Below are 72089 nucleotides of genomic sequence, written 5' to 3'. Positions count from 1 at the left end.
CTTCTAGCTAAATAGTTTTCGAAATCAAGATTAACAGTTGGAATCTTCTTTGCTAATGTTGATCCAATAGAAACAAAATAATTATTAAGTTCATTAGCTATGCCCTCATCTGAAGACACAACTTTATTCGTTCCCTCATCACAAATAAGTAACTGTTCGATCTTTGTTTTCTTATTTTTATCATTTCTACTAATTAACTCTTTGATAATTCCCCAGGTCTTCCTCATATTAAATCTATTTTCGCTAAAGGACTCGCTATAATACATTCTTTTAGCCTTCTTTATAATAGTTACTAACATCTTTCTATATTTCTTGTATTCATTTCCATACTCTTTATCAAAATTTGATGACCTATATTTTTATACAGACTATGCTTCTTCCTGATAGATTTTACAATACCTGTTGATATCCAAGGCTTTTTTGGTGTAGATCTTTGAACTGCTAAATGTCACATTAGGTGCATGTTTATCACATGCATTTACAAACATATAAAAATTCTTATAAGCTACATTCACATTTCCATATCTATATATATGCTGCCAATTCAGTTTTGACAGATCTTTTTGAAATAGACAGACGTTGTACTTTCTATATGATCGAGTAACCTTCCTCACATAAGAGCCCTTTCCTGTACCATTTTGACCTTTAAAAATCACAACAATTGGAAAATGATCCGAAACATCAGTTTCAATAACGCCTGAATGAATGGCGTAATTATGAACATTAGTATACACATGATCAATGAGAGACGAAGTCAAATTTGTCATCCTGGTTGGCGACGAAATTATCTATTGCATTCCTGTACCTGTAGATTCTATTGCGCTCAAAAAATCAGATATCTTTGGCGTACCTGTTATTGAAAGATCAATATTGTAATCACCTATTAAAACTACATTTGCTCTACCAATATTTATATTTTCTAATACACCAAGTAAGCCATTTAGAAACTGATCAATGTTCGTATTTGGTTTCCTATATATCACACCTATCACAAAGTTATCAATATTATTCTTAGACACTTTTAACCGCAAGCTTTCTGCATGAGCAACGTTAAAATCAAGTGTTTCATAATTCACTTGTTTGTGAATGTATGCTCCTACTCCACCTCCTCTCTCATTCCCCTGGCGGCAGTTAACCTCCAAAACATAATCTGTTTAGTCTACACTAGTAACATTCCAAACTTCTGAAAGGGCAATAATATCAAATTTGTGCTTTATAGAATGATCATACAGTAGGTGCAATTCATTAATGTTTTTATTCAATGATCTAATATTTACATGAGTGATACTAAATGAATTTTCAAATACATTTTGCAATGTACCGTCAAAGTCACTTGGACTAGTATTGTATGAGGATACATCAAATGTATATTCTTCATCATTATTAATATCTATCATTATTAACAAATAATAAAGAACTCGGTTTAAATGTATAAAGAGTATATTTAGCCTAGGCTAGGAAGTGGAGCTTGAAGTCTCCGTAGTCAATGTCATCCAGACCCAGATCAAAAAGATCATCTGGGCTCTTGACAACCTTGCTCTCTCCATTGCTCATTTTGCAGGAAATGTTCCCATATATACCTGCTTGTGGCGGATTTAACATTTGGTGAAACCTTCGCCCTCATCAGTAGTGCATGGCGCATTGCACTCAGGTATATACACCTTTCATTGTCTCCTTTCCTTTTAGATTGAAACGCGCACTGTACAATTTGTCCCTCTTTCTTCTGGATTGAAATCGCACAACGGTTTGCCTGCTCTTTCCTCCTTCTCTCTTTTTCCAAGGCGATGGCACGCTGAAATGTCCTCCGAACGGATATCCACTCCAGCCTCCTTTGCAACTGCTTTCACACTGTTGATCAGCTGATCCTCAGTCTCCTCCTCCTGAGATTCTGGCAGACCAGTTAGGCGGAGGTTATCCCTCCTCATCTCTTGCTGCATCTCATCCTGCTTGAATTGGATTCGCAGGAGATGAGGGTTCAGATTTGCTTTAATAGTAGAGAAACATGCCTCCTTCACAGCATTAATTATCTGTGGCAATGCAGCTTTAATAGCTGCATCCACGGCCTTGGAAATGATTTGTGAGATTTGACTGTCTCCAGCCATACTCTCGCTTAGCTGCTCAGACAGCCCGTGATTGAGCTGTGCGTTGATGCTGCCCCCATCAGCTGTCATGCCCCTCGCTTCTTGTACCGCCTCGTCAATGCCCAAATGGGCAATAAAAGGCTGCCTCTTTGATGGCTCCTGGCCTTGTGGTGTAGGTAGAAATTTTCCTGGCATATTTTTCTTCTTGTTGTTACGCATTCTGAGATTTCGATGCATGGTTGTACAATACAGACTGAATAGATGGGACTGCAAACAAGTTTTGTTATCCAAAGCTATGGGAAGCGTTTACTACTTCTGGATATACTATGGTTTCCTGTAAAGTTTACGATAAACCATCTCCTCTATAGTGATCAGCAAAGCGTCTATTTTACAAACACAATAACATGGAGAGTAATGCAATTCTGCAAAATATCAAATATTAAGCAAATCCTCAGAGCACATCATCAGAGCTGGTTCTCTCTCTCTCGCTCTGTATCTTTGAAAGTATGGGAGTTAGTTTATGGTCAACTTCTTTTAGTATAGTCGGATCATATACGGTAAAAAAAAAAAAACCTACAAAATTGCAACAAAAGGTTTTTCAACGGTTTCCAGTAATCCAAGGTCCAAGATGGCCGCCGCTACCTATAAAATAGCCATACGTCACTTTTTATGTATCCTAGCTAGAGACATGACTATGATGTCTATCCCATGGTTTTCGGGGCGGATAATACATTAAAATGAGTTAAAATGTTCATTGGTGGCCATGCATGCAGCTAGCTAGAAACCCCCAAAATTCAAGAGGCCTCAAAAGGGCCATCATCTTCAGTGTTTAAAGTCCATTTGTCCCACTTTGTGGGGTTGGACATTCCATTTCCTTAATGGTTGCTTTCCAAGCTTTCCTGCCAGTGGGATACATTGACAATGATCCAGGCTGCAACAAGCGTCTTGGAGCCCTTGTGAGAACCATGCACTGTATTCATATGGGAGTAGCACCATTGAAGGAAGGCAACATACCTCGGTGTTCACCACTGATGATGATGACACAGCTCTACCAGACCTGGGACCCAGTCCTTATCCAGCCATGGATGATGCATCAGCAGGTGTAGCGAAATTGTTGAAGAAACTGAAGCTGCATAAAGCTACTGGGCCAGACGGCATCTCTGCTAGACTCCTCAAGGTGACAGCTGATCAGATTTTACCTGCCATTAGTTTGCTCTTTGAGGCCTCCCTACTTCAAGGCGAAATTCCTTCTTACTGGAAGAAATTAGCCTATGTTCCCATCCACAAGAAAGGGTTAAGTCATCTCCAGCAAACTACAGGCCAATCTCACTGACAGCAATCTTATAAAAAAGATGTGAACACATAGTGCATTGTGCTGTACATACATCACCTGATCAATCACAACCTGTTGTCAGACTCACAACATGGTTTTAGGAAGCGAAGATCGTGTGAAACACAACTCATCCTTGCCATCAATGACCTTGCTAAAGGACTGGATGAGAGAGAGCAGATAGACTGCCTCTTGTTAGACTTTGCCAAAGCGTTTGACAAAGTCTCTCATCGGCGATCGACTCCTCCTCAAAGCTGACTATTATGGTATACGTGGCACTACTCTTAAATGGATCAAAAGCTTCTTTAGTGGCCGCACTCAACAAGTCACACTGGAGGGCTAGCGTAGTCACGAGGCCAAGATTACATCTGGAGTGCCCCAAGGTAGTGCTCTCAGCCCGCTGCTTTTCCTCATATACATCAAAGACCTATATACTAGACAGTGTCAAGCACTCAACCATACGCCTCTTTGTTGATGACTGCATGCTATATAGACGCATCAGATCAGTTCAAGATTGTACAAATCTTCAGGAAGATCTTGACAGGTTGCAGGAATGGGAGAGAAAGTGGCGGATGGAATTCAACTCTTCAAAGTGCCAGACTCTGAGAGTCACCAACAGGAGGAAGCAAATCCTAGGCCTGTATAACATCCACGGGCACGACCTAGAATTAGTGAGTTCCGCCAAGTATCTTGGAATCAACATCGATCAGAAGCTCAACTTCAATAGTCATGTTGATACTACAGTCAAGAAGGCTAATTCTGTGACCGGCTTCTTGCGACGGAACTTCAAACAACGTAGACGGCGGATCGAGCAGGCCACATACTTTACATACGTCCGACCAGTGGTGGAATATGCTGCAACAGCATGGAAACCACACACACAGCGGAATGTCAACAAGGTTGAAATGGTCCAGCGAAGGTGTGCTCGCTACGTCACCGGTGACTTTAATCAAACCTCCAGTGTATCGGATATGCTTGAAAACCTGAATTGGCCATTGCTACACACCAGACGCCTTCACAGCCGCCTTGCCATGCTGTACCGCATCCGTTTCAACCTTGTCGACGTTACCTGGCAGTCCCTTCTCACTGAACTGACATCAATAATAAGAGGACATGGATCTCGTTTTAGGACATTCAACTGCATTAGTCAGACCTATGCTTCTTCCTTCTTCCCAAGAACCTACAAGGACTGGAACAACCTCCCACAGGACCCAGCCCAATACCCCTCTCTTGATGCCTTCAAGGTCTCCTTGAGTGGGATGTAATGTCTACAAGACCGGGATTTTTTTTTGTTTTTGTGTGACTTACACATGTATATATGCACCTGCACAACAAAAACAACAAGTTAAACTAGACTTTAATTCGTCATTTTGACGAATTAGGTGATACGTATGCTCATGTGTAACATAATGAAGAACGCATTTTCACGATTTCATATTTCGTTTACTACTCCCATTATGGTCTATCCATGAGTCAATTTTCAACTGTAGGGCAAGAGGGAGACAGACCAAGAGAATAAGAGGGACGCAAGGCAAGAGAGAGAGAGAGAGAGAGGGAGAGGATGAAAGAGAAGAGAGATAGATAGATGCAGAGACAGACCAAAAAAGGAGAGGGGCAGAACATGAGAGGAGAAGTAAAGAGCAAGAGAGAGGAAAGAGAGAGAGATGCAATTGAGAACAATGCCTTCCAGATGACCATGATTGAAAGTGGTATAGCGCCCCCTTCAGGTATCCGATTGAGGATTGTTATATATGATAATTGACATGTCACCTATGATTGAATTTTTGACTATGATAACGTCATGATAATGTCAGATAGTCTACATAAATCTCGTGGAAACTTGTCTCAGCTACAACATACTCAAAAATCAACAAAATCCAAGCAGAAATATCGGCGATATTGCTCAAAACACAGGAATGTAGAATCCATATTTGAGAAAAAGTCATCTCCCATAGGGATTAAACGCAAAAAGTAGTGGATTAAGTGAAAATAGGGTAATAATAAAGAAAATAGGGTTGTTTATTACATTATTTGCGATTCTACGTGTTTTAATACTCAAAGGAGATGGTACAGTGAAAGGTCAAAAAATAAAGTGAAGACAAATATTATGGGAGACACCCGGACTCGAACCATGGATCTCGAGGATGGAAGTCAAGTGCGTTACCGATATACCAAAACATTTCCCATAGCGATTACACGTAAACGGGAAATGGAATTCTCAAATCCTACTTTGCAAGTTAAATATGAGCATAATCCCGGCATCTGATCGAAAAATGAAAGGCACACGTGTGATAGATTATTGTCTCATCTACAACATATTCGAAGCTCAGCAAAAACTAAGCTAAGACAACGGAGATTTTGCTCGCGAAAGACAGGAGTGTAGAATCCAGTTTTGAGAAAAAGTCATGTCCCATAGAGAATACACGCAAAATGTAAAAAATTGACATGCCTCCTTTAATTGCAAAAATATGCCATGATGCCTTTCTCAAAATGAAAAATTGTGAATTATATATTTGTAGAAAATTGTCTCAGCTAGAACATATCAAAATTTAAAAGAAAATTGATCCATATTTACAGAGATATAATCAATTTTCCAAAAATATGCTGACGTCATAATATGCAAATTGAAATTTTGAGTTTGGAGGCCATTATGATGACGTCATGAGTTAATTGAGGATCAAATGAGACATGAAATCATATTTCCAACTCATAATCTATCCAAATATGAAAAAAAATTAGGAGTTTCTATCTATTCTAAAGAGTAACAATGAATTTTATATAGGCATGTTTTTGCCCATGTATTGTGGATAAAGATAACGCAAATCTGCGCGTGCTGTCAACTTTGACGGACGCTCATTGCGTTATTAAAAGGTGAACAAGTTATCGAAATGCTTGGAAAAATGTACCAAATATGATGACAGAAAAAAATCGGCGATTCTATGTTGCAAAATGCCAGTACGCGCGAAAACGCGCGCACATGCGCGTGTGCGTAATTTTTTTATCAAATGCTCCATATGGCCTGAAACGTATGTAAAAAAAATTTGGGATGATTTGGAGCATTTTAAAAAATTTCGCGCGCGTAAAAGCGCGGACAAAAGCGTACGCACATTTTTGCGCGCATTTTTTGACCTAAAATTGACCGGACGGATATTGATCTTAATCATGGTAAATATGAATGAAAAATTACTTTCCGTTATGAAGATATGATCATAAGTTGATTTTCACAAAATGGCGCCTGGATGACGTCACGATGATTTTGAGTCTCTGAAAAGTCACGCAGTTCTAAGTTAGACTAATATCTATCATCATTACAAGTTTCATGATAATAGCTTTATTCAGTTTTGAGATATCCTGCGAACAAATTCGAGGAAGAATAATAATAAACTAGACTTTAATTCGTCACTTAGACGAATTAGGTGATACGTATGATATTGGTTTACATAAAGAATGCATTACACGATATCATTAGGTGATACGTACGTAGACGTATCACCTTTTGATTTCGTCAAGATTTTTATTATTTATTTATTTATTTATTAGGTGATACGTAACGAAGTCTACGTATCACCTTTTGATTTCGTCAAGATTTTTCTTTATTATTATTATTTATTTTTATTATTCTTCCTCGAATTTGTTCGCAAGATATCTCAAGACTGAATAAAGCCATTATCATGAAACTTGCCATGATGATAGATCTTAGTCTAACTTAGAACTGCGTGACTTTTTAGAGAGTCAAAATGATCGTGACGTCATCCAGGCGCCATTTTGTGAAAATCAACTAATGATCATATCTTCATAACGGAAAAGTATTTCTCATTCATAATTATCACGATTAAGATAAATATCCGTCCGGTCAAGTTGAGGTCAAAAAAAGTGCGCAAATGCGCGCGTGCGCGTTCGTCCGCGCGTTTACGCGCGCGCAAAAATTTAAAATGCTCCAAATCATCCCAATTTTTTTTGCATACGTTTCAGGCCATATGGAGCATTTGATAAAAAAATTACGCACACGCGCATGCGCGCGCGTTTTCGCGCGTACTGGCATTTTGCAACATAGAATCGCCGATTTTTTTCTGTCATCATATTCGGTACATTTTTCCAAGCATTTTGATAATTTGTTCACCTTTTATTAACGCAATGAGCGTCCGTCAAAGTTGACAGCACGCGCGGATTTGCGTTATCTTTATCCACAATACATGGGCAAAAACATGCCTATATAAAATTCATTGTAACTCTTTAGAATAGATAGAAACTCCTAATATTTTTTCATATTTATATATATTATGAGTCGGAGATATGATTTCATGTCTCATTTTATCCTCAATTAACTCATGACGTCATCATAATGGCCTCCAAACTCAAAATTTTAATTTGCATATTATGACGTCAGCATATTTTTGGAAAATTGATTGTATCTCTGCAAATATGGATCAATTTTCTTTTTAATTATGATATGTTCTAGCTGAGACAATTTTCTACAAATGTAGTATTCACAATTTTTATTTTTGACAAAAGTATCATGGTGTATTTTTGCGATTAAATGAGGCATGTCAATTTTTCGCATTTTGCGTGTATTCTCTATGGGACATGACTTTTTCTCAAAACTGGATTCTACACTCCTGTCTTTCGCGAGCAAAATCTCCGTTGTTTTAGCTTTGTTTTCGCTGAGCTTTGGATATGTTGTAGCTGAGACAATGAGCTATCAAAAGTGTTCCCTTTATTTTTCGATTAGATGCCAGAATTATGCTCATATTTCACTTGCAAAGTAGGATTTCTGAATTCCATTTCCCGTTTACGTTTAATCGCTATGGGAGATGTTTTGGTATATCGGTAACGCACTTGACTTCCAACCTCGAGATCCCTGGTTCGAGTCCGGGTGTCTCCAACACTTTTTTTTTCTCACTTTTTTTTCCTTTTGACCTTCACTGTACCATCTCCTTTGATTATTTAAACACGTAGATTCGCAAATAATGTCATAAATAACGCTTTTTACTTTATTATTACCCTATTTTTACTTAATCCATTACTTTTTGCGTGTAATCCCTATGGGAGATGACTTTTTCTAAAATCTGGAGTCTACATTCCTGTCTTTTGCGAGCAATATCGCCGTTATTTCGGCTTGGATTTTGTTGATTTTTGAGTATGTTGTAGCTGAGACTATATGCTATCTAAATCAACCCTCATTTTTTCAATAAGATGTCATGATCGCGCTCATGATCATGATCATGATCATCATGATCATCATTATCATAATGATGATAATCATTTATCAGTTACATTTTCATTTCTTTGAATAAGATAAAAATCGTCAAAAGGTGTTCTTCATGATGTAAATTAGAGTCAAATGTGTAACTGGTTACTGCACAGGGTCAAAGGTCATATATTGTTTCAGTCTATCTTCCCTAGATCCATGATGATCAAGGAGACACAATTTAATCTTGACATATGACTAGATCATAATGGGAGAAGCATATGAATTGGAGAAGCATTTTACAAAATAATATATCGTGTAATGCATTATTCGTTATGTAGACCATTATCATACGTATCACCTAATTCGTCTAAGTGACGAATTAAAGTCTAGTATTTATTTTGTGTCTGTATAGAAGAAATTATTATTATTCTTCCTCAATTTTGTTCGCAGGATATCTCAAGAATGGCTAAAGCCATTATCATGAAACTTGCCATGATGATAGATCTTAGCCTAACTTAGAACTGCGTGACTTTTCAAAAACTCAAAGTCATTGTGACGTCATCCAGACGCCATTTTGTGAAAATCAACTTATGATCATATCTTCATAACGGAAAAGTATTTCTCATTCATAATTATCACGATTAAGATCAATATCCGTCCGGTCAATTTCAGGTCAATAAACGTGCGCAAATGCGCGCGTGCGCGTTCGTTCGCGCGTTTACGCGGGCGCAAAAAATTAAATGCTCTAAATCATCCCAACATTTTTTGGCATACGTTTTAGGCCATATGGAGCATTTTACAAAAAATTATGCTCACGCGCATGCGCGCGCGTTTTTTGCGCGTACTAGCATTTTCCAACATAAAATCGCCGAATTTTGTCTATCATCATATTTGGCACATTTTTCCAAGCATTTTGATAACTTGTTAACCTTTTAATAACGCAATGAGCGTCCGTCAAAGTTGACAGCGCGCGCGGACCTGCGTTATCTTTATCCACAATACATGAGCAAAAACATGCCGATACAAAATTCTTTGTAACTCTTCAGAATAGACAGGAACTCCCAATATTTTTTCATATTTAGATAGATTATGAGTCTAAGATATGATTTTATGTCTCATTTGACCCTCAATTAACTCATGACGTCATCATAATGGCCTCCAAACTCAAAATTTCAATTTGCATATTATGACGTCAGCATATTCATGGAAAATTTAGTGTATTTCTCGTTATATTTATTGATTTTCTTCCAAATTTGGCTATGTTCTAGCTGTGACAATTTTCTACAAACATAGTTATCACGATTGTCCATTTTGACAAAGGCATCATGGCGTATTTTTGCGATTAAAGGAGGCATGTCTATTTTTCACATTTTGCGTGTATTCTCTATGGGACATGACTTTTTCTTAAAACTGGATTCTACACTCCTGTCTTTCGCGAGCGAAATCTCCGTTGTTTTAGCTTAGTTTTCGCTGAGCTTCGAATATGTTATAGCTGAGAACATAAGCTATCACAATTTTGCTTTTTATTTTTCGATTAGATACCGGGATCATGCTCATATTTCACTTGCAAAGTAGGATGTGAGAATTCCATTTCCCGTTTACGTGTAATCGCTATGGGAGATGTTTTGGTGTATCGGTAACGCACTTGACTTCCAACCTCGAGATCCCTGGTTCGAGTCCGGGTGCCTCCAACAATTTTTTGCTTCACTTTTTTTTCCTTTTGACTTTCACTGTACCATCTCCTTTGATTATTTAAACTCGTAGATTCGCAAATAATGTCATAAATAACCCTTTTTACTTTATTATTACCCTATTTTCACTTAATCCTTTACTTTTTGCGTGTAATCCCTATGGGAGATGACTTTTTCTAAAATCTGGAGTCTACATTCCTGTCTTTTGCGAGCAATATCGCCGTTATTTCTGCTTGGATTTTGTTGATTTTTGAGTATGTTGTAGCTGAGACTATATGCTATCTAAATCAACCCTCATTTTTTCAATAAGATGTCATGATCGCGCTCATGATCATGATCATGATCATCATGATCGTCATTATCATAATGATGATAATCATTTATCAATTACATTTTCATTTCTTTGAATAAGATAAAAATCGTCAAAAGGTGTTCTTCATGATGTAAATTAGAGTCAAATGTGTAACTGGTTACTGCACAGGGTCAAAGGTCATATATTGTTTTAATCTATCTTCCCTAGATCCATGATGATCAAGGAGACACAATTTAATCTTGACATATGAAAAGATCATAATGGGAGAAGCATATGAATGGGAGAAGCATTTTACAAAATAATATATCGTGTAATGCATTATTCGTTATGTAGACCATTATCATACGTATCACCTAATTCGTCTAAGTGACGAATTAAAGTCTAGTTTATTTATTATTATTCTTCCTCGAATTTGTTCGCAGGATATCTCAAGACTGAATAAAGCAATTATCATGAAACTTGCCATGATGATAGATCTTAGTCTAACTTAGAACTGCGTGACTTTTTAGAGAGTCAAAATTATCGTGACGTCATCCAGGCGCCATTTTGTGAAAATCAACTAATGATCATATCTTCATAACGGAAAAGTATTTCTCATTCATAATTATCACGATTAAGATAAATATCCGTCCAGTCAAGTTGAGGTCAATAAAAGTGCGCAAATGCGCGCGTGCGCGTTCGTCCGCGCGTTTACGCGCGCGCAAAAATTTAAAATGCTCCAAATCATCCCAAATTTTTTTTGCATACGTTTCAGGCCATATGGAGCATTTGATAAAAAAATTACGCACACGCGCATGCGCGCGCGTTTTCGCGCGTACTGGCATTTTGCAACATAGAATCGCCGATTTTTTTCTGTCATCATATTCGGTACATTTTTCCAAGCATTTTGATAATTTGTTCACCTTTTATTAACGCAATGAGCGTCCGTCAAAGTTGACAGCACGCGCGGATTTGCGTTATCTTTATCCACAATACATGGGCAAAAACATGCCTATATAAAATTCATTGTAACTCTTTAGAATAGATAGAAACTCCTAATATTTTTTCATATTTATATATATTATGAGTCGGAGATATGATTTCATGTCTCATTTTATCCTCAATTAACTCATGACGTCATCATAATGGCCTCCAAACTCAAAATTTTAATTTGCATATTATGACGTCAGCATATTTTTGGAAAATTGATTGTATCTCTGCAAATATGGATCAATTTTCTTTTTAATTATGATATGTTCTAGCTGAGACAATTTTCTACAAATGTAGTATTCACAATTTTTATTTTTGACAAAAGTATCATGGTGTATTTTTGCGATTAAATGAGGCATGTCAATTTTTCGCATTTTGCGTGTATTCTCTATGGGACATGACTTTTTCTTAAAACTGGATTCTACACTCCTGTCTTTCGCGAGCGAAATCTCCGTTGTTTTAGCTTAGTTTTCGCTGAGCTTCGAATATGTTATAGCTGAGAACATAAGCTATCACAATTTTGCTTTTTATTTTTCGATTAGATACCGGGATCATGCTCATATTTCACTTGCAAAGTAGGATGTGAGAATTCCATTTCCCGTTTACGTGTAATCGCTATGGGAGATGTTTTGGTGTATCGGTAACGCACTTGACTTCCAACCTCGAGATCCCTGGTTCGAGTCCGGGTGCCTCCAACAATTTTTTGCTTCACTTTTTTTTCCTTTTGACTTTCACTGTACCATCTCCTTTGATTATTTAAACTCGTAGATTCGCAAATAATGTCATAAATAACCCTTTTTACTTTATTATTACCCTATTTTCACTTAATCCTTTACTTTTTGCGTGTAATCCCTATGGGAGATGACTTTTTCTAAAATCTGGAGTCTACATTCCTGTCTTTTGCGAGCAATATCGCCGTTATTTCTGCTTGGATTTTGTTGATTTTTGAGTATGTTGTAGCTGAGACTATATGCTATCTAAATCAACCCTCATTTTTTCAATAAGATGTCATGATCGCGCTCATGATCATGATCATGATCATCATGATCGTCATTATCATAATGATGATAATCATTTATCAATTACATTTTCATTTCTTTGAATAAGATAAAAATCGTCAAAAGGTGTTCTTCATGATGTAAATTAGAGTCAAATGTGTAACTGGTTACTGCACAGGGTCAAAGGTCATATATTGTTTTAATCTATCTTCCCTAGATCCATGATGATCAAGGAGACACAATTTAATCTTGACATATGAAAAGATCATAATGGGAGAAGCATATGAATGGGAGAAGCATTTTACAAAATAATATATCGTGTAATGCATTATTCGTTATGTAGACCATTATCATACGTATCACCTAATTCGTCTAAGTGACGAATTAAAGTCTAGTTTATTTATTATTATTCTTCCTCGAATTTGTTCGCAGGATATCTCAAGACTGAATAAAGCAATTATCATGAAACTTGCCATGATGATAGATCTTAGTCTAACTTAGAACTGCGTGACTTTTTAGAGAGTCAAAATTATCGTGACGTCATCCAGGCGCCATTTTGTGAAAATCAACTAATGATCATATCTTCATAACGGAAAAGTATTTCTCATTCATAATTATCACGATTAAGATAAATATCCGTCCAGTCAAGTTGAGGTCAATAAAAGTGCGCAAATGCGCGCGTGCGCGTTCGTCCGCGCGTTTACGCGCGCGCAAAAATTTAAAATGCTCCAAATCATCCCAAATTTTTTTTGCATACGTTTCAGGCCATATGGAGCATTTGATAAAAAAATTACGCACACGCGCATGCGCGCGCGTTTTCGCGCGTACTGGCATTTTGCAACATAGAATCGCCGATTTTTTTCTGTCATCATATTCGGTACATTTTTCCAAGCATTTTGATAATTTGTTCACCTTTTATTAACGCAATGAGCGTCCGTCAAAGTTGACAGCACGCGCGGATTTGCGTTATCTTTATCCACAATACATGGGCAAAAACATGCCTATATAAAATTCATTGTAACTCTTTAGAATAGATAGAAACTCCTAATATTTTTTCATATTTATATATATTATGAGTCGGAGATATGATTTCATGTCTCATTTTATCCTCAATTAACTCATGACGTCATCATAATGGCCTCCAAACTCAAAATTTTAATTTGCATATTATGACGTCAGCATATTTTTGGAAAATTGATTGTATCTCTGCAAATATGGATCAATTTTCTTTTTAATTATGATATGTTCTAGCTGAGACAATTTTCTACAAATGTAGTATTCACAATTTTTATTTTTGACAAAAGTATCATGGTGTATTTTTGCGATTAAAGGAGGCATGTCAATTTTTCGCATTTTGCGTGTATTCTCTATGGGACATGACTTTTTCTCAAAACTGGATTCTACACTCCTGTCTTTCGCGAGCAAAATCTCCGTTGTTTTAGCTTTGTTTTCGCTGAGCTTCGGATATGTTGTAGCTGAGACAATGAGCTATCAAAAGTGTGCCTTTTATTTTTCGATTAGATGCCGGGATCATGCTCATATTTCACTTGCAAAGTAGGATTTCTGAATTCCATTTCCCGTTTACGTGTAATCGCTATGGGAGATGTTTTGGTATATCGGTAACGCACTTGACTTCCAACCTCGAGATCCCTGGTTCGAGTCCGGGTGTCTCCAACACTTTTTTTTCCACTTTTTTTTCCTTTTGACCTTCACTGTACCATCTCCTTTGATTATTTAAACACGTAGATTCGCAAATAATGTCATAAGTAACCCTTTTTACTTTATTATTACCCTATTTTCACTTAATCCATTACTTTTTGCGTGTAATCCCTATGGGAGATGACTTTTTCTAAAATCTGGAGTCTACATTCCTGTCTTTTGCGAGCAATATCGCCGTTATTTCGGCTTGGATTTTGTTGATTTTTGAGTATGTTGTAGCTGAGACTATATGCTATCTAAATCAACCCTCATTTTTTCAATAAGATGTCATTATCGCGCTCATGATCATGATCATCATGATCATCATTATCATAATGATGATAATCATTTATCAATTACATTTTCATTTCTTTGAATAAGATAAAATCGTCAAAAAGGTGTTCTTCATGATGTAAATTAGAGTCAAATGTGTAACTGGTTACTGCACAGGTTCAAAGGTCATATATTGTTTCAATCTATCTTCCCTAGATCCATGATGATCAAGGAGACACAATTTAATCTTGACATATGAATAGATCATAATGGGAGAAGCATATGAATGGGAGAAGCATTTTACAAAATAATATATCGTGTAATGCATTATTCGTTATGTAAACCATTATTATACGTATCACCTAATTCGTCTAAGTGACGAATTAAAGTCTAGTATTATTTTATAAAATGCTTCTCCCATAATGATCTATCCATATGTCAAGTTTAAATTGTGTCGATCCCTAGATCATTATGGATCTAGGGAAGATAGATTGAGACAATATATGACCATTGACTCTATGCAGTAACCAGTTACACCTTTGACTCTAATTTACATCATGAAGAACGCATTTTGACGATTTTATCTTATTCAAAGAAATGAAAATGTAATTGATAAATAAGAGCTTATGCCTGAATAATTAAAAGTGAATAGTGTATGACGTCACGATGTCCTGGCGTAAATGAAAAGTCAAAATAAATGTGGGAATACATTAGCGTTCATTTTGAGTTGTCGACGTGAGATTCGCCAGTTGCTTGAAAATAAAGTCTTTAAATATCGGATGGATATATACTGTCACTGTATAAGGAATGTGGCTTAGAGGGATATTGATCTGCCAGTCTTTCTCGAAGGCTTGTCAATTAAAGGAATACAAAAAATTGAATGTATTGCGCTCAAGAAACTACATACAGCATTGCCAGTAAATTTCACGAGATCAATGTTAAAATCTCCCATTATATGAACCTGTTTATGTTGAGTATAAGTTTTCTGTGAAACATTTTCAAAGACAGGGATGAAATCATTGATATTTGAAAACTACAATAATATTCTTATGTCTCGGCAAGTTGCTTTCAATAAACAGTGATTCATAATTGTATGATGGGTATAATATAAATATATCATTGCGTATTTCATATTCAAAAGTGTCAGCGACCAATAGACCAACACCTCCACTCTATCCTACTTGGCGATTAGAATGTATAAATGAATAACCAGACACATTGAATAATAGTGGCGTACTGTCATTAATCCAAGTTTCAGAGAAATCTATAAATAAAGTACAGATAAAATTGGATAAAGCATTACGATGTATGTTTAAACTACATACTAAAATGATAGTCAGTGTTACTGAATTCAGTCTTAAAATACTCATCAATATAATATTTACAGTTCAGAAACCTACTGAAATGAAACTCTTTTTCGGATAAATAGTTTAAATCATTGATATCAGTATATGTATCTGTAGTATTACTACCAAATATTGAATGAAGTTCGTCATTATTCAAGTCTTGAATAGGAAATAAAGAATGAGTACAGAGTGGGTTATTAATGTAGCCAAATGCTCATGTTCCCAATAACGCTCATTTTACGTATTTTATTACCAGAGAAAAAAAAATGTCAGTCAGTCACTCAAAAGTGTCTGACAGTAAAGTCTAGAAAGTAAGGGTTTCCTTACATAATTTGAATACGAAGTCACTGCTAGCGTTTAAGTTTCGAAAATAAGACATACGTTATATATTCAACATTTCAACATTCAAATGAAAATTGTGACATGATCTCATCATCTGATCAAACAACTAAAAGCACCTTTTTTATAGCCCATGGTCTCAGCTATAACATACCCAAATTTGGGAGAAAACAGAGCACACATAAGATAGATAGTGCTCAAAGATGAATGTCATGTAGATTCATGATGTGAACAGAATTCACCTTCCATAGACATAACACGCAAATTAAGAAAATTCTGACATGTGGCCTTTAATCGAAGTTTGTACTATGATGACGTCATTAAAATGAACATTAATGTGTATTGATCTTGTGGAAAATTGCCTCGACTACACCATATTAAAATCTAGAAGAGAATCGATGAATATTAAGAGAAATACACTAAATTTTCCATAAACATAATGACGTCATAATATGCATTTTTGTATTTTTGACTTCCAAGGCCATTATGATGACGTCAAGATGTACTTAATGGCCAAATGAGATTTGAAATCATACCTTCCACTCATACTCTATCTAAATATGAAAACAAAATTGGCAATCCTTATTCATCCCAATGGACTTTTTATAGGCATGTTTTTGCCCGTATATGCTATGTATTACAAAAATCGCGCGTGCGGACGGTTATCTTGAACGGACGCTCATTCCGTTATTAATAGTGATAAAGAGATAAACTTGGTATCAAATTGTTCGGAAAATTATGAGGAATATCCTGTCAAAAGTTTTTGCGGAGGAATTATTTTTCGTTCGGCCGTGACGAACGAAAACGCGCAAAAATGCGTGTTTTGCGCGATTTTTTATGAACGCTTATAATGGCCTGAAACGTATGCAAAAAAAATTTAAGACGATTTTGAGCAATATAAAATTTTACGCGCGCATTAACGCGCGCACGTACGCGTACGCGCATTTATGCGCGCATTTATTGACCTGAAATTGACCGGACAGATATTGACCTTGATCGTGATAAATATGAATGAGAAATGGCTTTCTGTTATGAAGATATGATCATGAGTTGATTTTCACAAAATGGCGCCTGGATGACGTCACGATGACTTTGAGTGTTTGAAAAGTCACGCAGTTCTAAGTTAGACTAAAATCTATCATCATTGAAAGATTCATGATTATGGCTTTATTCAGTCTTGAGATATCCTGCGAACAAATTCGAGGAAGAATAAATAATAATAATAAACTAGACTTTAATTCGTCACTTTGACGAATTAGGTGATACGTATGCTCATGTGTAACATAATGAAGAACGCATTTTCACGATTTCATATTTCGTTTACTACTCCCATTATGGTCTATCCATGAGTCAAGTTTCAACTGTAGGGCAAGAGGGAGACAGACCAAGAGAATAAGGGGGACGCAAGGCAAGAGAGAGAGAGAGAGAGGGAGAGGGTGAAAGAGAAGAGAGATAGATAGATGCAGAGACAGACCAAAAAAGGAGAGGGGCAGAACATTAGAGGAGAAGTAAAGAGCAAGAGAGAGGAGAGAGAGATGCAATTGAGAACAATGCCTTCCAGATGACCATGATTGAAAGTGGTATAGCGCCCCCTTCAGGTATCCGATTGAGGATTGTTATATATGATAATTGACATGTCACCTATGATTGAATTTTTGACTATGATAACGTCATGATAATGTTAAATAGTCTACATAAATCTCGTGGAAACTTGTCTCAGCTACAACATACTCAAAAATCAACAAAATCCAAGCAGAAATATCGGCGATATTGCTCAAAACACAGGAATGTAGAATCCAGATTTGAGAAAAAGTCATCTCCCATAGAGATTAAACGCAAACAGTAATGGATTAAGTGAAAAATAGGGTAATAATAAAGAAAATAGGGTAGTTTATTACATTATTTGCGATTCTACGTGTTTTAATACTCAAAGGAGATGGTACAGTAAAAGGTCAAAAAATAAAGTGAAGACACATATTGTTGGAGACACCCGGACTCGAACCATGGATCTCGAGGATGGAAGTCAAGTGCGTTACCGATATACCAAAACATTTCCCATAGCGATTACACGTAAACGGGAAATGGAATTCTCAAATCCTACTTTGCAAGTGAAATATGAGCATAATCCCGGAATCTGATCGAAAAATGAAAGGCACACGTGTGATAGATTATTGTCTCAGCTACAACATATTCAAAGCTCAGCAAAAACTAAGCTAAGACAACGGAGATTTTGCTCGCGAAAGACAGGAGTGTACAATCCAGTTTTGAGAAAAAGTCATGTCCCATAGAGAATACACGCAAAATGTAAAAAATTGACATGCCTCCTTTAATCGCAAAAATACGCCATGATTCCTTTGTCAAAATGAAAAATTGTGGACACTGCATTTGTCGACAATTGTCTCAGCTAGAACATATCAAAATTTGAAACAAAATCAATCAATATTTAAAGAGATACAATCAGTTTTCCAAAAATATGCTTACATCATAATGTGCAAATTAAAATTTTGAGTTCGGAGGCCATTATGATGACATTATGAGTTAATTGAGAGTCAAATGAGACATGAAATCATATTTCCATTTCATAATCTATCCAAATATGAAAAAAATATTAGGATTTTCTACCTATTCTAAAGAGTTACAATGAATTTTATATAGGCATGTTTTTGCCCATGTATTGTGGATAAAGATAACGCAATTCCGCGCGTGCTGTCAACTTTGACGGACGCTCATTGCGTTAATAAAAGGTGAGCAAATTATCAAAATGCTTGGAAAAATGTGCCAAATATGATGACAGAGAAAATTTGGTGATTCTATGTTGCAAAATGCCAGTACGCGCGGAAACGCGCACGCATGCGCGTGTGCGCGATTTTTTGCGAAATGCTTTAAATGGCCTGAAACGTATGCAAAAAAAATTTGGGATGATTTGGAGCATTTTAAATTTTTGCGCGCGCATTTACGCGTGCACGAACGCGTACGCGCACGTTTACGCACGTTTATTGACCTAAAATTGACCGGACGGATATTGATCTTAACCATGATAAATATGAATGAAAAATTACTATCCGTTATGAAGATATGATCATTAGTTAATTTTCACAAAATGGCGCCTGGATGACGTCACGATTATTTTGAGTCTTTGAAAAGTCACGCAGTTCTAAGTTAGACTAAGATCTATCATCATTGAAAGATTCATAACAATGGCTTCATTCAGTCTTGAGATATCTTGCGAACAAATTTGAGGAAGAATAATAAATAAAAAAAAAAATAAATAAAAATCTTGACGAAATCAATAGGTGATACGTAGACTTCGTTACGTATCACCTAACTAGATTTGTAATACTTGTTTGGAACAAGTATAGGTGGGCTGATCCAACAAAAAATTGAGACAAAATAAAGGGTACATTTGAGATAGCTTTTTGTCTCAGCTACAACATACTCGAAGTTCAGCGTAAATGAAGCAAAAACAACGTAGATATTGCTCGCGAAAGACGGGAATGTAGAATCGAGTTTTGAGAAAAAAAATCATGTCCCATAGAGAATACACGCAAAATGTGAAAATTTACATGCCTCCTTTAATCACAAAAATACGCCATGATGCTTTTGTCAAAATTAACAATTGTGGTGACATCATTTGTAGAAAATTGTCTCAGCTAGAACATTTCAAAATTTGGAAGAAAATCAATTACTATTTACAGAGATACAATCAATTTTCCATAAATATGCTGACGTCGTAATATGCAAATTGGAATTTTGAGTTCGGAGGCCATTATGATGAAGTCATGAGTTAATTGAAGGTCAAATGTGACATGAAACAATATCTCCGAATCATACTCTATCAAAATATGAAAAAAAATTGGGGTCACCTTGCATCCTAAAGAGCTACAATGGATTTTGTATAGGTATGTTTTTGCCCATATATGCTATGTATTACAAGAGCTCGCGCGCACGGAGATTTATGTTAAACGGTCGATCATTCCGTTATTAATAGTCATAAAGAGACAAACATATTATCAATTTGTTTGTATATATATGTGGAATATTATAAAAGAAAAAAAATGGCGAATCTATGTTGTGTAATAGTTTTACGCGCGAAAACGCGCGCGCATGCGCGTGTGCGCGATTTTTTATAAAATGCTTAGAATGGCCTAAAACGTATGCAAATTGATTTTGAGACGATTTTGAGCATTTTAAAATTTTGCGCACGCGCGCGTTATTTGACCTGAAATTGACCGGACGGATATTGACCTTGATCATGATAAATATGAATGAGAAATAGCTTTTGGTTATGAAGATATGATCATGAGTTGATTTTCGTAAAATTTTACAAAATGGCGCCTAGATGACGTCATCAGTCAAGGTCAAGGTTGAAAAAATTTCTGTGTTTTGTACATATGTCTATACATATGTGTGCCAAATTTCAAGGCATTTGATCGAGCCATTTTTAAGTTATCTTGCCAACAAAAAAGTGGTTAGAAATAAGAAAAATATTTAATAATAATAATAATAACTAAATTTGTAATACTTGTTTGGAACAAGTATAGGTGGGCTGGTCCAACTAAAATTTTAGACAAAATGAAGGGCACATTTGAGATAGCTAATTGTCGCAGCTACATCATACTCAAAGTTCAGCGTAAACAAAGCTAAAACAATGGAGATATTGCTCGCGAAAGACGGGAATGTAGAATCAAGTTTTGAGAAAAAGTCATGTCCCATAGAGAATACACGCAAAAAGTGAAAAATTGACATGCCTCCTTTAATCACAAAAATACGCCATGATGCTTTTGTCAAAATTAACAATTGTGATAAATTCATTTGTAGAAAATTGTCTCAGCTAGAACATTTTAAAATTTAGAAGAAAATCAATCACTATTTACAGAGATACAATCAATTTTCCATAAATATGCTGACGTCATAATATGCAAATTGGAATTTTGAGTTCGGAGGCAATTATGATGACGTCATGAGTTAATTGAAGGTCAAATGTGACATGAAACAATATCTCCGAATCATACTCTATCAAAATATGAAAAAAAATTGGGGTCACCTTGCATCCTAAAGAGCTACAATGGATTTTGTATGGGCATGTTTTTGCTCATATATGCTATGTATTACAAGAGCTCGCGCGCACCTAGATTTATGTTAAACGGTCGATCATTCCGTTATTAATAGTCATAAAGAGACAAACAAGGTATCAATTTGTTTGTAAATATATGTGGAATATTATAAAAGAAAAAAAATGGCGATTCTATGTTATGTAATACTTAAACGCGCGAAAACGCGCGCGCATGCGCGTGTGCGCGATTTTTTATAAAATGCTTAGAATGGCCTAAAACGTATGCAAAATGATTTTGAGACGATTTTGAGCATTTCAACATTTTACGCGCGCATTGACGCGCGGACGTACGCACACGCGCGCGTTATTAGACCTGCAATTGACCGGACGGATATTGACCTTGATCATGATAAATATGATAGAGAAATACCTTTTGGTTATGAAGATATGATCATGAGTTGATTTTCGTAAAATTTTACAAAATGGCGCCTAGATGACGTCATCAGTCAAAATCAAGGTTGAACAAATTTCTGTGCTTTGTACATATGCCTATACATATGTGTGCCAAATTTCAAGGCTTTTTAATGAGTAATTTCTAAGTTATTTCGCCAACAAAAAAGTGGTTAGAAATAAGAAAAATATTTAATAATAATAATAAACTAGAAATTTAATTCGTCATGGGGACGAATTAGGTGGTCTGTCTTCAAGTCTTATGAGAGATTATAATATTTACTATATTGAGAAAGGGAGAAGTTATATAGACATGTAAACAATGATGATCATCATGATGATCATGATGATGATGATCTTGATAGTAATGGTGATGACGATGATGATGATGATGTTGATGATTATCATCAACAGACCACGATGACATCAGACTGAACAAAATTAGAGAAGATTTAGATAGCGTATAGTCTCAGCTACAACATACTCAAAAATCGACAAAAACCAAGCCGAAATAACGGCGATATTGCTCGCAAAAGACAAGAATGTAGAATCCAGATTTGAGAAAAAGTCATCTCCCAAAAGGATTACACTTCAAAAGTAATGGATCTAGTGATAATAGGGTAATAATAAAGTAAATATGGTTGTTTATTACATTATTTGCGATTCTACGTGTTTTAATATTCAAAGGAGATGGTACAGTGAAAGGTCAAAAAGAAAAAAAAGTGAAGAAAAAAAATTGTTGGAGACGCCCGGACTCGAACCAGGGACCTCGAGGTCGGAAGTCAAGTGCGTTACCGATATACCAAAACATTTCCCATAGAGATTACACGTAAACGGAAAATGGAATTATCAAATCCCACTTTGTAAGTGAAATATGAGCATGATCCCGGCATCTGATCGAAAAATAAAGGGCACACTTATGATAGCTTATTTTCTCAGCTACAACATACTCAAAGCTCAGCGTAAACAAAGATAAAACGACGGAGATATTGCTCGCGAAAGACGAGAATGTAGAAACCAGATTGAGAAAAAGTCATGTCCCATAGAGAATACACGCAAAATGTGAAAAATTGACATGCCTCCTTTAATCGCAAAAAACGCCATGATACCTTTGTCAAAATGAAATTTTGTGGTGACTGTATTTGTAGAGAATATTCTCAGGTAGAACATATCAAAATTTGAAAGAAAATTGATCAATATTTACAGAGATACAATCAATTTTCCAAAAATATGCTGACGTCATAATATGCAAATTAAAATTATGAGTTCGGAGGCCATTATGATGACGTCATGAGTTAATTGAGGGTCAAATGAGACATGAAATCATATCTCCAACTCATGCTATTTCTAACCATGATATAAAAGTTGGAGTGAATGGACTATCTGAAGAGCTATTTTGATTTTTAAAATGGCATGTTTTTGATCAAATTTGCATTATATTGCCCATAGCAGCACGCGCGGATTTTGATCTTTGACGCGCGCTCACGGCCTTATGAAAGGTCAAGGGTGACTAAAATTAATGTAAATTGTCATTAACGGTAAGAGGAATCTAAATCATGTAAAAAATTTGAATTTGACCTTTTCCACGCGCTTTGAGCGCGCGCAACGCGCGCGGGGACACTTACGGACGGAAAATTTTGAAATGCTTAAAATGACCTGATTCGTACTCTCCTTTAATAGTTAGGTGATTTTGACCATTCTAAAATTTTGACGCACGCGTACGCGCGCGTCATGACCTTTATGTGACCTTTGATAACATGACCTGTTGACCCTTGACCTTAAGTATATGTGATATGAATATGAATGACCTTTGCTTATGCATCATAAAGATATGATGGATAACGTGATTTCACGAAATGGCGCCTGGATGACGTCACGATAACCTGATGACCTTGAAAATGTTCCTGTCACGTCTCATGACAATGACCTATTACTGTCTTAAAATTGAAAGAAATTAACACAACCGATCTTGAGTTAACCGATAAACAAAAAACGGGAAGAAATAAATAAAAATAAAGAATAAATAATAATAATAATAAAGAAAATTCTGACGAAATCAATAGGTGGTCTGTTGACAACAGACCACCTAATAAAGGCAATTCTAACGAAATTATAAGGTGGTCTGTACGTTATACAGCCCACCTGACTAGATTTGTAATACTTGTTTGGAACAAGTATAGGTGGGCTGATCCAACAAAAAATTGAGACAAAATAAAGGGTACATTTGAAATAGCTTTTTGTCTCAGCTACAACATATTCGGAGTTCAGCGTAAATGAAGCTAAAACGACGTAGATATTGCTCGCGAAAGACGGGAATGGAGAATCAAGTTTTGAGAAAAAGTCATGTCCCATAGAGAATACACGCAAAATGTGAAAAAATTAGCTTGCCTCCTTTAATCGCAAAAATACGCCATGATGCCTTTGTCAAAATGAAAAATTGTGACAACTAGATTTGTAGAGAATTGTCTCAGCTAGAACATATCAAAATTTTAAAGAAAATTAATCAAGTTTTAGAAAGATACAATCAATTTTCCAAAAAAATGCTGACGTCATAATATGCAAATTGAAATTTTAAGTTCGGAGGCCATTATGATGACGTCATGAGTTAATTGAAGGTCAAATGAGACATGAAATCATATCTTTAACTCATGCTTTTTCCAACCATGATATAAAAGTTGGGGGTCATTTGACTATCTGAAGAGCTATTTCGATTTTTAAAATGGCATTATTTTGATCAAATTTGCATTATATTTCCCATAGCAGCATGCGCGGATTTTGAACTTTGACGCGCGCTCACGGCCTTATAAAAGGTCAAGAGTGACTGAAATTAATGTAAATTGTCATTTACAGTAAGAGAAATCTAAATCATGTAAAAAAAAAAAATGAATTTGACCTTTTCCGCGCGTTGTGAGCGCGCGCAACGCGCGCTGGGACACGTACGGACGGAAAATGTTGAAATGCTTAAAATGACCTGATTCGTACTCTCCTTTAATAGTTAAGTAATTTTGAGCATTTTAAAATTTTGACGCGCACGTACGCGCGCGTCATGACCTTTATGTGACCTTTGATGACATGACCTGTTGACCCTTGACCTGAAATATATGTGATATGAATATGAATGACCTTTGCTTATGCATCACGAAGATATGATGGATAACGTGATTTCACAAAATGGCGCCTGGATGACGTCACGATGACCCGATGACCTTGAAAAGGTTACTGGAACGTCTTATGGCAATGACCTATAACTGTGTCAAAATTGAACGAGATTGACCAAATTGATCTTGAGTTATCTTGTTAACAAAAAAATGTAGGAAATAAAAATAAAGAAAGAAAATTCTGACGAAAACAATAGGTGATCTGTCGATATCGACAGACCACCTAATAAATAATAAAGGCAATTCTAACGAAATTATAAGGTGGTCTGTACGATATACAGCCCACCTGATAAACAAATAAATAATAAAAATCTTGACGAAATCAAAAGGTGATACGTCTACGTACGTATCACCTAAAAAGAAAATCTTGACGAAATCAATAGGTGATACGTAGACTTCGTTACGTATCACCTAAATATGGAATAACAGGATATGTGAAAGACTACACATATACACACACAACCAGTTCGATTATCTTCATCACCTTGAAGCAGCACTTAACTGGAAGAAGAAGGAGACTGATACCAGATGTTTTGTCATCTTCTATGGTTTCCCTCCAAATTTTCCCGGGTCTACCGCGAGGCCTTCTTCCAGTGACCGAAAAGTTTAGAGCTCTCTGGAGCCAGTGTGTTGCCTCTCTACTTGCTACATGTCCAAAACAATATTTATCCTCATAACCTGTGCCACCCCATCAATTCCATTCTCTCGTGAATTAGTGATGCCCTGCACATCCACCTCACCATCGTCATCTCAGCTTTCACTATGCGCTTTACATTGGACGATTTCATTGCCCATGTTTCGCTTCCGTACGTCATGCACTTTCTTACTCAAGCAGCTTTCCCTTTTACTCTTAAAGGGGTTGCCCTTGAGCTGAGGAAAGGAGAGAGCTCACGAAACTTTTTTGCAAGCGCTTTGGAATCTTGCAGTCACAGCTGCTGTCTCTCCTCTGACATTCAACATGTTTCCCAGATAGCAGAACTTTTCCACCCTATTATACGGCGTTCCATGGAGATCCAAACCTGTCACATTGTCACTGGTACATTTTCTATGAGATTGTACCTAAGCATCTCTTTCAGATGAATGTCTTAATAACTTGCTGCTTACAGGCTACCACATATTCCACTGTATCTGCGATAGAACCAGCAACTGCATTTAGTGCATCTTATTAAGTTTGCTCATACATCTGTATAGCAAACTCCGCAGTGGTATTCTGTTTTCTCTGTCTCACCTGCATCGGCAGAAGACACCATGACCTTGGACTTTTCAGCATTCACTTTCAGACCCTTTCCTTCTAGGGCTGCTTGTAATGGAGATATTTTTAGCTATAAATTAAGTTCTTGATCACTCTTAGCCATCAGCACAAGGTCATCTGCATAGAGCAGTTCCATGGAAGCCTTCCTGAATGTCCTTTGAGATGACATATATTACGACGATGAAGAGGATGAAATTGAGCACTGGGCCTTGGTGAACTCCTACTTTGACATCAAAGATTTCGCTGTCACCACACGACGTTTGGATGTGTGTCTTTGCTTCTGCAAATAGTGCCATGACTGCTCGTACGAGCCACTCCTCAACACCTGTCATCCTCAACGCCCATCTGACAACCTCCCTTGATACTTGGTCAAAGGCCTTCTCTAGGTCGACAAATGCAAAGTACAGCTGCTGCTTCTTTGCAATAAACTTTTCTTGCATCTGACGTACGGTGAATATTGCATCGATAGTTCCCTTTAGTTCTCAACTGCATATCAACTGTACTAACCTACTCTCTGACTCTCTTTTCCAGAACTCTCTCATAGAAAGGACCTAAAGGCCAGAGGGTTTCCTTTTTCCTTTATAGAGTGGAAAAACAGCACTCAGAGTCCAGTCAGATGGAATATGACCTTCATCTAGAATATCATAGATCAGATCTACCAACCACTCAACACCATGCTAATTCCCTAATGATAATATGATTTCCTTGACCACTCTTGATGGACCAGCTGCCTTTCCCTTGCTGGAGAGTACAAGGGCGCGAGCAACCTCACATTGTGAGATGGGACATCTTTACCCCTCTGTTGCGTCACACTAAGTGATCACATCCCATGAGTTTTCAACATTCATGATGCGTTTCATGTAACTCCTCCACGCTTCTTTCACTGAAGCAGCCTCAATGACAATGTTTTTAGGCTCATCTTTCACACATGTTTGGCCCAATACGTCCACAACAGCTCGTGCCATCTGCTTTACTATCTTAAATAGCCTCTTTTGATTCCCTTCTGTTATTTCCTCCATAAGCTCACTTCTCTTGGCCTCCTGGGCTTCCCAAATCTCTTTCCGTAAATTTCTCTTTGCTACCTTGTATGCCATGTGGTTTTCCTCCCTCCCTGACTGATTCCAGATTTTGAACTTTGCATTCTTCTCCTCAGCAGCCGTTGTGACATCCTCATTTCACCACCAGGTTTCTTTGTGTCTGCTTTTTCCTCGTGTCCATCCGCACACCTCTGCTGCTGCCTCAAGCCACATCTTTTCATCGCCAGCAATTTATCTTTTATACCACTGGCCTCTTGGACCTCTGCATGTCTGTATTCAATAATAGACTGAAAGTACTCCTGTTCTTCTTTCTTCTGAAGTTTCCAGATCTGCAGCCGTGGATTGAACTTCCTTCGTTTCTTCCTACCGGCCTTTATGTGGAGGTCTGCAGCTACTAGGTGATGCTGAGAGTCGCATTCCTCTCTGGCAAATGCTTTCACATTCTTTATCATGGCCCAATCAGTGGCTCTTACCAGAATGTGATAGATTTGGGTTTTGTCATATGTGAGAAGGTGACTGTTCGATTTAATAGATAGATTGATAGATTAATTGGCTGATTGTTTGATTGGTTAGTTGGTTGATTTGTTGGTTGATTGATATATTGATTGCTTGATTGTTTAATTGTCCGTTTGATTGGTCGATTCATTTATTGATTGATTGATTGAATGTTTGATTAAATGTTTGAATGATTGGTTGATCGGTTGATTGATTTTTTTCCTTCAGAATTGAATGATTTATTCAACAGTAAATGGATCAATTTATTGATTTGTTCATTAATTGATAACTGTTGCCATTGTATGATTAAGTAATTGATTAACTCATTATAGATCAGTTTAATGATGATTCATTTGATTAATTTAATTTGATTAGATTTATTGATTGTTTGATACTCTTAATCTGTGGAATGTTGAGATTTACACGCCGTTTGACAGGTGAAAACAGTTAACTATGTATTCTCTTGTACGAATACTTTGCTTTCAGAAATTAATGGAGTCATCAAGAGGACAAGAGATCTCCATTTTAAACTGGAAGTGGGGTTACGTCATCATACTATGCAAATTCATGACAAACATGGCGATTGGGATCACCAAGGCTTTCGGCGTTCTCCTTCCAGTGATGGTTGAAAGATTCAACAGAAATTACGCAACAGTAGGCTTTATCTGCAGTTTACCCGGTACAATCATGCTCTTTTCAGGTGAATTATTTGATTCTTTAAAATTCTTTAAAGAACAATAGACTCTATTTTCCCAATTAAATGTATCCAAATTTCGATACCCCGTTCCTCTATCTACACACAAGCACACACACCGGACACCCATGAATAGCTTCCCACTTAAAGCCCCCACCACACCAAACTAGTTCTCACTATACGTTCTGGAAAATGTTGCTAAAGCTCCCATCACACCAAACTAGTTCTGACTACGTTCTCGAAAATGTTGCCAAACGGGCTAAAACTGTGTGTGAATGGTGCTGAACGTAATAGCAACTGTTTACGATCTGTTTAAGGACTTCATGGACGGGCTCGGACTGGACTTATGTCTATAATACGATCCTAGTTCGTTCATTAACAGTCCCCAATACGTCCAACTCGTCTGTTCCCTTCCACAGTCAGTTCATATTAAGTTCAGATCGGGTAAATTTGACATTTCCAAGCAGTCCAAACCTTTCTTACTAGTTCGCAACTTGTTCTAACTAGTTTTTAACTTAACCAACCCGTTCAGAGACAGTTGAACTCGTCCTCATCTCGTTCTTGGTGCTTTCGAACGCGCTCCCGTCGTGCGTGTGCAATTCCGTCCTAGTTCGACGCTATAAAACCCAGCGCGTTCTTGCTAAGTTATATGGTCGACCACATCAAGTTGTAACACGTTCCCAGTAGGATCGAAGTACGGCAATTCTGTTCGTAGTACGTCAATTATGTTCGTAGTAGGTCCATCTAGTTTTAAGTACGTTGTCACTCCGTCTAATTGCAGGACGAGGACAATTTTGAACATGCTCAAAGTTTTAGAGCACCCTCACCGTCCAAGAAAGTCCGAGCCCATTCATGACGTTCGTAAACAGTTGGTACTATGTTCGATCCGTTCGCACACAATTTGAGCCCGTTTAAGCTACCGCCACACCAAACTAGTTCTCACTTCGTTCTGGAACCGTTCTAGAAAATCGTAAAACGGGTTGTGGACGGGGCAAATTGTGTAAATAATGTCTATAATACGATCCTAGTTCGTTCATAAATAGTCCTCAATAACTTTTCTACACAAAAACCGCTTGTCATTAGGTCTATACATTGTCATAGTTGTATTGTTGGAATGGTATTGGCGTTATAGGTACACATATTCGAGTTCGGATCGTATACTCAAGAAAATTATAAGGAAATGGATTTACAATTGTTATTTCTTCTTCTGTTACGGTTGATTGGTCCCCCACACACACACACATATATAGGTAAATTGTGCCAAATGTAGATATTTATCTTTAATTATCTTTAAGTATGAAATTGGGGATATTGGAATTTGAAATATTTTGTATAAAGATTCTTTTCTTTGATTCATGTAATGCCAGATAAATGAATACAATTACATTTTGTCAAAGAATAACAAGAATTTAGCCCTCTGTTTTTATATGAGAGTTTACTAGGCGCTGTTCATTCCTAAGATTTTTAAATTTTAGATGATACACAAAGTAGCGTTCGAAAATTTGGCGTCTTATTATAAAATTGTGGATTGTCTTGGAACTCTTCTATGAAGGGCAGTAGACTCCTTTTGGGTTATTACCGAAATTAGCAAAAAATAAAAAAAGTTATCAACTGGGGATATTCACAGGACTTGTGCCAGTGTATCCCCACTAAGAGGTTATGTACACATATCATTATCCCTGTTTCACGCATCTTACAACCCCCCCCCCCCCCCCCACACACACACACACCCAAACACACTCTAACCACAATGTTTCTTTAATTTCTATAATTCAATCAATGTCCGTGCAGGTCCTTTCGTTTCCTTGGTCCTCCAGAAAGTAGATCATCGAATCGTTGCCATGTTAGGAGGGGTAATAAGTGGGGTCTGTCTGGTAGCATGCGGTTTCATCTCCAACATCACCGGTCTTGGTTGTATGTTGGCACTCACAGGTATGTCATATTAGGAGGGGTAATAAATGGGGGGTGTCTGGTATCATGTGGTTTCATTTTAAATATATTATCGCTGTTGGTGTCTCCCTGGAATTTACCCTCGGCCTTTTTTTCTTTATAAGTTAGGTATGGATTCATGTTTGTCCGAAAGGGAGCAAAATATATCAGCGATAGAAGAAAACAAAAGCACACACACTTTCTGTGCGGCAATCCTGCCGGCTCCATGAACACTTAATGTTGAGTTAATAAGAAAAAATATGAGAAAACTCTAGTTTTATATGAAGTTTAAAACGAGTTATACTTGGCAGACATTACCTTTTGCAGTGGCATATTATTATTATTATTGTCTATTTAAGTAGTAGCAACCAATAATATCTTTAGCATAAATCCTCAATATGTTTCACTTTGTTATCTCATTGCCAGGGATTGGCCGATGCTGTGCCTACTTACCGATTGCTCTCTTGATGAACCAGTATTTCAAAGAGAATTTTGTTCTAATGAACACCATAGCATCATATGGTACAACAGCAGGCGTAATATTTCTACCCGTCATCGCTGAGCGATCTTTAGAAGCGTACGGTTACTCTGGAGTTTTCATGATTCTTGGAGCGATTATGTTTCATAAGGTTGCAGGGGGAGCGGCCATTCGGAAACCAATCTTCAGCGTGAAAGATAACACCACTGAACAAAGTGGTAGTGAACAAGATCCATCGGAGGTGATCCGTTATGAACTGTCGGAGGGTGACGATGAGGAAGATGGTATAGAAGGAGGTGATCAAATGACCAGATCGAAAGATGAATCGAGAAATGATATGGACCAAGGCCAGGCACTGGCAGAAAGCCGTTTTCATACCAAGAAAAACCTTGAAAATACGGAGACACTAAATGCTGCAATCGTAATAAATGATACAAAAAGATACGAGGAGGATAAAGGGGTTTTAATTGGTAATGATAACGAGGAACACGTTTCTTTGCTCAATAGTGCATGCGATCATCCTGGTGAGGTGGGCGATCTTCCTGATGCTTCAAGATCTGGTCAAGATGATAGTGAGAAATATAATTTATGCTCATCATTTATATCTCGCTGCAAACTGTTTATGACCAAGGAAGCTCTGTTCCTAATGTGCCTCCCAGCGACTTACCTTCGTGCTTATTCGTTCGAAGCCTGGGTGTTGTACCTAGTGCCTCACTCAGAGCAGTTAGGCATTACCCCATCTCGAGCTGTCTTCTTGTCTTCAATCGGTGGAATCAGTGGGATTATAGGCAGAACCATTACTGTCATTCTCCTCGTTAAGAAAGTACACATGTTCAAAATCTACATCACCGTTGGTTTTATTACCAGCTTGTCATTTTTCTTTGATTTCGTCGGCGAATCATTCATCATTCGTTCAGTTTGGGCATTTCTTCAGGGCCTCTGCTTTTTTGTATTGGATACTGCAGACGCAACTTTTCTTAAACTGACGTTGGTAGATGAAAGCAACTTCAGTTTTGGCCTTGGACTGTTGATGTTAATACACGGCTCTGGTAATATCTCGGCGGGGTTACTCACAGGTAGACAAATATCTTGGCACTCCGGAATAATATTAAATTCAAGCTTTGTATATATTATCACAAACTTGATTAAGACTAGACAATGCCACTTTTTTATACAACCTTTTTTTGTCAATTCAATTTTCAATTAATTTATCATCCAACAGTCAGACATAAACTGGCAAAATAATAGACGAATGAATATCGTTAATAAAGTACAAGGCTTGTAAAACAGAAAGCCATGCCGTTCATTTTTAATTCATAGATGTTTCCTAGGAGCGATGGTTCAGTTGTTTTAAAATGTCTCTACTACGCACATCAGGGTTTCCTCCTCCACTTTACTAGTGTGAGTTATAATTATTAACATTCCACTCTGTTTCGAGATTTTTTTAAAACTTTTTTTTTACAAAATCGAAATTGTAAGCCTGTCATTTTTTAGAGCAAATTTAACGTAATTTAAGGATTTCGTCTAGGATTTTCCACACTATGAAGCGTTTGAAATTAAAACAATGAAGCTATATCAGTTTTACTCTAAAATATTTCTGATATTTTCAAATACAACCCTTAAAGGTGAAATTCAAAGAAAATCACAAATATGTCAACTAATGTATCACTAGAAACTGGTAAGCGAACAGATGACCATCGTACAAGTTTTAGGTCAACTACATATCGGGTGATTTATAACAAATGCAAATACAACCACCTCCATAGCAGCTGGGATATACGAGAGATTCGCCGGAAAAATAACGATGTTTTAATGACGTCACTATATGGACCAACACAGCCCAAGCAGACGGCATCCCATTGAGAATGAACATAATTGCAAAGCTATTATTTGTCAAATTATAATGTGTTTAGTGAATATAAATGTAATGGCATATCAAACCATTCAAAATGGGATATGACCTGATTCTGATAACTAAAATATTTTGCTTGCAAATACACAGGATAGGGGTTAATTAACAATCAAAGAAACCAGACTTTCAAATTGAAAACCCCCAGAATGATATTAAGGACGGCATTTGTTCCCTCTTGAAACGCCGAACATACCGCGGTGTGTGCAGCTGAATATACAATGGCGTCCAGGCGCGTACACAGGGGGGGCTTTGGGGGGTTAAACCCCCCCCCCTTTGGTAATTTTTTGTGTGTAAACCCCCCCCCCCCCCCTAAATTTCCCTAAACCCCCCCCCCCCCCCTTTTGATTTTTTTTTTTTTTTTTTTTTTTTTTAATTAAAAAAAAAAAAAAAAAAAAAAATCCCCATGGCCGACGTCAAAAAGATGACCATACCCCCCCCCCCCAACAGAGCAAAATGTCAAATTTTCAAATTTCGATACCAAAAAAAAAAAAAAGTGTCCGCGTACCAAGTCATTTATGTTTCCAAGCATTGAATTTTGATAACCTTGTCGAATCAAAGTTTCAACTTTGCAACAATGAAAATAAAGTTAGTTTTTAAAATCAATGAATATCTACTTTAAACACTCAAAGATCTGGACAACTCATCGCCTATTATTTTGTGTTATCCAATTAGCTAGCAATTCTTTTTCTATTATTTCTTAATCTATTCTCTCATGCAGGAGCTTTGTTTGACGTCATCCAGTCTTATACCATCGTCTTCATGATGATTGGAATACCTGTTTTGTTCTTCACCATCAACGTTGTAGTCATATCGGTACTGTTAAACAGGAGAGTCAAGTCCAAACACGTTTAGCATCGCTCCGGGCATGATAAGTTGAAAGGAAACCTCTGTCCATCCAGGAGCTTGGTTTGACATTTTATACCATCTTCTCTGTGATCACTGGTATACTTGTTGTGTTAAATCACCATTACATTGAAGTCATACCCTTTTTTTGTTCTTAAAAAAAAATAGTAGGCCTATCGCTGAAAGTTTGATTGTGTTTCGTTTTAAGAAGCTATGGTTAAAATCAAACGCTAGATAGAAAAAAATACTCGATTTCATTCAGGGATATGTTCCGCTTAGACTATACGTACGGCGCACGAATCCCTTAAAACTTCAAAAGTTTTTTTAAAAAAACGTCCCAGCAGATTGAATTTTCGGTCAAACCAAACGCTACTTTGTAATTTGTCGATCAGACTTATCAAATGAACATGATTCAGGTTGTTTAATTGTTGATGTTTTTATATGACCGTATAAAGCACTAGAATCAAGCCAGCATAATCTTGCTTTGACAACATATATACCACAAGGGGCTAGATAGCATGAGTTAAACCAGATTGAACATACACTTTAAAGTGATATATCATGAATCATTTGTTTAAGCAGACATGCATTGTATGATTCAAGTGAATCAGATTTAGTATCTTTAACGTGTGGAGTACCACAAGGGTCAACCCTCGGCCCTTTGTTATTTCTGATATATGTAAATAATATTTATAATTCATCAAATGCACTACAGTCTATTGTATTTGCTGATGACACCAATGCATTTTGTTCCAATTCAGATTTTCAGATCCTTTTACGAAATATTAACGCTGAATTACCAAAATTAGCAAAATGGTTTAGAAGTAATAAAGTGTCTCTTAATTTAAAGAAAACAAACTATATATACTTTCAGAACAGAAAAAATAACGATATTCCTGGCATTGAAATTACTTTGAATGGTGAATTATTAAAAAGGATAGCACAAAATTCCTTGGTGTTTTAATCAATGAAAATATGAGATGGAATTATGTGTAATACATTTCTAATACTATTTCACGTAATATTAGTATTATCTGTAACTTGAAATAGTATGTCCCTTCGAATATCTTGTTTATTTTATATAATTCATTAATACTGCCTTATATTTCATATTGCAACATTATATGGGCAAATTCGAAAAGCCACGTTGACGCCATTTTACTGTTACAAAAGAAAGCAATGCGTATATGTACTGATTCTTTCTATCGCAACCACACCAATACCTTGTTTTCAAAACTAAAAAGAATCTGAAAGCTGATGATATAAATATTCTACAAAATAGCACTTTTCATGTTTCGTTTACAAAATGGTCTACTACCTTCATACTTTCCCCCATTGTTAAATTTGAAGAAAAAAAAACATCCACTCTTAGGGGAGCCTTCCAAAGTTGCGACTGTGCCCGGACGCGTCGGGGCGCGATGAATAGAACAGTCGCGTCCCAAGAGACGCATTGAGGCGCAAAGGGGCGCGAAGGGGCGCAATAGTCACCCTCACCTGATTCTTGCATATGAAAAGAAACCGTCTATTGTTAGTATAAACCCGCTCTATTCTTCTTGCGCCCTTTTGCGCCCCACCAGGCGATGGAAGATTATCTCTCCCGTCATTGTTCTCGCTCGTGATGCGCGGTACAGCTTAAACTTGATATACAGAAAGTATTTCTCGGCCAAAGCCTGTCTTCCCCTCCTCCGGTTTTCGTTCTGATAAACTTTCCATTGTTTGTGCAAAATTGATGTATTCTTCTCGCGTCGCGATCTATTCTTCTCGCGCCGTTTTGCGTCGTAACGGGCGGGGTATTACCTTTCCAATCATTGTGGCGAAGCTTTGCGATGTACATTACTACAGCACAGCATGAACTTCTCTGGTGGGATCGTCTTTGTTTTGGGGGGCAATCAACACACTCGTTCATCTTGATCAGAATACATTATGATTTATTTTTGTTGGGTTTAATACGCCTCCTTTTAATTTTTGTGACGACTGTATGAAATGTGAAATAAAGATGACTATGTACGATTAATGGTTGTTTAATTGCGAGCTTAATTGTCCCCAACAACAAAAAATAAAAGACGAATGATGTGAATGACTACATGTATGCGGTTATAGTCGGCAAATTGATTACTGTTTGGGTCGCTTGTGTATGTTTGTAATTTGAATGATTATCAACATATTTGTATAATTCCCACATCGCGATATGATTCTAGCATCGTATAATGGACAAAGGAATTATCTTTCTCTCCCGTCATTCATATTCACGCTACGCGCTGCACATCGCCACAGCTTGAGCTTGGAAGAATTTATATTTTGTCAGTCAAATCCTTTTTCTTCTCCTCCCATGACTTGGTTCTAATAAATCAAAGGTTTGCTTATTAGGGATAAGAAGGATAACATCAAACAAACGATTTACTCAAGATGACGCTCTTTTCATTTCACCTCGCTGTTTGATAAAGTAGAGTTTTACGGAGCGAATACAAAAGAAAAGTTCGCTCTAAGGCCAAATAAAAAAATGTTTTATTAGTGTCCTGTTTTTTCGAAAACTAGGAAGGAGGAGGCCCTCTCTTTTCTTTTTTTTTTCTTTCAAAATGGCCGCTCAAAATGGCCGCTCGGTACATTTTCCTGACAGTCGGGCTAGTTTTCAAGATGGCCGCCGACATCTTTTAACTTTTAAAAAAAAATCAGTAATAGATACATTTAAGTATTGTTTTTCATGTTTTTTTTCTTCAAAAATTATTTAAAAAAAAAACAATTAAAAAAAAAAAAACAATTAAAACAATTTTCCCCAAAAATAAAAAATACGAGGCGGCCCCAAAAAAGAAGCAGCCGGGACGCTAAACATGAATATTTTGTTAAGTGGCCTCAGGGAAAAAAAACACATAAAATGCCGTGGCAGGATTTCACGCCCGAGATTTGCCTTCGAAAATTGCCCGTCCAAAAGGCGTTTTAAATCATAATAATTCCATAGCTCTTTTTAAAAGTGGAATAAATAGACAAAAGAGTCCGGGAACTATATCGAGATTATAAAACATGTTTGTCATGAAGATGTAAACAAAAAAGCGTAGCCTGATGGTGATAAAGTTGAGCAGCAATTGGAAATGCAATACAAAACATTAATCAGTTCATGATGATAATTAATCATTCGACACAAATACAAACATTGATTTCTGCTCTAACATTCGAATCATTTATTCGTAGATTTGTATAATTACGTGGCGAAAGTGAAATTTTGAAATCTCAATGCACAGATACAAAAAACATACCAAACATGTTTTGATTCTTATTCTAAAAAAAAAAAAAACGGCAAATTTTAAAAGATCTTTTTAAAAGGAGGGAGGCGCTATAGCCCAGTGGTAGAGCAGAGCAGCTCGTAACCGGGAGCTCCCTGGTTAGAAACCAAGTCGATATGCCAGGCGCGGATCCAGGATTTCTTAGGGGAGGGGGCCCAACTTTTTTTTTTTTTGCTCCCTAAAATTTGAAAACCGCGCCGGCCGAAAAGTCGCTCAGTGGGGGGGGGGGGGGGGGGGGGGGGGGGGGGGTTACAGAGCACCTTTTTTTTTTTTTTTTGCTCCCGAAAATTTGAAAAACGCGCCGGCCAAAAATTCGCTCAGTGGGGGGGGGGGGGGGGGGGGGGGGGGGGGGTAGTGAGCACATTTTTTTTTTGATCCTCAAAAAAATTTCAATTTGCACCCCCCCCCCCCCCTTGAGCGCCAGGGAGGGGGGGGCCCAACCCCCAAAAAAGGTACAAATCAAGTGATTTTACATGATTTTTTTTCTCAAGGGGGGGGGGGGGGCCGGGCCCCCCCCCCCCTCTGGATCCGCCACTGCGATATGCTATTGTAAGGCATAACTCAACATTACATTTCGTTCGGAGAGGATCTTAAACCCGCTGGTCCCCTGTTTGCGTAATTCAGAGCATACACATGCTTCATATAGCAGTCAGGAAAAAAAAAGCGAACGGTACAGGAAGCTACCTATTACGGATATGCCTAAATTGAAGGTTTGGCTTAACTAGGGAGAAGAAGGATAACATCAAACAATAGATCTACTCATGATGACGCTCTTTTCATTTCACCTCGCTGTAAGATAAAGTAGAGTTCTATGGAGCGAATACAAAAGAAAAGTTCGCTCTAAAGGTAAAAACATAGAATGCCGTGGCAGGATTTCACGCGGCCGAGCAAGACTATTGTTTGATCGCTATAATTGTCCGACTTGCTATAGATTCTTGTTTAGCTACACATTAAGGTTGCGTATTATGTGTGTGTGTGAGGGAGGGGGGCGGCGAAGTGAACGGCCGGACCAAAATGGCAGAGGTCAATCACGAGGGCTCCGCTCGCTAGTTATAAGGACCGCTATTCATTGGACAACTATTCATGAAGACCGCTATTCGTAATTTGAGAACATGGTCATTATGTATAAGGGTCATGAATTCGTAATACGACATCCCCCCTCCCCAAAACTAAATAAATAAATAGAAAACATGAATAGATTAATAAACTTAACTAATGATACAATAACAAATAATGCCCGGTGATTGGGAATAGCCGCCTATGAGCGGAACAATGGGCTCAACAACTATTAGCTGCTCAAAGAGCTGTCTTTTGTCATTGCGTTGCAAAAACAAAGTGCTTTTAAAAGTTACATGTACTATAATATCCGTATGCTATATAACACCCAATGTGAACATGACGTGTTCAGGCCTTATAACTATATACAGTGCACGTTAAAACAAAATACTTTACTAGCGCTAGCTAACAAATATGAAACGTCAAAACGTCACGAACATTGAAGATAACAAATTGTTAAGACAAATGACACCACCAATAAAGTTTCTTCGCGAAGAAATATTCGATCGAATTTCATGTTTGGAACAGATAGGCGATTTCGAATTGTTCCATCTACCGAAACGTTTTGATGATGCAGGCTCCCGACAATACGACTATCATTTTTGTAATATCTTTAATTTGCAGATGTTTGTTTGTTTTGTATGACATATTTATAAACGCCCTATAATCTTATTTCAAGCAGAATCTTTCAATCTCTTTGATTATAAGTATCATTTTTAAATCACGGGTATTTAAATACAATAGCTGATTTTGCGAAGATTTAGAGAACCTACGTTTCTATTCTTTAAATCGATCTTGCATGAGAAAGAACAGAGTGATGATATAGATATATGACCTATTTTGATCGGATGACAGAACAAAATAAATGTAATATGAAACAAATAATGTGTCAAAACATACAGAAGGAATACAATTATACATATCGTTTTTGTTTTGTTCGTGAAGAAATTAATATAATACAAGTATTGAACACATTAATGAACAGAAATGAACAATCATAACAACGTCAACGCCTACACAACTTCGATGTTTGAGAGGAAAATAACAATCAGAACAACAATCTAAATCAATGTCTTGTACGTAAAATAATAATAAAACATATCAGTAGCCAAAGTGAAAATGTTAGAGTCAAATCTTTCAAGACGAGAGCGGACACACACGCGGGGATTACATGAATAACTAATGCGTAGGAACGGGCGCGAAAGCTGTTCAAATTCACAAATTCACAATTCACAAAAAGCGCTTCGCCTTTAAGCGCACCCCTCCCCCCCCCCCCCCCCACCCCCCCCCCCCCCCCCCCCCCCACCCCCGAATGAGTGTTATGTAGGGTACGCATATGCATTTTCCCTCCTTGTGAAAACAGTCCCCTAAGTCCGGTGTGTAAAGTCAAGACGAGCCGGACTTTGGTGCGTGAAAAGTACCCCTTTACCAGATAGTAACAATGAGTCTCCAAACAATAGCCAGATTTGATATTCATATTGTGAGCATGTGCTTAGTTATATCAGGATTCCCTGGTTATATTGAAGACGTGGGCTAATATCTGTTTGCCCAGTACTTCTCGCTGATTGTTTGACCAACATTAAATTGCTATTGTCCAGCTGACTTTTCTAAAGGCTTTTCTACCCTCGGCGCTAAAGGGATTGCGGAAAATTTCAACACTATTTGTGTTTCTTGATGACCCAGTAGAAGAAGAATAAGGGCTACCCTGCCCCCCCCCCCCCCGAAAAAAAAATGTCCCAAAACAACCCAATCATTATTAATTCCGTTTACCAACACGTGCATGATGGATCCCCCGGATGGATCCTTATTTAGACAGTGAGACAGTTCTGTTACGAGAAGCAATTCAACGAATTGCCATGGCTTGTATTTGTTCTAGAACGTACTACGCTCTTTCGATAACATGTGGCCCCTATTCAGCACAATATATACGCATTTTAGTTATTCTTAACAATGACCTAGATCTAAAACTGGCCGCGGATGTAACCCCCCCCCCCCCCCCTTCGTCGCAAAGAAATATTCGATAAAATTCTTTGACACAGAATGATAAACTAATTTCTTCTTGAGATATGTTTGGGGTGAAATTTCAAACATCATTTCCTGGTAACTCTCTTCTTTTTTAATGCATGCTCTATTCTTACGATTTAGGCATAATTTACTATGTTGATTTGCAATTGATAATCTCCCTGGGAGTTTTGCGATATCCCCGATGATACGGGTACAGTGTATTTAATTTTGTTCGTAACATTAGTGTTTTGCAAAGAAAGAACATTCTGAAAATGAGCGTCTTCCTTCTAACGAAACATATTGATGATGTTCCCGACAATACGGATATCATTTGCTTAAAATATCGTAATACAGATAAAACGCTTTTTAAATCCAATTCAAGGAGAAACTATGACATTCTTGATTAGGTATCATTTTCAACATCACGGATTTTAAAATACGTTCTCTAATTTTAAGAAGATTCAAAGGATCTATGTATTGAAATAACAGACTGATGATATAATTATATGATTTATAATGATCATACGACAGAACTGTTTACAAGATGCAACAAAAATTGTTTAAAAAAAAAACAAGAAAATCGAAACATGCGATAACATCGCTATAAGGAAATATAAAATTACAATTAAAGTGTCAAAACATGCACGAGGAAAACAATGTCAGAGAGAGTGGGGTAAGTATAAAATAAATTTGTTTTTTTGAACAAATCAATTTGTATTAAAATTGATACAGTATATTGAACACAATCATGAACAGAACAGGAGGAGATGAAAAAATGAACAATCATGCCAACGTTAACGCCTACAGAACTCCGATTTTGAGAGGAAAATAAACAAACATTGTTACCAATGTCATGTACGTAAAATAATATTAAAACAAATCAGTAGCCAAAGTAATGCTTTTCAGAGTCAAATCTCGCAAGACGAGAGCGACACACAAGCGGGCACTACATGAATAACTAATGCGCCGGACCGGGCGCGAAAGGGCGCGAAAGCTATTCAAAGTTTAAGCTCCCATTCACAAATGTCAAGTGCTTCACCGGGCCGCGCCCTGGCGGGGTAATTTCGTAACTCAATGAGACTCCAAACAATAGCCAGATTTTAATGAGCTGGCAACCAACTGAAGTCCTCTCCTATCCGACGCAAAAAGGCGCTAATGGGCGCATAAAGGCGCCTCCTTTGTTCTCATATCCTGCTCTGCGCCCCGACGCGTCGCGGCACAGTCGCAACTTTGGAAGGCTCCCCTTACCCTACAAGGCAAACTGAAAAATTCCATTTAAGAAATCCAAAAACCGCATTGGCTCTCAAATCCATAAGATACGCCAGCCCAGACATCTGGAACTCTCTGCCCATTGTAATAATAAACCTTAGGACATTGTATTATTTTAAGAAGGCAGTTAAAACTATGTTATTGTCTAAGTATTGATCCTGTCGTGTGTAATTGTACTGTATTCATGTTCGTGTGTACATTGACTATATATTCAACAATGATGTGTAATCGTCCATGACCTAGCATCGTTTAGCCATTCATGAATGAACCTGCATTCAATCAGCAGATGTATGAGAATAATATTGTATTATTACCAACGCTCCTTCTCTCCCCTTTCCTTTTCTTCTCTGAAAGTCACCCTTTTAAAATTTTATTTTTATTGTTGTATCTAAGTTGGGGGCTGCGGGCATGTCAAGCTACTTTGCTTATTTCTGTAGCCCTCCTGCATCTCATGTATGTTAATTATGCATTCAATATATTTGTTAAAATTCTTTTATTGTCTGTATGAAATTATATACACTTAAAATATTGTATATAACCATATTATGTTCATGAAAATGTATGATGAAAACAAATAGAAAATATGCAGAAAACCAATAAATCAAATCAAATCAAATCAAATGATTAAAATATTGAATTATGAACGGTGATATATTCTGAATAAATAAATAAAGTCTGTCAAATTGCCATAAACATTGGGTTCTTTTGATTAAGCCATTTTGCCTTATTCTGCCTTGTTTTTTTTGGTTTTGTAATATGTATTTTGTTTGTTTATGGATAATGAATAGCGAAGAATATTTGATGTAATACATGTATATTGTAATGTGAATGTAATAGTATAGTATAAATGACTGCTTTGAGAAACAACTATGTTTCGAAAATTAAAGCAGTCATTATACTTTTATATACCGAAAAGGGTCATAGAATACATGTGCGAATTACCAATCATGGTAATCAAGTTTGTTTACACTATCGAGATAGCAGACAGTGTGTGGGACTATGAACGGGCTGGATTTTTTGTGTTACTGAAATGTGCTCAGAATTCAAGTAATTCATCTATTAACTGACGATAACAAACAAGAAACAAGTCAAAGGTAAGGGCAAGAATAAGTGCTTATCAATATAACAGAAATTTTGCGTGAACTTAATACCATCAGGAAAGCTATCTAAATTTGTCAGAAATTAGCGACAAACACACCAAATTCAGCGCTGCAATGACGCAGAAAACGGCGTAGAATTCAACTTTTCATCCACCAAATGAATTCAAACACTTGCATTATAAAATCTTCAATACCTGTCTTACCGTTATCGAATGCAAAAAAATCACAATCTATATATAGACCTAGATCTACGGCTAATAATAAAACGTAGGGCCTACCCTCTTGGTGTTCTTGCTGTTTATATAGCGACCAATTCTTCGCGCACACACACACAATGTATGGTATCCGCGATCGCTTAAATCATTTTTTAAGCAAGACTGAACTATTCCCGGTAACTTGAATTTTACCCTCGAACTATTACATGGGCGTGGCATTTTTCGTTTATTTACGGGAATGGCTAAAACCATGACTGCAATTTCGACAAATCAGATTGATGGATTTCTTAAGTAAGGTATATACTATACAAATATTGACTTTTTATTAAGATGGTAGTGGAAATTATATACCTCTCTTTAGAAATCTTGCCATCTGAATGTTCGAAATTTCAGTCGTAATTTTAACAATTCTCCTATTAAGAGACGAACAATGCTAGTTCATGAGTGATATTCCCGCAAGATTCCGGGTACCAGGAAGATAGTTGCGATCCCCATTGGTTTACGTGTTAAAACTTAGTTTGTGCGCGGCGCGGCTATCATACAGTTTGTGTGCGATGGTCGCTACAGCACACAGACCGCCGATCTCGATCGATTGTAGGTCTACTTGTAATCTTCGATTTTTGTTAGTTTCTAAACATTATTTTACGTCCAAAGAAGGTTTTAAAAAAAATGGCTGCAAGTAATCAACACAGACCTCGATAGCGTAAACAAAGTTGATTACCATGATTGGTAAGTCGCACATGTATTCTATGACCTTTATTTTTTAGGTATGAAAGATAAATTGACTGCTTTGATATTCGGGGAATAGTTGTTTTATTGGCTCACGGGGATGCTGCATCTTGCTATCACCCCTCGGCACGCCTCGGGGTGATATCAGGATGCAACATCCCCTTAAGCCTATACTACTCCTCTCATAGCAGTCATTATATTTATATTATCACTCCCTCGGTGGTGTTCATACCGGCCCTTCTATCACCCCGAGGCGAAGTCGAGGGGTGATATATCTCTTACGTTCTCTCGTCCACAATTGGCAAAATAAATCATATCAATTAAGACTTTCAATAACGGTTTAATTAAATAATGGTTTATTATGCAATTTCAAAATACATGCATCGTAATTGTCATTGTACATGAAAAGCAGCAGAAGCTGGATTGTTCATGTTTACATGTTGACATAATAAAGTGATAACTCGCATTATCAAATATTGACACGTTAAAAAGATTGTTAAAAATACATTTAAAATTACATTACACATTAAGAATGACAAAAGGAAGTTTTATGCTTAAAAATGAATACATTGGATTTTAAGATTGGAAACAAATGAGCTGAAGACCAGTACTGTGTTTGAAATTTAACATGTAGTTAAAAAAGCATTTAATATTATGGTTAATTAGATTGATCAAATATGGTAAAGGGCTGTTTTTGAAGCAGTTGGTTTTGCATTTGAAATTATGATAATTATGTAGAAGCCTGACGTCATGATATTCTAATTTCTTTTTTGGGTGGGAGGTAGCCAGTTCTGGCATGCTGGATGAATGCTAAAGATTTTGCAAATTTTATACACAGTATTTCTTTCCTCAAATGTACTTAAATTGCATACTTGACATGCATGTGAATATGACATACAATTAGAGCCTAAAATAATTTTTCAAACCCTCCGTTGTATTCGTTCGAGACTTTTTTTTGTTGTTCAGATGTGAGACCACTATGAAACACATGGGGCGCAATATTCTAATACTGGTCGTATATAACCTGTGTAGATTATTACTAAATCATTTAAAGGTAAATTAAATTTTTCATATTTCCTCAACATAATATACATTTTTCTATTACATCTTTTCATTAACTCATCAATATACAAATTCCACTTCAGATCAGACTGGATGATCACTCCAAGAATTTTAGCACTATGCCTATTACACAATTCGGTATTGCTAATAAAGAGAATTTCTGGGTCTGGTGGGTTTTTCATGAAACTAACTTGGAGGGTAAAACACTTTGAAGGATTAAGTGACATATTATTCACAATAGACCAAGATTGCACAGAATTATGTACTGATTGTAATTGCGAGACATCTGTAGATTTCCGACATTGTACTAACGAGAGGTCGTCGACATATTTGAAATACGGTATAGGAAGTTGCTCACATAAATCGTTAACCATAATTCAAAAGAAAATTGGCCCAAGACGTGTACCTTGGGGAACACCAGCATGATTGAATTCAACATTTGATAAAACACCGTTATATTTTGAATTTTGTTAACGAGATTCTAAAAAACTGGCAATCCAATCTATTATCCTACGCCTTATATCCATATGAATCATTTTTCTAATCAGAATTTTATGATCTAAGCGATCAAAAGCTTTACTTATATCTATACAAATAACAGATTTTCTGTTTTCTGCATTTTTATATAGACTATGTAAAAGACCGAAAATATAATGTGTAGTACAAATAATTACCAAATCGGTGAGTGTCAATATGTTTATCAATATCTTCTAATAACCATTTTGCTAAAAAGGATTCGGCTTCTTTGGAAAAATATGAAGTTATTCCAATCGGGGTAGATTATTAATATAAGGAGGTTGAGATTTTGGAATCGGACATATTTCTGCAGTTTTCCATTGGGTTGGAACTTTTCCTTGTCTAAAAAATTGGTTTAGCTGGTTCCGCTGTAGTCCTTCGGCAGTATTCAAATCCAGGCATTTTTGAATGCGTTGCGTGTCACTTGGGCTCACCGGCGGGTGTCGTTTGACGTAACTCTTTCCACTTTTCTTCAACTTTTCCAGAAAGGCTTTGAACTGAAGATCTTGTTAGACACTTTAAACTCAGTACCTTTCACAATATCAACTTTGCGAGTGGTTTGGAGATGCCTTTGCAGGCCATACCGCATCGATTGCATCGTGTTCTTAAAGTTCAGCTATCCGGCCTTCTGGCGATCGAGCTCCTGCATTGAATCTTGAAAGAAGATTATCCAAATCCACGTCGCTCATGTTGTCGATGTCACCAATATTGCATGTTGAGCAGTAATCCTTAAAGATAGAGACCGGGTACTTGATTTGTCTCTCTGCTTCCTCTAGTAATTAACGGCTCCAAACCCTTCTCACTTAATAATTCCAATCTTGGAGTTGGAGCTCGATCAGTTGCTAAGTCACTCGCCATGTTGAATTCTTAAACGCTGCACGTACCGTGTGATTGGTTAACGTAGTCGTAACCTAGCGACTCAAGGAATTGAAAGCACTCTTAAAACCTGAACCAAATTTTTTGTGTGCAAAAGTCGCGGAGCGGTTAGCACTATGAATATGTCTGACAAAGAGAGCGGACAAAATATACAGTTCCTCAGGTAGACAAAGGAACATCCCTTCACTGCTATTATGTAAAAATGTGTAGAACAGGTGTCACATGCATATTCACCTTTTTACATAAAAGCAGTGAATGGATGTTCCATTGTATAATAATATCTCTTGTACTGTATATTTACATGTACATGTTTGTTGTGAGAGGTAAAGGAGTTTTGACCTGTGTGCTAAAGCACAGAAACAGGGCACGCGCGGTTGACGAATTTCCAGTCTGGTACAACAATGTTCCATTGATTTAAGGAGAAGACCACCACCCGGCTCCTGAGGTTTTATCGTCTTTTTTTCTTCCCTACCCAAAGTCCCTCTCAGTTCCCCAGACCGCGAAGCCCAGGTATCCGGTTAGTACCACGCAGGGGCGGCGATTTCTTTTTATGACCGGGGGTACAAAATGCGAGGGACGGGGGGGGGGGGGGGTAGGGAGCCACTAGTTGGGTCCAGGTTTGGGGGCATTTAATCACGGTCAGATGAGCAACCAGGGGTCCAGAGCCCCCGGAAGCTCAGGGAAAAACCATGCCATTTCAGCAACATTTGTTAATCCCTGGTATCGAGTTAGAAATAAACCAAGTTTTAATTTTATTAGGGGGCAACTACCCCCAAGCCCCCCTCCCCCCCATCATTACGCCAAGGCGAGGAAGCATAGTGAACGAGAGGAGGGAAGGTGACTACCACCCCCCTCACAGGTTTTTGAAGGTTTCGGTATTAACAAATCACATTCCTTAGCAAACAATAGTATAAAAAACAAGCAATATACCTTTTGCATACTTCACTTTTCTAGAATATTTACTTTCACTTTGAAAAATATTATGCGATGGAGCGTAGCTCCCGAGCGAGAAGATTTTTGCATATTTATTTGTCTAAACGCTGAACTCTTGGGCCCTCCAGAGCCTAAAAGTTTGTTGCAGTCTTTGGTCAATATTTGCTATACACTTACTTTTTTCTCATTTTTTCAATTTTCAGGGGGGGGGGGGCGATCCCCCTAAAAGAATTGAGGGGGATGTGTTCCCCCCCCCCGTCCACCCGGGATCGTAGGGGTTGAGTTGCATACAGTGAGACGATAATTATGGACAGATAAGCTAAAATGCTATCAGTAAATACAACATGGAGAGGAGAAAAAGAGGGGTTGAGAAGTAGTGATTAAAGCAAGAGGGAAGGTAATGGGACAGCAATGCAGGTATGTTTACATGCGGAGGTAGGAGATGGAAAGGTGGGGGCCAAGGCGACTCCAGCGTATCTACACGCTTACCTACTCGCATGGGAAAACTCAGAGTGGTAGGTGCAACCATATCGCTACGCCATTTTCCAACTTTTTCTTATCTCTTTCACGAACTGATTGTGCCAAGAATACGATTTAGTCTTGATAGATTTAGTTTACATCTTCTCAGGAGTGTATTGATCAACCTAAAATCATAGAGATTGATAAATGAAGCTCTCAAAATATGTAAAAATCATTCATGAATGAATCATATTGTCACTTTTCATGAAAAGCGGTAAGATAACAAAATATTCCAACTTGATGAGCAACAGCGTACGTCGTATATTTGTGCGATTTCAAACTACCACCACTCTCCTCCTTTGATTATACTGCAACTGTTATTTAAACGTGAATAAATATTTAGCTGAACTTTTGAAAAGTACTCTATACGGAATTAAAGAAAAAATAAGTATCTGGTATAACTATGCCAGCTTCGTTCAATTAAACTTGAGCATTCATCGCTTGAGTGCAGCTGGGACAGTAGACAAAACTGTAAAATAACTATAGCATTGTAATGTGTCACTCGGGCATGGAGCAGAGAAAGAAAGATTGGCTTTATGTCGTATCGGTATACTGTTGAACGTGCTTCCTTTCAACCACTCTGAGCGTGTAAAAGAATGAGAATGATAAACAGTGCTAGCCTTATTACCTGTCGTGATCTTCGATTCCCAAATCTACTGGTCTACATACAGACATACTGCATGAGAGTAAGTATGCCATAAATTGTGCTCTTAAAGACACCTGTATATCATTTAATGTTCTCACATGTTGCCTATTCGCCACCAAGTTGAAGCTCCCATGGGAAACAAATCAAAATATTGAGTTATGTAGATGTATTTAGTTTATCTATCAATGTAAAGCGGGACAAGAACAGCATGCTCGTTATCATACCCTTGTACTAATAGGACATTATGTTGATTGAATGATTGGTTGGGTAGTTGATTGGTTTGTTGGTCGATTGATTGGTTTGTTGCTTGATTGAATGAATGTTTGATTGAATGTGTGTATGCTTGGTTGATCGCTTGATTTATTTTTTTGACAGGTGAGACGAACTAACTATGTATTATCTTGTACGACTACTTTGCTTGCAGAAATGGAGTCATCAAGAGGACAAGAGATCTCCATTTTAAACTGGAAGTGGGGTTACGTCATCGTACTATGCAAATTCATGACAAACATGGCGGTTGGGATCACCAAGGCTTTCGGCGTTCTCCTCCCAGTGATGGTTGAAAGATTCAACAGAAATTACGCCACAGTAGGCTTCATCTGCAGTTTACCCGGTACAATCATGCTCTTTTCAGGTGAATCATTTGATTCTTTTTTTATATATTCTTTAAAGGACAATAGACTCTATTTTTTCCAATTAAATGTATCCGAATTTGTACACCCGGACACCCATGAATAATTACCCAGTTAAAGCCCCCATCACACCAAACCAGTTCTCACTACGTTCTGGAAAATGTTGCTAAACGGGCTCAAATTGTGTGCGAAGGGAGTGAACGTAGTATCAACTGTTTACGATCTGTTTTTAAAAGAACTTCATGGATGGGCTCGGACTTGCTAGGACGGTGAGGGTGTTTGTTTTGATAATTTCTTATGTATTGCATTGTTTTTTTAACTCATGTATTTTATTGTTTTTGTTGTTTTATTTCATTTCTAACTACAATTCAACTATTTTGACTCCCAAAACAACCACATTTGTTTTTATAAACATTCCTTTTCTTTGATTCATGTAATGCCAGATAAATGAATACAATTGCATTTTGTCAAAGAATAACAAGAATTTAGCCTCCTTTTTTTTTTATGTGAGAATTAACTAGGCGCTGTTCATTTATTCGATTTTTTTTAAATCTCTGATAATACGCAAAGTAGCGCTCGAAAAATTGGCGTCTTACTATAAAAATGTGGATGTCTTGGAACTCTTTTACACTGTCGCTCATAAAGTTGGAATATTTTTGTTTAACCCCAATTCATGGAAATATTTTAAAAATAATTTAGAAATAATAGATCTAGATAATAATATACATTCTCAGATTTTGACTTGACTTACTTGACTTATGCCGTCCACGCAGGCCTCGTGATGGCTTCTGTATGGTGATAGTATGCCGAGTTTTTCTATCCGCAGCCAGTCTTAATGCATCTGTCAGCCTTGGTATAGATCTTGCTTTGCAGTCCTCTGAGATGCAGTCAAGCCATCTTTTGGGTGGACGGCCTCTGGGTCGATTTCCTGTGACCTTTCCTTCCACTGCAATTTTGGGGTATCTTGTAGGTTTCATTCTTAGGACGTGGCCAAAATATTTGAGTCTTTTAGTGGAGACTTTGTCCATAACAATAACGGGGGCTAGGGTAGGGGACAGTTTCGATAATAAATGAAGAAGAACACAGAACATGCAATAAATTTTCAATAATTTATTGCATTTTACCCCGGCTCCCAACATAAATTTTTTTCTATGTGCCAATGCCTTGAGCCATAATGCATGGCCGTCCAGAGGATTTTTTATGTTGGGGACCGGGGTAAAATGCAATAAATTATTGAAAATTTATTGCATTTTCTGTTTTTTTTAAATTTATTGAAACTGCCCCCTACCCTAGCCCCTGCTGCGTTCAGTCATGGTTCAGTGACAAAGCAATGGCCTCGTAACTGTGAGGCCCCGGGATCAAAACCGTGTCGAAGTGCTATATTAGTGCCCTTTTGTGGGGCATTAATCTTCATTACTGTCATTTATGACTTAAAAGCGTAGGTCCCCTAGTTGATAAGCACAGTAGCATACACATGCTTTAGCAGTCACGCAAAACACACATTGTCAAATTATTATACAATAAAATCTGAGAATGTATACTATTATCTAGATCTATTTTTGTTTTAATTATTTTTTAAATAATTCCATAAATTGGGGTAAAACAAAATATTCCAACTATAATTATGAGCGACAGGACAGGAGACTCCTCTCGTGTCACTTTTACCGAAAATAGCAAAAAAATAAGAAAGTTATCAACTGGGAATATCCACAGGTGCCAGTGTATCCCCACTAGGAAGTTATGTATACATATGATTTTCCCCGTTTCACACCTTTTTCAACCCCCACCCCCCCCCCCCCCCCGCACACAAACACACACACACTCTAACCACAATGTGTCCTTAATTTATATAATTCAATCAATGTCCATGCAGGTCCTTTCGTTTCCTTGGTCCTCCAGAGAGTAGATCATCGAATCGTTGCCATGTTAGGAGGGGTAATAAGTGGGGGCTGTCTGGTAGCATCCGGTTTCATCTCCAACATCACCGGTCTTGGTTTCACCCTGGCGCTCACAGGTATGTCATATTAGGAGGGGTTATAAATGGGTGTGTCTGGTATCATGTGGCTTCATTTTAAACATATAACCGCCGTTGGTGTCACCCTGGCACTCACAGGTATGTCATAATAGGAGGGGGTAATAACTTGGGTGGGATGTGGTGTTATCTCGAACATTACCGGTCTCGGGCACTCACAAATACAATAGAATGGGTAATAAATGGGGTGTCATGTGTAGTATCATGTGGCTTTATCTTCAACATTGCCGGTATTTGTATCACCAATCATGGCACGCACATGTGTGTGATAGTTGGAAGGGGCAATATATTGGGTGTGTCTCCCTGACACGTACTCACAGGTATGTCACAATAGGAGGGGTAAATGGGGGGTGTTTGGTATCATGTGGTTTCATTTTAAACATATAACCGCTGTTAATGTCACCCTGAAACTTACCCTCGGGCCTTCTTTCTTTATAACTCAGGTATGGATTCATGTTTGTTCGAAAGGGAGCAAAATATGTCAGCGATAGAAGAAAACAAATGCATACAAACTTTATTTGCGGCAATCCTGCCGGCTCCATAAACACTTGGTTAATAAGAAAAAATATGAGAAAACTCTAGTTCTATATGAAGTTGAAAACGAGTTGTACTTGGCCGACAAAACCTTGTGCAGTGACAAATTATCCGTCTTTATTGTCTGTTGAAATAGTAGCGAGCAATGATATCTTTAGCATTAATCTGCTATATGTTTCACTTATGCTACTTTTTAACAACACTTTGTTATCTCATTGACAGGGATTGGCCGATGCTGTGCCTACTTACCGATTGCTCTCCTGATGAACCAGTATTTCAAAGAGAATTTTGTTCTAATGAACACCATAGCATCATATGGTTCAACAGTAGGCGTAATGTTCCTACCCGTTATCGCTGAGCGATCTTTAGAAGCGTACGGTTACTCTGGAGTTTTCATGATTCTTGGAGCGATTATGTTTCATAAGGTTGCAGGTGGAGCGGCCATTCGGAAACCAATCTTCAGCGTGAAAGATAACACCACTGGACAAAGTGGTAGTGAACAAGATCCGTCGGAGGTGATCCGTCATGAACCGTCGGAGGATGACGATGAGGAAGATGGTATAGAAGGAGGTGATCAAATGACAAAATTGAAAGATGAACTGAGAGATGATACGGACCAAGGCCAGGCACTGGCAGAAAGCCGTTTTCATACCAAGGAAAACCTTGAAAATACGGAGACACTAAATGCTGCAATCGTAATAAATGATACAAAAAGATACGAGGAGGATAAAGGGATTTTAATTGATGATAATAACGAGGAACACGTTTCTTTGCTCAACAGTGCATGCGATCATCCTGGTGAGGTGGGCGATCTTCCTGATGCGTCAAGATCTGGTCAAGATGATAGTGAGAAATATAATTTATGCTCATCATTTATATCTCGCTGCAAACTGTTTATGACCAAGGAAGCTCTGTTCCTAATGTCCCTCCCAGCGACTTACCTTCGTGCTTATTCGTTCGAAGCCTGGGTCTTGTACCTAGTGCCTCACTCAGAGCAGTTAGGCATTACCCCATCTCGAGCTGTCTTCTTGTCTTCAATTGGTGGAATCAGTGGGATTATTGGCAGAACCATTACTGTCATTCTCCTCGTTAAGAAAGTACACATGTTCAAAATCTATATCACCGTTGGTTTTATTACCAGCTTGTCATTTTTCTTTGATTTCGTCGGCGAATCATTCATCATTCGTTCAGTTTGGGCATTTCTTCAGGGCCTCTGCTTTTTTGTATTGGATACTGCAGACGCAACTTTTCTTAAACTGACGTTGGTAGATGAAAGCAACTTCAGTTTTGGCCTTGGACTGGTGATGTTAATACACGGCTGTGGTAATATCTCGGCGGGGTTACTCACAGGTAGACAAATATCTTGGCACTCCGGAATAATATTAAATTCAAGCTTTGTATATATTATCACAAACTTGATTAAGACTAGAGAATGCCACTTTTTTATACAACCTTTTTTTGTCAATTAAATTTTCAATTAATTTATCATCCAACAGTCAGACATAAACTGGCAAAACAATAGACGAATGAATATCGTTGATAAAGTACATGGCTTGTAAAACAGAAAGCCATGCAGTTCATTTTTACTTCATAGATGTTTCCTAGTAGCGATGGTTCAGTTGTTTTAAAATGTCTCTACTAGGCACATCAGGGTTTCCTCCTCCACGTTACTAGTGTGAGTTATATTAACATTCCACTCTGTTTTGAGATTTTTTTTTTGATTTTTTTTTTTTACAAAATCGAAATTGTAAGCCTGTCATTTTTTAGAGCAAATTTAACGTAATTTAAGTATTTCGTCTAGGATTTTCCACACTATGAAGGGTTTGAAATTAAAACAATGAAGCTATTTCAGTTTTACTCTAAAATATTTCTGATATTTTAAAATAGAATCTTTAAGCACTCAAAGATCTGGACAACTCATCGCCTATTTTTTTTGTGTGTTATCCAAGCTAGTAATTCTTTTTCTATTATTTTTTAATCTATTCTCCCATCCAGGAGCTTTGTTTGACGTCATCCAGTCGTACACCATCGTCTTCATGATGATTGGAATCCCTGTTTTGTTCTTTACCATCAACACTGTAGTCATATCGGTACTGTTAAACAGGAGAGTCAAGTCCAAATACGTTTAGCATTGATAAATTGAAAGGAAACCTCTCTTTATCCACGAGCTTGGTTTGACGTCATCCAATCATATACCATCTTGTTGTGTTAAATCACCATTACATTGAAGTCGTATCGGTACTGTTCAACAGAAGAGTGATCCTTTGTTGTTGTTTTTTGTTTTTTGGTTTCGTAGGCCTATCGCTAAAAGTTTGATTGTGTTTCGTTTTAAGAAGCTATGGTTAAAATCAACCGCTAGATAGAACAAATTACTCAATTTCGTTAAGGAATATGTTCCGCTTAGACTACGTATGGCGCCCGAATCCCTTAAAATTTCAAAAGATGTTTTTAAAAGAACCTTTTAGCAGAATTTTTGGTTAAACCTAACGCTACTTTGTAATTTTGTCGATCAGACTTATCAAATGAGCATGATTCAGGTTATTTAAACATAATATGGCTTAAAATTTCAGTAAATAAGATCGATTGATCGATCTGTATTGAAAAACAAGTGAGAGAAAATCTTGGAACTAGCGGGACTTGAACCTGCATCTACTACTTGCTGGGCAGCGACTCTACCACCAGACCATCACTGGTCCATGTCACAATCAGGATGAACTAGAAACAAATACCCAAGCTCTCCTGATTCATTCTGACTTATTAATAACTATTAGTCCGCCATAGGACAATAACTTTTATAAATGTAATGCTTCCTGAGAGAAACTTCAATTATTTAAACATATTTGTGGCTAACACCTAGTAAATAAGATCGACTGATCGATCTGTAATAATGGTTTATTATGCATTTTCAAAATACATGCATCGTAATTGTCATTTTACATGAAAAGCAGCAGAAGTTGGATTGTTCATGTTTACATGTTGACAAAATAAAGTGATAACTCGCATTTTTAGATATTGTTAAAAAGATTGTTTAAAGTACATTTAAAATTACATTACACATTAAGAATGACAAAAGGAAGTTTTATGCTTAAAAATGAATACATTGGATTTTAAGACTGGAGGCGACTGAGGTGAAGACCAGTACTGTGTTTGAAATGTAACATGTAGTTAAAAAAAAAAGCATTTAATAATGGTTAATTAGATTGATCAAATATGGTAAAGGGCTGTTTTTGAAGTGGTTGGTTTTGCATTTGAAATTTTGTTATGTAGAGGCCTGACGTAATGATATTCTAATTTCTTTTTTTGGGAGGTAGCCAGTTCTGGCATGCTGGATGAATTGCTAAAGATTATGCAAATCGTCTACACAGTACTAGTCTTCTTTCCTTAAGTGTACTTAAATTGCATACTTGACATACATTTGAATATGACATTAAAATCAGAGCCTAAAATAATTTTGCAAACCCTCCTTCGTATTCGTTCGAGACTGTTTTTTTTTTTGTTCAGATGTGAGACCCCTATGAAACACTGGGACGCAATATTCTAATACGGGTCGTATATAACCTGTGTAGATTATTACCAACTCATTTAAAGGTAAATTAAATTTCCTATATTTCCTCAACATATACATTTTTCTATTACATCTTTTCATTAACTCATCAATATACAAATTCCACTTCAGATCAGACTGGATGATCACTCCAAGAATTTTAGCACTATGCCTATTACACAACTCGGTATTGCTAATAAAGAGAATTTCTGGGTCTGGTGGGTTTTTCATGAAACTAACTTGGAGGGTAAAACACTTTGAAGGATTAAGTGACATATTACCAAGATTGCACAGAATTAAGTACTGATTGTAATTGCGAGACATATGTAGATTTCCGACATTGTACTAACGAGAGGTCGTCGACATATTTGAAATACGGTATAGGAAGTTGCTCACATAAATCGTTAACCATAATTCAAAAGAAAATTGGCCCAAGACGTGTACCTCGGAGAACACCAGCATGATTGAATTCAACATTTGATAAAACACCGTTATTTTTTTAATTTTGTTTACGAGATTCTAAAAAAACTGGCAATCCAATCTATTATCCTACGCCTTATATCCATATGAATCATTTTTCTAATAAGAATTTTATGATCTAAGCGATCAAAAGCTTTACTAATATCTATACAAATAACAGATTTTCTGTTTTCTGCATTTTTATATAGACTATGTAAAAGACCAACAATATAATGTGTAGTACAAATGATTACCTAATCGGTGAGTGTCAATATGTTTATCAATATCTTCTAATAACCATTTTGCTAAAAAGGATTCGGCTACTTTGGAAAAATATGAAGTTATTCCAATCGGGCGTAGATTATTAATATGAGGAGGTTGAGATTTTGGAATCGGACATATTTCTGCAGTTTTCCATTGGGTTGGAACTTTTCCTTGTCTAAAAAATTGGTTTAGCTGGTTCCGCTGTAACCCTTCGGCAGTATTCAAATCCAGGCATTCTTGAATGCGTTGCATGTCACTTGGGCTCACCGGCGGGTGTCGTTTGACGTAACTCTTTCCACTTTTCTTCAACTTTTCCAGAAAGGCTTTGAACTGAAGATCTTGTTAGACACTTTAAACTCAGTACCTTTCACAATATCAACTTTGCGAGTGGTTTGGAGATGCCTTTGCAGGCCATACCGCATCGATTGCATCGTGTTCTTACAGTTCAGCTATCCGGCCTATTGGCGATCGAGCTCCTGCATTGAATCTTGAAAGAAGATTATCCAAATCCACGTCGCTCATGTTGTCGATGTCACCAATATTGCATGTTGAGCAGTAATCCTTAAAGATAGAGACCGGGTACTTGATTTGTCTCTCTGCTTCCTCTAGTAATTAACTGCTCCAAACCCTCCTCACTTAATAATTCCAATCTTGGAGTTGGAGCTCGATCAGTTGCTAAGTCACTCGCCATGTTGAATTCTTAAACGCTGCACGTACCGTGTGATTGGTTAACGTAGTCGTAATAACCTAGCGACACAAGAAATTGAAAGCGCTCTTAAAACCTGAACCATTTTTTTTTTTTTTGCAAAAGTCGCGGAGCGGTTAGGCGATTATAACAGGGTTTGGGCGTCACATGGGTCAATTGATAGAACGCCCAAACCCTCTGACGCAATGATAGATCGAGATGCTCCTTGTCATGTGACATAGTTTTGACTAATCAGTGAATGACAATCTATGTACGAGGTATATAATAATATCTCTTGTACTGTATATTTACATGTACATATTTGTTGTGAGAAAGATTTTCATAATCATGATTTTCTCATCTAATTATTGACATTTTCCGAAAATTTCCGAAATTTGTACATAGCTAGGAAGGTAGTCCAAAGGTTTATCTTCCTAAAGAACTAAATGAAATTGTGTTATATGTTTGCGCATTTATTGGTTTAGGGCTAGAAGTTGTCATGTTAGCACCACTATTCACCCAAAGTACGGGCCGGCAAAGCAAAAGCCGCCGTGCTCGCTGGGCTGGGCTGTGTGTGGAAAGGGAGGACTTAGTGCTACTAGGGAGCTGTAAGGTTTTGGAGGGGGATTAAGGGGATTACGGTAGGGGAAACAATAGACGCGCGGTGCCACGGATGACTTCAAAGGGGCCTCTTGGACGGGATCTCCATTCATTACAGCTTCCTGGTATAATAACATCTCTTGTACTGTATATTTACATGTACATGTTTGTTGTGAGAGGTAAAGGAGTTTTGAACTGTGTGCTAAAGCACAGACACTGGGCACGCGCGGTTGACGAATTCCCAGTCTGGTACAACAATGTTCCATTGATTTAAGGAGAAGACCACCACCCGGCTCCTGAGGTTTTATCGTCTTTTTTTCTTCCCTACCCAAAGCCCCTCTCAGTTCCCCAGACCGCGAAGCCCAGGTATCCGGTTAGTACCACGCAGGGGCGGCGATTTCATTTTATGACCGGGGGTACGAAATGCGAGGGACGGGGGGGGGGGTGGGTAGGGAGCTCTAGTGGGGTCCAGGTTTGGGGGCATTTAATCACGGTCAGATGAGCAACCAGGGGTCCAGAGCCCCCGGAAGCTCAGGGAAAAACCATGCCATTTCCGCAACATTTGTAAATCACTGGTATCGAGTTAGAAATAAACCAAGTTTTAATTTTATTAGGGGGCAACTACCCCCCACCCCACCCCCCCCCCCATCATTACGCCAAGGCGAGGAAGCATAGTGAACGAGAGGGGGAAGGTGACTACCACCCCCCTCACAGGTTTTTTAAGGGTTCTTTATTAACAAATCACATTCCTTAGCAAACAATAGTATAAAAAACAAGCAATATACCTTTTGCATACTTCACTTTTCTAGAATATTTACTTTCACTTTGAAGAATATTATGCGATGGAGCGTAGCTCCCGAGCGAGAAGATTGTTGCATATTTATTTGTCTAAACGCTGCACTCTTGGGCCCTCCAGAGCCTAAAAGTTTGTTGCAGTCTTTGGTCAATATTTGCTATACACTTACTTTTTTCTCATTTTTTCAATTTTCAGGGGGGGGGCGATCCCCCTAAAAGAATTGAGGGGGATGTGTTCCCCCCCCCCCCCGTCCACCCGGGATCGTAGGGGTTGAGTTGCATACAGTGAGGCGATAATTATGGACAGATAAGCTAAAATGCTATCAGTAAATACAACATGGAGAGGAGAAAAAGAGGGGTATAGAAGTAGTGATTAAAGCAAGAGGGAAGGTAATGGGACAGCAATGCAGGTATGTTTACATGCGGAGGTAGGGGAGGGAAAGGTGGGAGCCAAGGCGACTCCAGCGCATCTACACGCTTACCTACTCGCATGGGAAAACTCAGAGTGGTAGGTGCAACCATATCGCTACGCCATTTTCCAACTTTTTCTTATCTCTTTCACGAACTGATTGTGCCGAGAATACGATTTAGTCTTGATAGATTTAGTTTACATCTTCTCAGGAGTGTATTGATCAACCTAAAATCATAGAGATTGATAAATGAAGCTCTCAAAATATGTAAAAATCATTCATGAATGAATCATATTGTCACTTTTCATGAAAAGCGGTAAGATAACAAAATATTCCAACTTAATGAGCAACAGCGTACGTCGATTATTTGTGCGATTTCAAACTACCACCACTCTCCTTCTTTGATTATACTGCAACTGTTATTTAAACGTGAATAAATATTTAGCTGAACTTTTGAAAAGTACTCTATATGGAATTAAAGAAAAAATAAGTATCTGGTATAACTATGCTAGCTTCGTTCAATTAAACTTGAGCATTCATCGCTTGAGTGCAACTGGAACAGTAGACAAAACTGTAAAATCACCATAGCATTGTAATGTTCCACTCAGGCATGGAGCAGAGAAAGAAAGATTGGCTTTATGTCGTATCGGTATACTGTTGAACGTGCTTCCTTTCAACCGCTCTGACCGTGTAAAAGAATGAGAATGATAAACAGTGCTGGCCTTATTACCTGTCGTGATCTTCGATTCCCAAATCTACTGGTCTACATACAGACATACTGCATGAGAGTAAGTATGCCATAAATTGTGCTCTTAAAGACACCTGTATATCAATTAATGTTCTCACATGTTGCCTATTAGCCCGCCAAGTTGAAGTTCCCATGGGAAACAAATCAAAATATTGAGTTATGTAGTTGTATTTAGTTCATCTATCAATGTAAAGCAGGACAAGAACAGCATGCTCGTTATCATACCCTTGTACTAATAGGACATTATGTTGATTGAATGATTGGTTGGGTAGTTGATTGGTTTGTTGGTCGATTGATTGGTTTGTTGATTGATTGATTGAATGTTTGATTGAATGTGTGTATGCTTGGTTGATCGCTTGATTTATTTTTTGACAGGTGAGACGAATTTACTATGTATTATCTTGTACGACTACTTTGCTTGCAGAAATGGAGTCATCAAGAGGACAAGAGATCTCCATTTTAAACTGGAAGTGGGGTTACGTCATCGTACTATGCAAATTCATGACAAACATGGCGGTTGGGATCACCAAGGCTTTCGGCGTTCTCCTCCCAGTGATGGTTGAAAGATTCAACAGAAATTACGCCACAGTAGGCTTCATTTGCAGTTTACCCGGTACAATCATGCTCTTTTCAGGTGAATCATTTGATTCTTTTTTTTATATATTCTTTAAAGGACAATAGACTCTGTTTTTTCCAATTAAATGTATCCGAATTTGTACACCCGGACACCCATGAATAATTACCCAGTTAAAGCCCCCATCACACCAAACCAGTTCTCACTACGTTCTGGAAAATGTTGCTAAACGGGCTCAAATTGTGTGCGAAGGGAGTGAACGTAGTATCAACTGTTTTTACGATCTACTTTTTTAAAGAACTTCATGGATGGGCTCGGACTTGCTAGGACAGTGAGGGTGTTTGTTTTGATAATTTGTTATGTATTGCATTGTTTTTTTTTTAGTCATGTATTTTATTGTTTTTGTTGTTTTATTTAATTTCTAACTACAATTCAACTATTTTGACTCCCAAAACAACCACATTTGTTTTTATAAACATTCTTTTTCTTTGATTTATGTAATGCCAGATAAATGAATACAATTACATTTTGTCAAAGAATAACAAGAATTTAGCCTCCGGTTTTTTTATGTGAGAATTAACTAGGCGCTGTTCATTTATTCGATTTTTTTTAAATCTCTGATAATACGCAAAGTAGCGCTCGAAAAATTGGCGTCTTACTATAAAAATGTGGATGTCTTTTTATGACTTAAGGGTGTAGGTCCCCTAGTTAATAAGCACAGTAGCATACACATGCTTTTGCAGTCACGCAAAACACACATTGTCAAATTATATACAATAAAATCTGAGAATGTATACTATTATCAAGATCTGTTTTTGTTTTAATTATTTTTTTAATAATTCCATAAATTGGAGTAAAACAAAATATTCCAACTATAATTATGAGCCCCTTTTATTTCCCCTTTTATTTCCCCTATTTTATAGTTCCTTTTGTAGTTACATATTAGATAATTTAATTACTCATTATTCCTAAGTTTCATTTGAGGTGTCCACACTTGTACAAGCATTGCTTTTTAGTGGACCCCTCTGTTTCCAACATGTATTTCTTAAATTTGTTTTAAATGCTTATAATTGATTTGTAATGTTTTGTTGGAAACATGAATAAATTTGAATTTGAATTTGAGCGACAGGACAGTAAACTCCTCTCGTGTCACTTTTACCGAAATTAGTAAAAAAATTAGAAAGTTATCAACTGGGAATATCCAAAGGTGCCAGTGTATCCCCACTAGGAAGTTATGTATACATATGATTTTCCCCGTTTCACACCTTTTTCAACCCCCACCCCCCCCCCGCACACAAACACACACACACACACACACACTCTCTAACCACAATGTGTCCTTAATTTATATAATTCAATCAATGTCCATGCAGGTCCTTTCGTTTCCTTGGTCCTCCAGAGAGTAGATCATCGAATCGTTGCCATGTTAGGAGGGGTAATAAGTGGGACCTTTCTGGTATCATGCGGTTTCATCTCCAACATTACCGGTCTTGGTTTCACCCTGGCGCTCACAGGTATGTCATATTAGGAGGGGTTATAAATGGGTGTGTCTGGTATCATGTGGCTTCATTTTAAACATATAACCGCCGTTGGTGTCGCCCTGGCACTCACAGGTATGTCATAATATGAGGGGGTAATAAATTGGGTGAGATGTGGTATTATATCGAACATTACCGGTCCCGGGCACTCACAAATACAATAGAAGGGGTAATAAATGGGGTGTCATGTGTAGTATCATGTGGCTTTATCTTCAACATTGCCGGTATTTGTATCACCAATCATGGCACTCACATGTGTGTGATAATTGGAAGGGGCAATACATTGGGTGTGTCTCCCTGGCACTCACAGGTATGTCACAATAGGAGGGGTAAATGGGGGGGGGGGTGTCTGGTATCATGTGGTTTCATTTTAAACATATAAAAGCTGTTAATGTCACCCTGAAACTTACCCTCGGGCCTTCTTTCTTTATAACTAAGGTATGGATTCATGTTTGTTCGAAAGGGAGCAAAATATATCAGCGATAGAAGAAAACAAATGCATACAAACTTTATTTGCGGCAATCCTGCCGGCTCCATAAACGCTGGGTTAATGAGAAAAAATATGAGAAAACTCTAGTTCTATATGAAGTTGAAAACGAGTTGTACTTGGCCGACAAAACCTTGTGCAGTGACAAATTATCCGTCTTTATTGTCTATTGAAATAGTAGCGAGCAATGATATCTTTAGCATTAATCTGCTATATGCTACTTTTTAACAACACTTTGTTATCTCGACAGGGATTGGCCGATGCTGTGCCTTCTTACCGATTGCTCTCCTGATGAACCAGTATTTCAAAGAGAATTTTGTTCTAATGAACACCATAGCATCATATGGTTCAACAGTAGGCGTAATGTTCCTACCCGTTATCGCTGAGCGATCTTTAGAAGCGTACGGTTACTCTGGAGTTTTCATGATTCTTGGAGCGATTATGTTTCATAAGGTTGCAGGTGGAGCGGCCATTCGGAAACCAATCTTCAGCGTGAATGATAACACCACTAGACAAAGTGGTAGTGAACAAGATCCGTCGGAGGTGATCCGTCATGAACCGTCGGAGGATGACGATGAGGAAGATGGTATAGAAGGAGGTGATCAAATGACAAAATTGAAAGATGAACTGAGAGATGATACGGACCAAGGCCCGGCACTGGCAGAAAGCCGTTTTCATACCAAGGAAAACCTTGAAAATACGGAGACACTAAATGCTGCAATCGTAATAAATGATACAAAAAGATACGAGGAGGATAAAGGGATTTTAATTGATGATGATAACGAGGAACACGTTTCTTTGCTCAACAGTGCATGCGATCATCCTGGTGAGGTGGGCGATCTTCCTGATGCTTCAAGATCTGGTCAAGATGATAGTGAGAAATATAATTTATGCTCATCATTTATATCTCGCTGCAAACTGTTTATGACCAAGGAAGCTCTGTTCCTAATGTGCCTCCCAGCGACTTACCTTCGTGCTTATTCGTTCGAAGCCTGGGTGTTGTACCTAGTGCCTCACGCAGAACAGATAGGCATCACCCCATCTCGAGCCGTCTTCTTGTCTTCAATTGGTGGAATCGGTGGGATTATAGGCAGAACCATTGCAGTCATTCTCCTCGTTAAGAAAGTACACATGTTCAAAATTTACATCATCGTAGGTTGTATTGCCAGCCTGTCGTTTTTCTTTGATTTCGTCGGCGAATCATTCATCATTCGTTCAGTTTGGGCATTTCTTCAGGGCCTCTGCTTTTTTGTATTGGATACTGCAGACGCAACTTTTCTTAAACTGACGTTGGTAGATGAAAGCAACTTCAGTTTTGGCCTTGGACTGGTGATGTTAATACACGGCTCTGGTAATATCTCGGCGGGGTTACTCACAGGTAGACAAATATCTTGGCACTCCGGAATAATATTAAATTCAAGCTTTGTATATATTATCACAAACTTGATTAAGACTAGACAATGCCACTTTTTTATACAACCTTTTTTTTGTCAATTCAATTTTCAATTAATTTATCATCCAACAGTCAGACATAAACTGGCAAAATAATAGACGAATGAATATCGTTAATAAAGTACAAGGCTTGTAAAAACAGAAAGCCATGCAGTTCATTTTTAATTCATAGATGTTTCCTAGTAGCGATGGTTCAGTTGTTTTAAAATGTCTCTACTACGCACATCAGGGTTTCCTCCTCCACGTTACTAGTGTGAGTTATATTAACATTCCACTCTGTGTTTTTTTTAAACTTTTTTTTTTACAAAATCGAAATTGTAAGCCTGTCATTTTTTTAGAGCAAATTTAGTGATAAGTATTTCGTCTAGGATTTTCCACACTATGAGGGGTTTGAAATTAAAACAATGAAGGTATTTCAGTTTTACTCTAAAATATTTCTGATATTTTCAAATAGAACCCTTAAACACTCAAAGATCTGGACAACTCATCGCCTATTATTTTGTGTTATCCAATTAGCTAGCAATTCTTTTTCTATTATTTCTTGATCTATTCTCTCATGCAGGAGCTTTGTTTGACGTCATCCAGTCTTATACCATCGTCTTCATGATGATTGGAATACCTGTTTTGTTCTTCACCATCAACGTTGTAGTCATATCGGTACTGTTAAACAGGAGAGTCAAGTCCAAACACGTTTAGCATCGCTCCGGGCATGATAAGTTGAAAGGAAACCTCTGTCCATCCAGGAGCTTGGTTTGACATTTTACACCATCTTCTCTGTGATCACTGGTATACTTGTTGTGTTAAATCACCATTACATTGAAGTCATACCCTTTTTTTGTTCTTAAAAAAAAAAATAGTAAGCCTATCGCTGAAAGTTTGATTGTGTTTCGTTATAAGAAGCTATGGTTAAAATCAAAGGCTAGATAGAAAAAAATACTCGATTTCATTCAGGGATATGTTCCGCTTAGACTATACGTACGGCGCACGAATCCCTTAAAACTTCAAAAGTTTTTTTAAAAAAACCGTCCCAGCAGATTGAATTTTCGGTCAAACCAAACGCTACTTTGTAATTTTGTCGATCACACTTATCAAATGAACGTGATTCAGGTTGTTTAATTGTTGATGTTTTTATGTGACCGTATAAAGCACTAGAATCAAGCCAGCATAATCTTGCTTTGACAACAGATATACCACAAGGGGCTAGATAGCATGAGTTAAACCAGATTGAACATACACTTTAAAGTGATTTATCATGAATCATTTGTTTAAGCAGACATGCATTGTATGATTCAAGTGAATCAGATTTAGTATCTTTAACGTGTGGAGTACCACAAGGGTCAACCCTCGGCCTTTGTTATTTCTGATATATGTAAATAATATTTATTATTCATCAAATGCACTACAGTGTATTGTATTTGCTGATGACACCAATGCATTTTGTTGCAATTCAGATTTTCAGATCCTTTTACGAAATATTAACGCTGAATTACCAAAATTAGCAAAATGGTTTAGAAGTAATAAAGTGTCTCTTAATTTAAAGAAAACAAACTATATATACTTTCAGAACAGAAAAAATAACGATATTCCTGGCATTGAAATTACTTTGGATGGTGAATTATTGGAAAAAAAGGATAGCACAAAATTCCTTGGTGTTTTAATCAATGAAAATATGAGATGGAATTATCATGTGTAATACATTTCTAATACTATTTCACGTAATATTAGTATTATCTGTAACTTGAAATATTATGTCCCTTCGAATATCTTGTTTATTTTATATAATTCATTAATACTGCCTTATATTTCATATTGCAACATTATATGGGCAAATTCGAAAAGCCACGTTGACGTCATTTTACTGTTACAAAAGAAAGCAATGCGTATATGTACTGATTCTTCCTATCGCGACCACACCAATACCTTGTTTTCAAAACTAAAAAGAATCTGAAAGCTGATGATATAAATATTCTACAAAATAGCACTTTTCATGTTTCGTTTACAAAATGGTCTACTACCTTCATACTTTCCCCCATTGTTAAATTTGAAGAAAAAAAACATCCACTCTTACCCTACAAGGCAAACTGAAAAATTCCATTTAAGAAATCCAAAAACCGCATTGGCTCTCAAATCCATAAGACACGCCAGCCCAGACATCTGGAACTCTCTGCCCATTGTAATAATAAACCTTAGGACATTGTATTATTTTAAAAAGGCAGTTAAAACTATGTTATTGTCTAAGTATTGATCCTGTCGTGTGTAATTGTACTGTATTCTTGTTCGTGTGTACATTGACTATATATTCAACAATGATGTGTAATCGTCCATGACCTAGCATCGTTTAGCCATTCATGAATGAACCTGCATTCAATCAGCAGATGTATGAGAATAATATTGTATTATTACCAACGCTCCTTCTCTCCCCTTTCCTTTTCTTCTCTGAAAGTCACCCTTTTAAAATTTTATTTTTATTGTTGTATCTAAGTTGGGGGCTGCGGGCACGTCAAGCTATACTTTGCTTATTTCTGTAGCCCTCCTGCATCTCATGTATGTTAATTATGCATTCAATATATTTGTTAAAATTCGTTTATTGTCTGTATGAAATTATATACACTTAAAATATTGTATCTAATGATGTTCATGAAAATGTATGATGAAAAAAATAGAAAATATGCAGAAAACCAATAAATCAAATCAAATCAAATCAAATGATTAAAATATTGAATTATCAACGGTGATATATTCTGAATAAATAAATAAAGTCTGTCAAATTGCCAAAAACATTGGGTTCTTTTGATTAAGCCATTTTGCCTTATTCTGCCTTGTTTTTTTTGGTTTTGTAATATGTATTTTGTTTGTTTATGGATAATGAATAGCGAAGAATATTTGATGTAATACATGTATATTGTAATGTGAATGTAATAGTATAGTATAAATGACTGCTTCGATAAACAACTATGTTTCGAAAATTAAAGCAGTCATTAATACTTTTATATACCGAAAAGGGTCATAGAATACATGTGCGAATTACCAATCATGGTAATCAAGTTTGTTTACACTATCGAGATAGCAGACAGTGTGTGGGACTATGAACGGGCTGGATTTGTTGTGTTACTGAAATGTGCTCAGAATTCAAGTAATTCATCTATTAAATGACGATAACAAACAAGAAACAAGTCAAAGGTAAGGACAAGAATAAGTGCTTATCAATATAACAGAAATTTTGCGTGAACTTAATACCATCAGGAAAGCTATCTAAATTTGTCAGAAATTAGCGACAAACACACCAAATTCAGCGCTGCAATGACGCACAAAACGGCGTAGAATTCAACTTTTCATCCACCAAATGAATTCAAACACTTGCATTATAAAATCTTCAATACCTATATTACCGTTATCGAATGCAAAAAAATCACAATCTATATATAGACCTAGATCTACGGCTAATAATAAAACGTAGGGCCTACCCTCTTGGTGTTCTTGCTGTTTAGCGACCAATTCTTCGCACACACACACACAATGTATGGTATCCGCGATCGCTTAAATCATTTTTTAAGCAAGACTGAACTATTCCCGGTAACTTGAATTTTACCCTCGAACTATTACATGGGCGTGGCATTTTTCGTTTATTTACGGGAATGGCTAAAACCATGACTGCAATTTCGACAAATCAGATTGATGGATTTCTTAAGAAAGGTATATAATATACAAACATTGACTGTTCATTAAGATGGTAGTGGAAATTATATACCTCTCTTTAGAAATCTTGCCATCTGAATGTTCGAAATTTCAGTCGTAATTTTAGCCATTCTCCTATTAAGAGACGAACAATGCTAGTTCATGAGTGATATTCCCGCAAGATTCCGGGTACCAGGAAGATAGTTGCGATCCCCATTGGTTTACGTGTTAAAACTTAGTTTGTGCGCGGCGCGGCTATCATACAGTTTGTGTGCAATGGTCGCTACAGCACACAGACCGCCGATCTCGATCGATTGTAGGTCTACTTGTAATCTTCGATTTTTGTTAGTTTCTAAACATTATTTTACGTCCAAAGAAGGTTAAAAAAAATGGCTGCAAGTAAACAACACAGACCTCGATAGCGTAAACAAAGTTGATTACCATGATTGGTAAGTCGCACATGTATTCTATGACCTTTATTTTTAGGTATGAAAGATATGACTGCTTTGATATTCGGGGAATAGTTGTTTTATTGGCTCACGGGGATTCTGCATCTTGCTATCACCACTCGGCACGCTTCGGGGTGATATCAGAATGCAACATCCCCTTAAGCCTATAAAAGAACTACTCCTCTCATAGCAGTCATTATATTTATATAATCACTCCCTCGGTGGTGTTCTATCACCCTTCACCCATCGGCCCTTCTATCACCCCGAGGCGAAGTCGAGAGGTGATATATCTCCGAATCTTACGTTCTCTCGTCCACAATTGGCAAAATAAATCATCTCAATAAAGACTTTCAATAACGGTTTAATTAAATAATGGTTTATTATGCAATTTCAAAATACATGCATCGTAATTGTCATTTTACATGAAAAGCAGCAGAAGCTGGATTGTTCATGTTTACATGTTGACATAATAAAGTGATAACTCGCATTATCAAATATTGACACGTTAAAAAGATTGTTAAAAATACATTTAAAATTACATTACACATTAAGAATGACAAAAGGAAGTTTTATGCTTAAAAATGAATACATTGGATTTTAAGATTGGAAACGAATGAGCTGAAGACCAGTACTGTGTTTGAAATTTAACATGTAGTTAAAAAAGCATTTAATATTATGGTTAATTAGATTGATCAAATATGGTAAAGGGCTGTTTTTGAAGCAGTTGGTTTTGCATTTGAAATTATGATAATTATGTAGAAGCCTGACGTCATGATATTCTAATTTCTTTTTTGGGTGGGAGGTAGCCAGTTCTGGCATGCTGGATGAATGCTAAAGATTTTGCAAATTTTATACACAGTATTTCTTTCCTCAAATGTAAATTGCATACTTGACATGCATGTGAATATGACATACAATTAGAGCCTAAAATAATTTTTCAAACCCTCCGTTGTATTCGTTCGAGACTTTTTTTTGTTGTTCAGATGTGAGACCACTATGTAACACATGGGGCGCAATATTCTAATACTGGTCGTATATAACCTGTGTAGATTATTACTAAATCATTTAAAGGTAAATTAAATTTCTCATATTTCCTCAACATATACATTTTTCTATTACATCTTTTCATTAACTCATCAATATACAAATTCCACTTCAGATCAGACTGGATGATCACTCCAAGAATTTTAGCACTATGCCTATTACACAATTCGGTATTGCTAATAAAGAGAATTTCTGGGTCTGGTGGGTTTTTCATGAAACTAACTTGGAGGGTAAAACACTTTGAAGGATTAAGTGACATATTATTCACAATAGACCAAGATTGCACAGAATTAAGTACTGATTGTAATTGCGAGACATCTGTAGATTTCCGACATTGTACTAACGAGAGGTCGTCGACATATTCGAAATACGGTATAGGAAGTTGCATGCTCACATAAATCGTTAACCATAATTCAAAAGAAAATTGGCCCAAGACGTGTACCTTGGGGAACACCAGCATGATTGAATTCAACATTTGATAAAACACCGTTATATTTTGAATTTTGTTTACGAGATTCTAAAAAAACTGGCAATCCAATCTATTATCCTACGCCTTATATCCATATGAATCATTTTTCTAATCAGAATTTTATGATCTAAGCGATCAAAAGCTTTACTAATATCTTTACAAATAACAGATTTTCTGTTTTCTGCATTTTTATATAAACTATGTAAAAGACCAATAATATAATGTGTAGTAGACAGACCAGGTCTATTGCCAAATCGGTGAGTGACAATATGTTTATCAATATCTTCTAATAACCATTTTGCTAAAAAGGATTCGGCTACTTTGGAAAAATATGAAGTTATTCCAATCGGGCGTAGATTATTAATATGAGGAGGTTGAGATTTTGGAATCGGACATATTTCTGCAGTTTTCCATTGGGTTGGAACTTTTCCTTGTCTAAAAAATTGGTTTAGCTGGTTCCGCTGTAACCCTTCGGCAGTATTCAAATCCAGGCATTCTTGAATGCGTTGCATGTCACTTGGGCTCAAGGGCGGGTGTCGTTTGACGTAACTCTTTCCACTTTTCTTCAACTTTTCCAGAAAGGCTTTGAACTGAAGATCTTGTTAGACACTTTAAACTCAGTACCTTTCACAATATCAACTTTGCGAGTGGTTTGGAGATGCCTTTGCAGGCCATACCGCATCGATTGCATCGTGTTCTTACAGTTCAGCTATCCGGCCTATTGGCGATCGAGCTCCTGCATTGAATCTTGAAAGAAGATTATCCAAATCCACGTCGCTCATGTTGTCGATGTTACCAATATTGCATGTTGAGCAGCAGGGGCGTACGCAGGATTTTTTTAAGGGGGGGGGGGGGGGGGTTTAAAATATTTTGCTCCCGAAAATTTGAAAATCGCGCCGGCCGAAAAGTCGCTCAGTGGGGGGGGGGGGGGGGGGGGGGGGGGGTCAGCGGACACATTTTTTTTTTTTTTTGGTCTCGAAATTTCATAATTTGACATTTTTGTCGTTGGGGGGGGGGGGGTAAGGTCACCTTATTTAGGTTAGCCGTGGGTATAATTTTTTTTTTTTTTTTTTGTTGTTGTTGTAATAATATTAAAAAAAAAAAAAAACCAAAAAAAACCAAAGGGGGGGGGGGGGTTTTGGTTTTTTTAGGGGGGGTTTACATACATAAAAATACCAAAGGGGGGTTTGAACCCCCCCCAACCCCCCCCCCCCCCCCCCCCCCCCCCCCCCCCCCCCCCTGCGTACGCCCCTGTTGAGCAGTAATCCTTAAAGATAGAGACCGGGTACTTGATTTGTCTCTCTGCTTCCTCTAATAATTAACTGCTCCAAATCCTCCTCACTTAATAATTCCAATCTTGGAGTTGGAGCTCGATCAGTTGCTAAGTCACTCGCCATGTTGAATTCTTAAACGCTGCACGTACCGTGTGATTGGTTAACGTAGTCGTAACCTAGCGACACAAGAAATTGAAAGCGCTCTTAAAACCTGAACCATTTTTTTTGTTTGCAAAAGTCGCGGAGCGGTTAGGCGATTATAACAGGGTTTGGGCGTCACATGGGTCAATTGATAGAACGCCCAAACCCTCTGACGCAATGATAGATCGAGATGCTCCTTGTCATGTGATATAGTTTTGACTAATCAGTGAATGACAATCTATGTACGAGGTATATAATAATATCTCTTGTACTGTATATTTACATGTACATGTTTGTTGTGAGAGGTAAAGGAGTTTTGAACTGTGTGCTAAAGCACAGACACTGGGCATGCGCGGTTGACGAATTTCCAGTCTGGTACAACAATGTTCCATTGATTTAAGGAGAAGACCACCACCCGGCTCCTGAGGTTTTATCGTTTTTTTTCTTCCCTACCCAAAGCCCCTCTCAGTTCCCCAGACCGCGAAGCCCAGGTATCCGGTTAGTACCACGCAGGGGCGGCGATTTCATTTTATGACCGGGGGTACGAAATGCGAGGGACGGGAGGGGGGAGGGAGCTCTAGTGGGGTCCAGGTTTGGGGGCATTTAATCACGGTCAGATGAGCAACCAGGGGTCCAGAGCCCCCGGAAGCTCAGGGAAAAACCATGCCATTTCCGCAACATTTGTAAATCACTGGTATCGAGTTAGAAATAAACCAAGTTTGAATTTTATTAGGGGGCAACTACCCCCACCCCCACCCCCCCCCCCCCCCCCCCCCCCCCATCATTACGCCAAGGCGAGGAAGCATAGTGAACGAGAGGGGGAAGGTGACTACCACCCCCCTCACAGGTTTTTTAAGGGTTCTGAATTAACAAATCACATTCCTTAGCAAACAATAGTATAAAAAACAAGCAATATACCTTTTGCATACTTCACTTTTCTAGAATATTTACTTTCACTTTGAAGAATATTATGCGATGGAGCGTAGCTCCCGAGCGAGAAGATTGTTGCATATTTATTTGTCTAAACGCTGCACTCTTGGGCCCTCCAGAGCCTAAAAGTTTGTTGCAGTCTTTGGTCAATATTTCCTATACACTTACTTTTTCTCATTTTTTCAATTTTCGGGGGGGGGGCGACCCCCCTAAAAGAATTGAGGGGGATGTGTCCCCCCCCCCCGTCCACCCGGGATCGTAGGGGTTGAGTTGCATAAGTGAGACGATAATTATGGACAGATAAGCTAAAATGCTATCAGTAAATACAACATGGAGAGGAGAAAAAGAGGGGTTGAGAAGTAGTGATTAAAGCAAGAGGGAAGGTAATGGGACAGCAATGCAGGTATATTTACATGCAGAAATAGGGGAGGGAAAGGTGGGGGCCAAGGCGACTCCAGCGCATCTACACGCTTACCTACTCGCATCGGAAAACTCAGAGTGGTAGGTGCAATCATATCGCTACGCCATTTTCCAACTTTTTCCTATCTCTTTCACGAACTGATTGTGCCGAGAATACATCTTCTCAGGACTGTATTGATCAACCTAAAATCATAGAGATTGATAAATGAAGCTCTCAAAATATGTAAAAATCGATCATGAATGAATCATATTGTCACTTTTCATGAAAAGCGGTAAGATAACAAAATATTCCAACTTGATGAGCAACAGCGTACGTCGTATATTTGTGCGATTTCAAACTACCACCACTCTCCTCCTTTGATTATACTGCAACTGTTATTTAAACGTGAATAAATATTTAGCTGAACTTTTGAAAAGTACTCTATATGGAATTAAAGAAAAAATAAGTATCTGGTATAACTATGCCAGCTTCGTTCAATTAAACTTGAGCATTCATCGCTTGAGTGCAACTGGGACAGTAGACAAAACTGTAAAATAACGTTAGCATTGTAATGTTCCACTCAGGCATGGAGCAGAGAAAGAAAGATTGGCTTTATGTCGTATCGGTATACTGTTGAACGTGCTTCCTTTCAACCACTCTGAGCGTGTAAAAGAATGAGAATGATAAACAGTGCTGGCCTTATTACCTGTCGTGATCTTCGATTCCCAAATCTACTGGTCTACATACAGACATACTGCATGAGAGTAAGTATGCCATAAATTGTGCTCTTAAAGACACCTGTATATCAATTAATGTTCTCACTGCATGTTGCCTATTAGCCACCAAGTTGAAGCTCCCATGGGAAACAAATCAAAATATTGAGTTATGTAGTTGTATTTAGTTTATATATCAGTGTAAAGCAGAACAAGGACAACATGCTCGTTATCATACCCTTGTAATTGTTGGACACATATTGATTGACTATTTGGTTAGTTGATAGGTTTGTTGGTTAATTAATTGATTGATTGATTGGTTGATTGTTTGATCAGTTATTTGGTTGGTTGATCGGTCGATTGATCAATAGATCGGTTTGTTAGTTGATTGATTACTTGAATGTTTGAATGATTAGTTGATTGGTTGATTTACTTTTTTCTTTTAAATTGAATGATTTATTGATCAGTAATATTAATCAGTTGATTGACGTGTTTATTGATTCACTG

At 37.4% G+C, this 72089-nt stretch overlaps 4 protein-coding genes across 4 annotated transcripts in view; all 4 read left to right on the top strand.

The window, feature by feature from the left end:
* Positions 1–30754: 30754 nt before the first annotated feature.
* Positions 30755–33685, top strand: LOC105442122. Its single transcript, XM_030994688.1, has 2 exons — positions 30755–31851; positions 33406–33685. The coding sequence occupies exons 1-2, from the start codon at positions 30765–30767 to the stop codon at positions 33537–33539; spliced, it is 1221 nt and encodes a 406-aa protein (XP_030850548.1). The 5' UTR covers positions 30755–30764; the 3' UTR covers positions 33540–33685.
* Positions 33686–47681: 13996 nt separating this feature from the next.
* Positions 47682–53652, top strand: LOC100893623 (monocarboxylate transporter 7). Its single transcript, XM_030994686.1, has 5 exons — positions 47682–47773; positions 48158–48367; positions 50239–50379; positions 51154–52281; positions 52927–53652. The coding sequence occupies exons 2-5, from the start codon at positions 48160–48162 to the stop codon at positions 53058–53060; spliced, it is 1611 nt and encodes a 536-aa protein (XP_030850546.1). The 5' UTR covers positions 47682–47773; positions 48158–48159; the 3' UTR covers positions 53061–53652.
* Positions 53653–58365: 4713 nt separating this feature from the next.
* LOC115918921 (monocarboxylate transporter 7-like) lies at positions 58366–63341 on the top strand. Its single transcript, XM_030994685.1, has 5 exons — positions 58366–58476; positions 58861–59070; positions 60384–60524; positions 61286–62413; positions 63050–63341. Exons 2-5 carry the CDS (start codon positions 58863–58865, stop codon positions 63181–63183), a joined length of 1611 nt encoding a protein of 536 aa, XP_030850545.1. The 5' UTR covers positions 58366–58476; positions 58861–58862; the 3' UTR covers positions 63184–63341.
* Positions 63342–71529: 8188 nt separating this feature from the next.
* LOC105445250 (monocarboxylate transporter 7-like) overlaps positions 71530–72089 on the top strand; it is a 4466-nt gene continuing 3906 nt past the window's right edge. Inside the window, exon 1 of the mRNA XM_030994684.1 lies at positions 71530–71633. The gene's annotated coding sequence lies outside the window, so the exon portion shown is untranslated. The remainder of the gene's footprint in view (positions 71634–72089) is intronic.

Source organism: Strongylocentrotus purpuratus, unplaced genomic scaffold (genome assembly GCF_000002235.5).
Source record: "Strongylocentrotus purpuratus isolate Spur 01 unplaced genomic scaffold, Spur_5.0 spur5_scaffold_21, whole genome shotgun sequence".
Classification (NCBI taxonomy): Eukaryota; Metazoa; Echinodermata; class Echinoidea; order Camarodonta; family Strongylocentrotidae; genus Strongylocentrotus; species Strongylocentrotus purpuratus.
This window is presented reverse-complemented; position numbering and strand designations above follow the sequence as displayed.

Bases quoted from the DNA above. Each gene is read 5' to 3' on its own strand.
- LOC105442122 (XM_030994688.1), top strand. From the start codon at position 30,765: ATGAACCAGTATTTCAAAGAGAATTTTGTTCTAATGAACACCATAGCA. The intron at 31,852-33,405 runs GTAGACAAATAT...TCTCTCATGCAG, and splicing joins CTCGGCGGGGTTACTCACAG to GAGCTTTGTTTGACGTCATC.
- LOC115918921 (XM_030994685.1), top strand. From the start codon at position 58,863: ATGGAGTCATCAAGAGGACAAGAGATCTCCATTTTAAACTGGAAGTGG. The intron at 60,525-61,285 runs GTATGTCATATT...TTATCTCGACAG, and splicing joins TTTCACCCTGGCGCTCACAG to GGATTGGCCGATGCTGTGCC. The intron at 62,414-63,049 runs GTAGACAAATAT...TCTCTCATGCAG, and splicing joins CTCGGCGGGGTTACTCACAG to GAGCTTTGTTTGACGTCATC.
- LOC100893623 (XM_030994686.1), top strand. From the start codon at position 48,160: ATGGAGTCATCAAGAGGACAAGAGATCTCCATTTTAAACTGGAAGTGG. The intron at 48,368-50,238 runs GTGAATCATTTG...ATGTCCATGCAG, and splicing joins TACAATCATGCTCTTTTCAG to GTCCTTTCGTTTCCTTGGTC. The intron at 50,380-51,153 runs GTATGTCATATT...TCTCATTGACAG, and splicing joins TTTCACCCTGGCGCTCACAG to GGATTGGCCGATGCTGTGCC.